At 33.1% G+C, this 66,000-nt stretch overlaps 1 protein-coding gene and 1 long non-coding RNA gene across 4 annotated transcripts; one reads left to right on the top strand and one right to left on the bottom strand.

The window, feature by feature from the left end:
* Positions 1–16,983: 16,983 nt before the first annotated feature.
* Positions 16,984–27,681, top strand: LOC124357670. 2 transcript variants are annotated; one of them, XR_006921963.1, is made up of 3 exons: positions 16,986–18,759; positions 18,914–19,167; positions 27,404–27,681. It is a non-coding gene; the product is annotated as an uncharacterized LOC124357670 (long non-coding RNA). The 2 variants fall into 2 exon arrangements; XR_006921964.1 differs by lacking the exon at positions 18,914–19,167 and having other exon boundaries at positions 16,984–18,759.
* Positions 19,192–56,112, bottom strand: LOC124357668 (F-box only protein 6-like). 2 transcript variants are annotated; one of them, XM_046809652.1, is made up of 6 exons: positions 55,363–56,107; positions 42,016–42,096; positions 37,704–37,935; positions 32,879–33,008; positions 27,366–27,536; positions 19,192–19,773 (listed from the first exon to the last, which is right to left on the bottom strand). In XM_046809652.1, the coding sequence occupies exons 1-6, from the start codon at positions 55,694–55,696 to the stop codon at positions 19,756–19,758; spliced, it is 966 nt and encodes a 321-aa protein (XP_046665608.1). In that variant the 5' UTR covers positions 55,697–56,107; the 3' UTR covers positions 19,192–19,755. The 2 variants fall into 2 exon arrangements, with proteins under 2 accessions (XP_046665608.1, XP_046665607.1); XM_046809651.1 differs by lacking the exon at positions 19,192–19,773 and adding an exon at positions 19,871–20,845 and having other exon boundaries at positions 55,363–56,112.
* Positions 56,113–66,000: the final 9,888 nt, after the last annotated feature.

Raw genomic sequence — 66,000 nt, 5'->3', positions numbered from 1 at the left:
GTACATATCACATTACTGCAGACGTGATACAGAATCACATTATCTTGATGCCGAACTAAACTTACAAAAAATGTACAACTTGTATAAGGACACTATGAAAGAAGGTGAGCTTCCAGTAAGCTTTTCTAAGTATAAAAAATGTTTCTAGCTGAAATTTAATTTGCGTTCATTGCGTTAATTTGCGTGAAGCCACAAACCTAAAAAGGACACCTGTTTGAAATGTGATATATTTAAGGCACAAATTAAATGCCTTATAGGTGCAGCGGCAGAATCCTTAAGAGAAGAACATTCCAACCATACTAAAAATGCAGAGAGTTTGAGGGATCAGATGAAAAAGGATCTAAAATCATCAAAAGAAAATCCTGAACTGGAAACTTTAACATTTGACCTTCAAAAGACTCATCCACTACCAAAACTACCAACTGGGATTGTCTATTACAAACGGCAGTTAAATTTCCATAATCTTGGTATCCACGTTGGTAGCACAGGAAAAAGGAGTGTTCAATGTTTGGCTTGAGCACGAAGCAGAGAGAGGGACCCAAGAGGTACGATCCTGTCTAAGAAAATTCATAAGAGAGCATATTAATCCTGCTGTAAAACATTTTAATTCTGTGATACGACTCATGTGGTGGTCAAAAACCGCAATATTAATTTGGTTCTTCTAATGATGCATACACCGCACAACCATCCTTCTCTTGAATCAATATCTCTACGATTCCTGCTTTCGGGCCATAGTTTTCTGCCCAATGATTCGGAGTTTGGAGATGTTGAGCGCTCTTTAAAGATCCAACAGCGCCTATACACAGATTTAGACTACATTAATGTAATGAAGGAATGTAGAAGGAAAAATAAATTTGTTTGTTAACAAACTAGAAAAACACGAAATGGTTTCAATTGACAAACTATTGGAAAAACATCACTAATAGGAAAGTAGATTCAAAACAAAGAACAAGTAAGTTGGCTCAAGACCCATTGAAATCAAAATTTTGAAAAGTGAGCCTTTCATCTTATACATGAAAACTGACGCAAACAGAAGAAAATGTGCAGGTAGTTGATTTAGAAAAGAGGAAAAAAAGTTTCGACAACAGAGGTCGTTCAAAGACATTCAGTTGGACCACTTAAGGCCAACAGGTAAGCTCCACTTTCAAAGGAGAAGATTAAAGACCTTAAAGAAATCTTAAAGCTTGTCCCACAAGATTTGAAACACTTTTACAATTTCTTGAGAACGGCTGAACAGGGAGAATTTGATGATGATGTTTGACGGTTTTGGAGTCACAAACGTCGACTTTGAGATCGACAATGATGATGACTAAAATTTTCTTAAACTCTCTAACCTTTAAAAATAGATTAACTTTGAAAGACTGCTATATTTTAATGAGTTTTGAATGAATAAAACACATTTTTCATTATTAGTATGTGGATTACTTTCCATTTTTAAGCCCTCATTCCTTGATAACGTGTTAAGCAAAAAAGCATTTATCCAACATTTTAATTTTTTTTTACACAGATATACTTGAAATATTTATTTAAAATTATGTACAAAAATAAGTCAAAACTTTGTTGTTAAAATAACAAACAATTTATGTACTTTTACAAAGTATATGATTTGCCAGAGGTTGTTGACTTTGAAGCTGTTTATCTCAGAATCATGTTTGTGTGGGTTGAATGTTTGTTGTATAACACCATCCAAATAATCTTGGTAACAATTCCACCCATACCAAAGTTAGGTGAGAATGACAGATATAATTTAAATAAACTTGAGAGAATAAATGAACATATAAAAAGTAAAGAAAATAATGAAAAAGTTACAGTTTTAGAAGTGGCAGAGAAGTATTATGATAACTATGATAGTACAGACTGTAATGTGAAATTATATGAAAAGGAAATATTCTATAAAGGAAAATGGTGTGAAGATTTAATACATCTGAATAAAGAGGGTCTAACAATTCTAGCAAATGAGCTTAGAAATCTGATAAGATCAGATAAGAAAAAATCCGGACTAAGACTAGGGGTGAATACAGCTTTTATACCAGAAAATGATATCTTTGATGAATTGACCAATGAAGATAATTATAATAAAATTCCCATAAAACCAGTAGCAGAAGCACTACCTGAGATACTTGGAAAAATAAATAAAGAGGAGTATCACATGATAATAGATTCAGGAAGCCAGGCGACAATAATGTCAGAAAAGTATTATAATGAGATAAAAGAAAGAAGTGTACTTGAAATTTTAGAGCTGCCGGTAACACATTTAAGTATAATAGGAGTAATAGGTATTAGAAGTAAAAGGATAGATAAACAGGTCATGATAGAGGTGGAAATAGAGAATAAATTATTTCAAATAAATTTTCTAGTAGTTAAAGCAGTGAACTTGGGAATAATACTAGGATGTGACTTCTTAAGAGAACACAATGCAAAAATTGACTTTGAACATGGTAAGATAAAGTTGGAGGTAGATAAAGAAGTATTAAATGTTGAATTTACTGAATCAAACTGTGAATCAGAGGATATAGTCAATGGTATAAAGTTAATTAGGTGCAATTACATAAATACATTAGTAAGTGAAGATGAGCTGAAAAATTCTTGGAACAACATAGAATTTCTATGTAAAACACATACAGAAAATATGAAGGACAAAGTTAATGATGAGAAGGATAAACAGGTTTTAGAAATATTAGAACATTGTTAAGTAAAGGAAAATGAAGATTTAAATAAATTAAAAAGTATACTGATGAAAAATAAAGATATTTTTTTCAGATGAACCAGGTTGTATAAAGAATTATGAGGCCAAATTAAATATAACAAATGAAAAGCCATTTGTAGGAAGATCCTATCCAATACCTTATTCAAAGAGGGAAGGTGTAAGAAAGGAAATAGAAAATATGTTGAAAGGAGACATAATAGAGGAGTCTGATAGTCCATATTCTAACCCATTGGTGTGTGTAGTTAAAAAGGATCTGTCATTGAGAATATGTCTAGATCAGCGACCAAAGAAGAACATAGACTGGAAATCCCTATACCCAATACATTACGGCAGTTGAAGCCAACCCACGCCCACTCTGGTGACAAACCGGCCGGGGGCACCAGCTCGCGGCGAGTATACATTTTAATTCGCCGCGTTTCATTAACACCGTTGGATTATACAGTTAGAGTTGGGATAAAAACTTGAAATTTCACAATTTTGTAGTCAATACTATGGCAATGATGATGTAGTAGATAAACATTTTAAAAGTTTATTACAAGTGTTATAAAATAAATATTAATTAATTAAAAACCAAATTGAGCTTTGGCGATGAACATGAAATTATGAGTCGCCTGCTACTTTTTTTTATTTATTGGTCAGGCGAGTTTCGTCTGCGAGAAAGTTTGAGATAATAAACCAAATTTTACCGTAGTATTTTTTATAAATTTTTGGAGTGAACAGTTTGTCGAAAAACGAGGTATAAAGCAGATACAAATTTTCATGCGGCGCAAACACGTATCCGCCGCCTCGCCTCCATACGCTGCAAATAGGTTAAATGTTTAAATGCTCAACCTTTTTTTTATACTCAAATCTATAAACATTAATAACTTATTATGGGAATATATCTAAATTTGATTAAATCAACTAATCGTTGTAGCGGGTTTCAAAAACCACAAGTACATAATAAAAATGAAATATTATATGTACGATTTAAAGCCTATAAATTCAACCTTTTACAATACGGAATAACTTAAATGTCTAACTTAAATAGTAAGTTTACTTTTTATGTGATGTTACAGTTTACAATGTTACTGTTTATTTGGTGTTACAGTATGTATCAATGAATGATTTTCTAACATTCAATTCAGGTTACAGTATAGTTTTTTACAGTATCTTTATTTGTATTTAGTTTATAATTCCTTACTTACAATGAAATATAAAATGTACACAACTTCCAGCGAAGTATATTTTAGTTGATCATTCTTAAAAAAACATCCAACTTCCAATAATATAAATTCTATAATCGGTGGCAAGCAAAAGCAAACAACGAAAGCGAGCCCTTCCTGCTACAACGGACGCTCGGTAGTGGGTGACTCATCCACTGCCATCCCCACCACTCTGGTGATTACCGGCTTCAGCCGCGCGCGCCCCGATTGCCAGTCTATGTTCTTCTTTGGTCGCTGGTCTAGATAGTAGAAATTTGAATCAACACATAATACCAGATAGGGAGTCACCAATAAACATAGATGATGTATTAAAAAAGTTTATAGGAGTCAAATATATGACATCATTAGATTTATCACAGGGATTTCTACAAACACAATTAAGTAAAGAGTCCAGAAAATATGTAGCGTTTGTCTTCGAAGGGAGGAATTTACAATAAAAGACTACCATATGGTTTGAATGTTAGTACTGCGTTGTTTATTAAAGGGTTAAACAAAGTATTAGGTCATGACTTGACAGAATTTGTAACTACATATGTGGATGATATATTAATCACTTCAAACACATATGAAGAACATTTAAAACATGTAGACCAGGTCTTAAGTAGATTAAAAGAAGGAGGAATAAGTCAAATTAAAAAAATCACAATTTTTTAAGAAAAGAGATAAATTATTTAGGATACATTATTTCAGCTGAAGGAATTAAAATGGATAAAAATAAAATTGAACAGATAGTGAATTTTAAACGACCTACAAACATAAAAGAACTACAAATGTTTAATGGATTATGTTTGTATTATGCAAAGTTTCAAAGACATTATGGCTATTTAATAGGACAGTTAAATCATTTATTGAGTAATAAAATAGAATGGAAGTGGACAGAAAAAGAAGAAAAGGCATTTGGACAAATTAAAACAGAATTTTTAAATGCAGTCATTTTAAAACATCCAGATTTTAACAAACCATTTTATTTAAATACAGATGCAAGTGACCTTAACATTAGTGGAATATTATATCAGTTAGATGAAATCAATGAGGAACAGGTGATATCATTTTATAGCAAGGCTTTAACACAAGCGCAAAAATTTTACACGATCACAGAAAAGGAACTGTTAGCTGTAGTATTAACTTGCAAAAAATTTAGATCATATTTAATAGGACATCCCAGAGTGATAGTGAGAACAGATCATAAAGCATTGACATTCTTAAAAAGTTGTAAATTAACAAATGGTAGATTGTTGAGATGGGCTTTAGCATTACAAGAGTTTAATCTTGAAATAGAATTTGTTAAAGGGAAAGAGAACATTCCAGCAGACATACTATCAAGGATTACACAAAAGGATAGTCAGAATTCAGTAGAAAAATACAGTATCAAGGTTTTGTACAACAAAATTGATTTAGGTTTTAAAGATAGTGAGATAAAGGAAATATTAAAGAATCTAGATAAAAAACAAGAACAGGATGAGTATTTGAGAAATATAAAAAATATCTTAAATGACAGCGAAGAAGTTCATTATGGAAAAATAAATAAAATATTTATGGAGTATAGAGGAATAATTTTTAAGAGAAAGGATGAAAATAGTGATGTATGGAAAGTATGTATTCCAGAAGGTATTAAAAAGGATTTAGTTAATTTTACACATTTAAAATATGGACATTTAGGAGGTCATAAAATATTTAATATACTTAAAGAGTATTGTATTTTTAAGAATATGGAAAGAAGTGTAAAGGAACAGTTAAAAAAGTGTATATTGTGCCAAAAGGGTAAAAATGGGAATGTAAGACAAGAAGGTAGACAAATGAATATAATATCTCAGAATGTGCTAGACTTGGTGTCAATAGATTTGATAGGTCCATTACCAAAGGGAAGAGGAAATGTACAATACATATTAACAATGGTAGATGTTTTTTCAAAATTTGTGAAATTATATGCGATAAAGAAACCAAACAGTAGAAGTGTATTAAGTAAAGTAACTAAAGAGTTTATACCTCAAGTAGGAAAAATGAAAGCAATAGTCAGCGACAATGGTCCATGTTTTAACTCAAATTTGTGGAACACAACTCTTAATAACTTAGATATTAAAGTTTATCACAGTACACCTTATCACCCACAAAGTTCAATAGTGGAAAGGACAAATAAAGAAGTAAATAAAATTTGTAGGATATATTGTCATAAAAGACACACTCAATGGCCTGACATTCTGTTATTTGCTGAACATGTGTTTAAACAATTCAGTACAGGACACCATTGAAGCAATACCATATGAAGTAATGTTTGGAAGAAGATCTGATAATTTTCTAAGTAAAATAATTAAATTTCCAATTGAATGTAAATTTAATCATTTGCATAAAATTAGAATGGTAAGGGAAAACTTAATAAGTAAGGCAGAAAAAAGGAATAAAAGACATGATGAGAAATTAAATCCAATTAAGTATAGAATAGGTGACAGAGTATTAGTAAAAAACCATATTTTATCAAATGCATTAGATAAGAAGATTAAAAAATATTTCTTACTTTATGAAGGACCATATGTAATCGCAGGCATTAAAAGAGAAAATGCATATGCATTAACCAGACTAGACAATAATGAATTCTATGGGATCCGTAATGTAAGGGAACTAAAGAGGTTCATAGAATAAGAGTATGAAAACTCTTCAAGTGTGAATGACCACACTGATGCTGAATGAGACCATTTTATTTAAGAAATTTTTAAAACATGGTCTATAAACTGGCTTGTGTGGATGGATGAGTGTACAGAGAAGCACATAAAAAACAATGCATGCTTATGAAATAAAACTTGTGACCTTCTCTTTAATGAAATGTGCCAATAAAAGAATAACCCCTCCAATTATATAAATAATTTTTTTTTATCTGTCAAAATTTAACCTTGAGGGGAATAAGCCAATTTTTCTTTTAAAATATTGTAGGCTCCCATGTAGTCAGCCTATGCCCCGTCATAATAATGACAAATAAACCCTTTCTAAAAACGGGCTGACATAAAAATATCTGACCTTAACGGTCAGATAAAACAATAAAAAATATCAAATTCATTTGAACCAAAAAACTGACAATAATAGTCAGATTAGTATAGGGTTGTATAAATATTTAGAATAAGATGTGACAAGGATAATGTAATATAGTATATAGTGTATGTAATATGTTTCCAGTAGGAGATGACAATATAAGGATATTACAATATTGTTTATCAGTAAGAATATATTTAGGATTTTTACAAGGTATTTGTGTATTATTATAACTTGTGAGTGTATAATCTAATAGAGTTAACTTGTATTGAACATTATGTTATGTGAAATGGACACATTAAACATTATATTCAAAACGTATAGAGGTTACATGTATTCGATTTAAAAATATTTAAAACTTTAGTACTGTTCTTATATATATATATATATATATATTCATTGATATTTGTATTAATTGTAATTTGTGTAATTGATTTATATGTACACTGTAATTTGTGTAATCATTTAATATTAATTGTAATTTGTGTAGCTGATTTATATATTCATTGATATTTGTATTAATTGTAATTTGTGTAGCTGATTTATATATTCATTGATATTTGTATTAATTGTAATTTGTGTAGTTGATTTATATGTACACTGTAATTTGTGTAATCATTTAATATTAATTGTAATTTGTGTAGCTGATTTATATATTCATTGATATTTGTATTAATTGTAATTTGTGTAGCTGATTTATATATTTATTGATATTTGTATTAATTGTAATTTGTGTAATTGATTTATATGTACACTGTAATTTGTGTAAACATTTAATACATTGTAATTTGTGTAATATGATTGTAAGCATTTGCTTTGATATTTTACTTTCTTTTAAATGAATACTTTTAAACAAAATTATCAAGAAATTTTAAAATAATAGCTTAATTGGACAAAAATTTAAAAGATTTAATTGGAGGAGAAATATAACTTGATAACAAATATGTGATCAATTTATATTTGGGGATTGTGTAACAGGTCAAATTACGACATTTGAATATTCGCGGGGAATTGGCAGACTGTGACGTCAATGAATCGGCAGACTGTGACGTCAGTGAATCACATGTTGTCGGAATTGAAGTTTATTTAACTAATAACGAAGAAATTTATTGAACTTTATACGGGAAAGGATTTGATCAATTAAAATGAAGTAAACATAACCAAAATTCGTGTTTTACAAAAACACTAAATAGAATTACGCAGAAAAGCCAATTGTGGGATGAATGACTTGTATATTGATGACGTCATAAAGCACATGTTGCTAAAAATTTAAATAAAAAGCTTTGAAAAAATAATAAAAAGAAAATAGAAAGACTTAAATTGATTAATTATAGTAAACGTGATAAATTTCGACAATTATAAGAAAAGAATCAAATTATATTTATTCGTGAAGACGCTGATTTGAACGAGAGAGGGGATGAGTATTGTTTTGAGTCGGTATCCGTAGTTTTATACGGAGATTCGGTCTTCTCTCACCAGACTTGAAGCAAGGAGGTTGTGTTGATTCTCCTGGGATAGTAGTGATCTGTTGTATAGTGTATTGGAATTTTAATGAAGGATGGGATATTATTTTAGACTTTTAAATTATCAAAGCATTGCAAGGTGAGTGAAATTATAATATGTATTGAGAGTGTGACATGGAATAAATTAATCTCATGGTCACTTGGTTTGACTTTTCTTTGAATATCCCCTTTATAAAAAGTGTGATGGAGTGATATTAAATTTTTTAATCACTACTTAACATATTTTAAAACCTGAGATACACACAGACTTGTTGTTGGTGATAACACCACAGACATTCAAAATTTAATAAGTTTTAAGCAGTACCAAGGGAATGCAGCTAGCATTGGGCAAGATGGCGACCAATACCATGATGAGCAACATGGTACAACAACGTGCCACTGGTGACAAAAAGGCGTACAACTACATGGTGAGTCAACAACACTAAAGAACCGACTCACAACAAATTGACGCAGTCAAGGTAAAGGGCTTTCAGCAAATTACCGCAGTCAACGTGGGGGTGACACTCATCAAATTGGCACCAGAACGTGGGACACACAACAAATTGACGCTGCCAAAGTGGGACACACAGCAAAATTGGCGCTACAACCTGGGACTCTCATCATGTGTAATGTAAACACGGTATCCAGCCTGTAGTCTGCATCACTCAAAACCGGGTCCCTACTTAAATGAATGGCACTAGCTAAGCTATGTCCCACAGCAGAGAAAAATATGTTAAAATCATCTGCTACTTGTTTACACATACTATGAGTTATATAAGGGGTATCTGGAAAAATATTTTGGATAGGAAATGGATCTTTCTTTTTTACGTTACCTGCAAGTTCGTTTATAATAGTCCAGAAACATTTTTGGGTTATTTTGAGAATTGTTAAGTTTTGATCTGTAATATTGTTTTTTATACTTTTTAAGAGACTTACTTAAATTTTGTCTGAGCGTGCGGAAAACTTGATAAAGATCGTTATTGAAAGGTTGTTTTTTTTAATTTTTTGCTTATTTTGTCTCTGATTCGAATTAATTTTATCAAATCAGGTGAAATCCATGGTTTTAATTTTTTTTTTTTTTGCGGGTGGAATGCCTTATTAGTGGTTTGGAAGAGGCTTTAATAAGACAGGAAATTGTTCTTGCAAATTGCTCTGCACATGGTGTGATATCCTGGCAACTCATGACAGGTTCCCAGTTTAAGTGAGCGAGGTTACGGCTGAGTAAATGCATGTCCGTGTAGTGGAGTCGCCAGCGAGGTTGTCAGCATGTCTTGCAGCTGATTGTTTAGATTACGCCCCTCTTCATTTAGCTTGGTGTTTATTTGTTCTAAGTCACTGCAGCGGGCTTCCAACTTCTGCTGAGAATTTTGCAGCTCGAACACCCTGGACTGCAAGTTTTTCACCTCTGCCGACAAGCAATTGACAGATTCTAAAACCGTGTTGATTTTTTCGTCTGTGTTCTTGTTGATGTCTTTTTTGAAAGATTGAAGAAGTTCTGCAATGGATTTTTTCATATCGTTATCCTCGTTGCTACAAACTGATGAAACCGAGGCAGTTTCCTCCACACATTTGTCACACTTCCAGGACCTATGCTTGCCCTTCATAAAATTTTGCGTCGAACCGGCACGTGAGCACGCGGGGTGAAAGCAGCGTTTACACTCAACGCACTTTGCCACAACATCAGAAGCAACGAAATTTGTATCGCACTTTTCACACTTCTCTGACATTTTAAAATAATAAATATAATAAACGACACAAATAAAATAAAACTAGAACGGCAGGTAATAACCTCAGCTGGACAGGTAGAATCTTGCAATCAGATAAGGCTGGGACTCATTGGCGATCTGATAACAACTGAATAATTATGATGATTTAAATTTTAACCCTGTAAAACTTTTAGGAATATATTTGGGTAGTAAGCTAAGCTGGGATGTACATGTGCAAATGATGTGTAAAAAATTGGCAAGAGTCATCTACTTACTTAGAAAATTAAGATTCTGTGTTAGCATGGATATGCTCATGACAGCCTATTATGCCTTCTTTAATTCACTTTCAATGTATGGAATTTTGTTATGGGGAAATAGTAGCGCTGCTCAAAAAGCTTTTATATGGCAAAAAAAGGCGCTAAGAGTTATTAAAGGTTTACCTGACAGAACTTCTTGCAAGCCCCTTTTCAAAGAATTGCAAATTATGACTCTGCCAAGTATGTATATATATTCATGTTTATTAAAGTGTAAAGAAAATTTAGACTCACAAATCAGCTCAGACAAAATATACATAATTATAATATAAGGAACAAAGGCAAGCTAGATATGGTAAATTTTAGGCTAGAAAAAACTAAGAAAAGTCATTTATGCATGGAAATTAAACTTTTCAACAACTTGCCTGTTAACGCATGGAGAGTTAGTATTGTCAAGTTTAAAACTTCTATTAGTAGTTGGTTGAAGGACAAAGCCATTTATTCAATTGACGAGTATGTCCTGTGACACTAGTGAAATAAAATTTTAGTCTACTGTTTTTATCTTTCTTGTTTCTTTTAAAGTTTATTTATTATTTCTCATTGGACAAAGCCTTTTGTTGAGCATTTGTCCTGTGTCAATCTTGATGCCACCGTTACAAATTTGTTGAGTTGTTATTTATTTTATTCTCTGTTATTACTTGTTATATATTCTATTTATTGTTGTTATGTTATGAACTTATTTAATGTAGTTGTACATTAGTTTTTAATTATTTATTTATTTTATTATAGGCTTATTGAATAATTTTGTGTACAAGAAATTTAGGAATTTGGAATTGGCTAGTTATATGAATATTCTGACGATGTCAATTGCATTTATATATGTTTAAAGACAAATAAAGAATCTTGAATCTTGTGTTTTTCTTGAGTGAGTACTCGCAGATAATGGAATCCGTTGAATAGTTTCAACATCTTTTCTGTTATCAAACAAATCATTGCCTGCCTCGAGCATACATTACTTAACTAAGTCAGCATTGGTGAATGGTTTCATATGCTTAGCAAGAGTCCAAGAAATACATAAAGAAGCCTCATCAGATATCTCCTGCTCAGTCATTGAACAACTCATGATTTGAGTCAAAGATACATGGCTTGAGAATAAATTCCCTATTTTAGATGTACGCAGGTTACTGCCAAGTGGAAATTTGTTGGAAAATTATTTGGGTTTGGTCACATAATGTCATTTTATATTCGAGCTTTTAATTAACGTAACTGTCTGTTGACAAAATGTGATTCGGCAGTGTGAAACAATACCAACACTTTGTGCTGCACCAATTAATTACTCACCACGAAAACTAGGAAAGACAAAGCACGGGAAAACTCAAATAAAGTTTTCAAGTTAAATATGTATAATATTTGGGATTGGTGACACAAGATCCGAACAAAATAGATTGGTGGTCTGTCATTTGTTAACTCCTGTTTTAGATAATTAAAATCACAGTTAAAATATTCTTCAGTGATAAAAAACATTTTCTCCTTAACCAACTACATATCACACTTATGTATTTATTACAAGGCAATTGCCTTACTGCTAATGGTAACTAGTTAAAAAATGTGTATTGTTGAAATTTTAAACTTTTGAGTCTTATCCACCCTAAGCTATAAAAACAGTGATTTGACAGCCAACTATAAGAAATATTAGAAAGATGTTTTCTGACATGTCTTGCCATGCTATTGGTAACTTACTGCCTAATTTAATTTCTAAATATTTATGGTGATTCATTGTTTTGGTAACTAAAGTTTATTTCCATTTCTAATATTAAATCTATGCATTTAGTTTCATAAAGTAAAAGTATATAAATCTTTCTTATATTAAACTAACATTAAAACATTATATATATATATATATATATATATATATATATATATATCATTTTAATTATATATAAATATAACATTTACCAACAATTGTTTCTTAAGGAGTTTTGCTACTGAAAAGGGTAGTTCTTTTTTAAATATCAATAAATAAGTTGGAGTTTTTTTATGATGAGGGAATTGTTATCAAAAAATACAAAAATATAAAAAAATTGCATTTAAAAATTTTAACTTGGTGAAAAAATTAAAAACAGTATTTTTGTGATTTTACAGTGCCATTTTTGAAGCGATATTACTCCAAAAGTAAGTAATGGATTTCAATGATTTATGATTTATTTGAAAGGTAATATAGTCTTCTTAAAATTTAGGTAGAATCAATTTGATATGCCTTATATATCGTTTTTTATCAAAGTTTTTCTTATTTTTCTTATGCCTGTGCCGAGACGCTTTGAAACATGATTCAAGCACTCAACTTTTTCGATTTCATTATCTTTGTAAACTTTCAAATTATTGAGATGATTAAATGTTTTGGAGTCACCATCAGAAACTAGCGTAGTATACCTGAAGCCATTTTTTCAGATCGTTTCCAAATCCGAGCAGCTGCTTCAGGCTCCATAGCAGAAGAAGACCCATCAAAATTCTTTTCACAATTTGGTTTGTGCTCTTTGTACCAATCCCTAAATGCAACTGAATCTTTTCCAAGTTTGATCGCTTTCTGACTGCAAGGCCTGCAATACTTTTCAAAATCTATCACCAGTCCGGTAACAACATCAGTACAGCACACTACCCCGTTCTTCGATGTGAATCCCCGCTTCTGCCAGCTGCCATCAAAACTAACAGAAATGTTTATTGTATCTCCTAATTTATCTAAAGGAGTATTATTAATCACAGAATAGGCTTTACGGACCTCATTTCGAGCCATTTCCATTGAATTAGTAGCAACAGAAACATATTTATCGTGAATTTATGGGATATGCCAATTGTACGCCTTCGAATTAATTTATTTCATGTTCATAACCATACTAAACATTTGCATGTCTCTAAAACCTTTACCGATACTGGAAAACCCTTGAACTATTCTACGATTTACGTCAAATGACTGTCACGTTGATGTTTCATTGCATTTGTTAGTTTTTACTGAAGCATCAAATTATTTTGTATTGTAAAAACACTCGTTACATATTCAGGGTCCCCACCCGACCGTGAAAACCGTGAAACCGGGAATAAGCCGTGAATTTCGTTCACCGTGAAAAAACCTTAAATAAGCCGTGAATTTTTTTTACATACCGTGGAAATCTCTACAACTTTTGAATAAATAAAATCAACACGGTCGTCGTCAGACGATCATATGGGAAAGTTGACCTTCGCTATTGCAAAGTAAAAAGTAGCACGCAATGTAGGGGATAGACCACGAAGTTTGACAGGTGCTGCTATCTGAGCGATTTTACTGATAATATGGTTTATAAACAAAATGAGGAAAAAGGAAGGGCCGTGTGAGATGACGCTTCCGGCTCAAATCACGTGAGGCCTGTCTTTGTCTGTCGCCAGGTTCCGGGCCTTGGCTACGCTACGCGGCTGTAAAACAAGGCATTCTCTGATTGAACGCGAGATTAATAACACAATTTAATTACTTGATAGATTGTCTTTTAATGTAAACACTTTTCGTATTGGAGTTTTATTGTATCAGATATAGTCTATTATTGTTTTCATAAAATAAAAAAAAGTATACAAATCCTTAATCTAATGTAAGGAATTTAAATTACATTTTAACTTAATTTCATTCTATTAAATCCCTTATTTTATTTAAATATTAATGAGAAAAATGCTATTCAGTACGATATCTATATCGTTGTGTGTGTAATGACTGTTAACACAATGTAATAATTATAAAAAATTTTAATTTATGGTGGACATAAATTGAATTAATTTAGGGTCTTGCGTAAATAAATAGTATAATAATGTGACGGAGCAGAACCTACACGACACATATCAATTAACGCAGCGAGACCATAACTTTATAGGCCTATATAACTGTTTTAATTAATTACCAGTAAGGTCGTTTGAGAAAACAATTTTATTTTTCATCTCTTTAGATATTAAACGGTAGTGATATGCGTTTTCCTTATCAATATTTTTTATGATTCCTAAGCTGCATGGATATTACGAGTGTACACGGTTTAAAAATCTTTTATGGTGAATGTGTGTTTAAATTGTATAATGTATTAGTAAAATATTACAAATGAAACGTCATGTTATAAAAACGTTAGAAAAAAAACCATGCATTTTTTCTAACCAGGAAACAACAAACGTCAAGTAACTTTGTAGTGTTAAGCTTTATTACTACAAAACTACAAATCGAGGAAGTCGTCCAAGTATAATATTTTGTCGGGTTCCATACGACTACGTTTAACGCTATTAATCATTTCATGCAGATGAAAAAATATATCGTACAAGGTTCATTTATTGTAATGTGGTGCAGCGATGTTATGGTAAAAATAACCTTTGTTGTCTACTGTCAATGAGAGTGGAAGGGGAGGGGTATAATCGTGTACTCCACTCCCCCATCCTCGGACAACAGCTGGTTTCATGTCTCAACATGAAAGATTTGTTTCCCCAGCTCGGCACTCCAATCTTATTCTTATTGTGAGAATTGATATAAAGATTTAAAGCTTTTCATTCAACTCATTCTGACACTTTCTCACGGAAATTCTTCTGTTTGAAAGAGGCTTCTCTGTCAACAAACAGTGTATAGTTGAAAACTTGAAGGAGGAGAGTTTAGTCGCGTTGAGAAAAGTTTGTGACGGCATATCAGCAGCAGGAGGATGGAGGCAATGGAAATCACTAATGAATTAGTTCATGCTGCCAAAAATTCCCACGCCCACTACTCGGAGCACTTGGCAAAAACAACGAGAAGAAATGAAAGACAAAATTAATTCTGAGAAAGAGAGGAAGCAAGCTGCAATAGAAAAAAAAAAGAATTGGAAGCACAAATATTCCAGGTTTTGTCCGACGCCAGGAAAAGGGCAGCTGAGTTAGACGAGATAAGATACAGGAACTTAGCAAAAAGTGCAAATCGTAATTCACTTTTATTCTAGACATTTTTATCAATTTCTTTATTTTATGTGTACAAATATAATTTTTTTGTATAAACTGGTACCAAATAACTTTTCTTATAACAAGTTGTATATAATTTTTATACATTAACGTTTATATGTTTATTTTAATTTCAATAAAATTGCCTTTTCTTATGTACTAATTAAAATGTGAACCTGTGATTATGTGAAAATTTTTCCTGTGGAAGAAATCGATCGAAATAATAATAATAATGTGTTAAACAAGAAAATAATGTAATAATCACGCAAGTGTACTTCATGGACTCAAACGAGTTAGCCTTAGCCAACGTACGAATCCTGTCACCCTGCATCTTGTCTAACCTGTGTCAACAAAGTTTCTCTTCAGATTTCAACAAACTTGTAAGTTAAAGAAAATTATGAGCTATGTGCATGCTAATTATATTGAAATTTGTCTTTGTCATTGCTTTGATGACTGTTATGATGATGTTTTTGTAAAAATAATATGGCCTTGTTATATTCATTATGTAGCAAATCGCACATAAAATCGGGGCGCTCTCGCCGCTCATTGCTTGCTTGCGTCGTAACCGAAGCCTATTGTTATTTCGTTCTTTTAGACGTTTCCGTCAATTTCCTGCACGACCAACTGACATCGTTAGTCAAATGGGAAGAAGTTTTTATATTGTATTTTACCGCTCTGCCGCGTCTGTAGTGTTTACGTCTCAACTTCGCCCCTCTCCAACACGATTTTGTTTGTACCGGTAAACGTTTTGTTTATGAAAACTTTCCGACCTTGAATTTTAATTTTTTTAACCGTGAAAACCGTGAATTAGCCGTGAATTTGAGTATTTAGATTGAGTGGGAACCCTGATATTACTTCAAAAGAATTAGCATAGCCCATAGGTTTCAAATGACTAACGTGTAGGATTCCTGTACATGTTGGACATGTGAAGCCCCCTAAAAATGTAGTAAGCCGTTTCTTATCCACTAAAATGTATTCTGGCGCATTTTCATTGATAATTATATTAGACCTATACCTATCAGCTAGTGCGAAACCAGTAGGTTTTTCAGACTTATCAGGAATTGATATATTACTTGTAGAATTACTAGCCCTAGAAGTGTCCATAGATATAACCTCACTTCCATCATCCAACAAAGTTGACACAAGTTCTGAAGGATTTACTTTGTACCACTTACTAATGTTCCCCCGGTTTCGTAGCACGATATTCTGTTTACTTTTCTTTATTTCACCCACTATAGAAAATAAATACAATAGAAAAACACTGTGCTAAAAGTAATCCAGAATCAACCACAACAATCAATTACAGCAGAACAAACTGTTAGTAAACAAAGGTAATCAGTCAGCTGTCTCTGAAATTTTTTTACAGTTTGGCAACTTACTTTTGGCAATAATATATAGCATATAATGGTAGAAAACATATTACATACTATAGAAACTACCATAAAAAATCTCACTATTTGTAGTACAAAATTACCTCAAAACAAATCAAAACTGTGAATTTTGCTGATTTGACCATTTTACAGCGCTTTACAAAAAAATGTTTACCCTTGTATAAAAGTCAAAAAAATGTTTCTATTGTATTTTTCTTATGCATTAGGATTTATAAGACAAAAATATTAGAAAAAAATTTTCTAAATATTTATGGTTTTTGGTCATTTACAGTAGCAAATCCCCTTAAGTAAAAGTATTAAAATCTTTCTTAACTAACATTAAAACGTCAACATAGAAAAAATTAACATAACATTTACAATTTAAATATTGGATTGCCTGAACAAAGGCTTACAATGGTCAAATAGTTTAGCATCCATCATAATACTCACTGCCTTTTTTGTGAAAAAATTAAAATTTCTCTATGGCTATATTATTTCCCTATACAATCAAGCTGTATCTCACAATAATCTCTAAATATTGGAAATAGGCCATCCGTAAATATTCATAAGTAACTTGTCTTTTTAGGTTAACAATTAATCAATTGTAAAATTATTGTAAATTCTAAACAACTTTTTGCACACATTGTCAATTTGATTTTCCCATGATAGACTAGCATCACATCTTATACCTAACAATGTGACTGGACTGTGTTTGTAAAACTAATTTACTATATGTTTTGAAGCCTACTGTTAAATTCTACGTCTTGTTTTATTTAAAAATAATCCATTTATTTCCAATAAACAAGTTGCACCTGTTGTAGTACTTAGAGACAAAGATATAAGATGATCTAAATTACTATGAACATTCAAAAGAGATGTGTCATCAGGAAAGATATTGGCAAAGCTAGAAAGGTTAAAGCTAAAGTATTTAATTAAAATTAAAAATAGAATAGGCCCCAACAGAAATCCTTGAGGTACACCTAACTTAACATCCAAAATCTGGCAAATAGCACCATTGACAACAGTGAGATAGGATTCAAAAATACATAAATCCTTCCATGAAAACCATAAGTTTAATTTAGTAAGTGAAATTTCATGGCGTATCATATTGAACACTTTGCTAAGGTTACACAGTGTTATTTGAGCAAAATTCTGGTTTTTTAAAGCTAAGAGTAATTGTTGAGCGAGGCTATCAATAGCTTGTGTAGTGTACCTACCAGAGCGGTAGCCATAATAACATTCAATAAATAGTTTGTGTTTGAAAATGATGACATACTTAATTCTAAGAACTTTTTCAAAGACTAGCCAACATTGGAATTCAAGAGATTGTCTTAAATTTCATAACAACTGCAACTATTGTTCACTTGTATTTTTTCTGTAAATATCCTTGCACATTAAAAGATTTTTTTTTTAAATCTATACTAGTTGTGGTGTATATCAGTTTACAGTATCCACCTTCTTAGTACGACTAACTCTAGACTTGCATATGTGACATGAAAACAATTCTCAGTGTTAAAAACCGGTTAAAAAAGGGATCAAACAAAGGTAAATTAGATGCTAAAATAAAAAACTAGTTTTATTTAGAAAAGATATTCTTAAAGTCATTAATTTTATTCTTGATTCTAGGCCTACTTCTCAAGGAGTTATCTGTACCATGATTTTTGTTCACACAGGGGTCCTTAGGGTTATCAGAAAACATTTTAAACAGTGAGTCATCATGATCATACAAATCAACTTTCATGATCTCAAACTTGTAATCTCTTGAATGTATTGTAATTATATTGTGATTGTGGGTATAATTCAAGAGACAGTGATAGTGATGTAAGCTTTCAAGCTTGCATTATACCCCGATCTTGAAACTATTTCACTAATTTAGTTGTTAACGACTCAGACCCTGAGGATGGAGGTTATCTAATATTTCTAATATAAAAATTACTTGTATGCAACCAGTGTTGAGAACTATGAATCTTACATAGAACAACACATTTACCATAGCTACTGACTTTTTTGTGGAAAAATTAGAGAAACAGTGGTAAGTATTTAATTTTGTTTGTTTTAAGTTTGAATTTTTAGATATATGTTTAATTATATTTTTTGTATAAAAAAAGTTATGTACTATTTAAAAAAAATCTAAATACACAGTTTGAAATGTTTCACTTTTTACGTTTTATGATTTGTTCTGACAGGCATGGACTCCAGATTTCAGGAATCAAGTCTGTGACAGACAGATTTCAGAACCTGCTCTGAGTGGAAGGTGAAATAGAGCAAAATTCAACATTTGCATTGATAAATTACAGTTACATGCACATATATGTTTTGACAAATAATAAAAGGAGAACCCATAATATATATAGCTTGATTTTACAATATTAATTCTTTTTCACTTATTAGAGTAAAATACTTTAAACTTGGAAAACCCTACATAATAGTAGACTTAAAGGTGAGTTAAAGAAAAGAAGAACAATTTACTAATATGTATTTATTAAAATGTAACAATAGAGATGTTTCTCTTCAAAGGCTACTTTTAAAAACTACCACTCTACATAACGATTAATTGCAGGAACTTGTATTTTACATATATAACAGTATAAAGCATTTTGAAACAAATGGTACATTACAACATATAAATAGACTTTAAATAATTAAACGATATCAAAACTTAATCACTAATTACAAAATAATACAATAACATCTTAAAATTGTGACAGCGTAGATCAGTTATGTATCAACCAATTATATAATTTTCAAGGTAACATTTAGAATTTTATTTGTCCAAATGCAAATGCTTTTTATTCTTTAATTTTAGACAGTTTTCTTCAAAAAATTAGGCTAAGATATTCACTTTAATAAATGAGTCTAATTCAAGGGCTTCCAACTCACCGTGCCCAGCAACAAGAGTAGTGATGTTGGCAAATAAATATTTACGAAAAGAAGAGGACCCAAAATTGATCTTTGTCGAGCACCATTTTATAGTTGTATGGTAATTTACATAGTTAAGAAACTTGAGTGTGGTTGTGTGCTGTAATTCTTAATCATTATTCATTGCCTGGAACAACAAACAATTAGACAATAGACAAATATTTATTGAACAATACGTTTTCTGTTATCACAATGTAATAAAAAACTGGTACATAGTCAATGATTAAAACTACATAACTAAGTTTATTCTAAAACATTAATTTTTATACATATTTTATTGATATAAAAACGTTATAAAACATAAAAAAACATTGATTAAATCCAAGACTTAAATCCATTATCAAATTTACTTAAAAGATGTATCTTATTATTCGTTTTCATCATGAACAATCTTCAAAGAATTAATTTACATTATAACATGTTTTTTGACAAAGTAATTCTTATAAGTTTTTTGTAAATTTAGATTTTAATTAGTACAGACTTTATGTTTGTGTACAAACTAATAGTGTATTTTACATAGTTGAGAAACTTCAGTACGATTGAATTCAATATTACATGTGGTACACAAAAAATATTGATGTATTGTCAGATTAAGAGCAAAATTCAGTGTTGATAACAACAAAGAATGTTTTAACACTAGATTTAAATTATCCCGACATTAAAAATCAAACTCAAGTTTTTCATATTTTTTAACCTATTAAATCACTGTTACAGGCATTTAAGTACAATCTAGTAACTGGAGACACTGAGCGCAGTAGTGAAGAGTCGAAGGTGTAATCTATCGAATTAAACCGGATTCGAGAATTAATTGATGAAATTCGACAATCGAACCTGCTGAGAATCATTGTATTACTATTTATTGCTTGATTGGCATTACCGATCATTAAGACGTGTTTTGTTATATTTGGTATTTGAAAAGCCTTAGATCTTAAAGGGCTGTGAATTGAACAGAACAAATTTTTTTCAAACACAAAATCTAATGCACCACTATATACATAAGTGGACTTGGACTTAGATTTACGGCGAGTACAGAGTCTGTTTGAAAACGATACGCCTATCACACATACCCATTACCCGTCAGGCGGTATGGAGGTGAGGGGGCAGATTTCTGAAAACCCCCCACTAGGGTGCTGGGTGCTTTCGCTGATGCTGAGCTGCCACCATCAAACCCTCGTGTCCAGTGTGTCCAACAAAAACAGCTGAAAACAGTTCTTTGCAAGGGAAAACGTTAAAAGCAATAAAAATAAACTGAAACAGCATTGTACAAGTAGCAAATGTTTTATGCAGGAAACCTTAAATGCGAGACTTTTTTGCACCACAAAGGCCCATTCCCCCCCCCCACCCCGGTGTAACGTAATTCAGATGCTGTAAGCGGGAAATCTGTATATGCAAAAGATGTTATACACGGTATTTCATTTTATAAAAAAAGTAAAGAATTTTTCTTCCTGTTAAGTTAGGTAGTGCAATAATTTTTAAAAAGTAGGTCAACTGTATTAGGGATAAAAATGGAATTGAACAAGAAATGAAATTCATATTGCATTATTGTTTTTTCTATTATGAATGACTGACAACTAACTTATTTTTTCATTGCTGTCTAATAACATTACTGATCCTACCTCATTAATTGTTTAATCTAATTATAGCCATTAACCCTTTGAGTGCCGTGGCGTTTTGCTATATAGTATGCGTTTACACTCACTCCTTAAAGGGTTATAAATTCCTAAAAAAATAATTTATTTGTATAATATCCTGGGATTTGTTTTTTGTAGATAAATATATAATTTCTTTATAAATATAATATAATGATTACTTATTTAACGTTTTTATACCAATAAAAAAAAAAAAAAACAATAACAAAAACTCTATGAGCAAAAACATTTTGTTTTTTATTTTGACACAACTTAGTGTTATTGAAATATTTTATTTTCTCACTTTCAGTTATTCTATCTTATACTCCATTTAATTCTTTGCAAAAAGACATATAAAAACTTTTTTTTATACTTATAAATAAAGTTTGGAAAATAAATATGAAAATATGAACCGCTACAAAAGTAGAAATTTTCTTACCTAACCTAACACTCTGTGTATTGTCTACACTGCTAATGCTTAAATCTAATGCCTGCAATACTAGGTCTTCATTGTCAGCAATGTTTTTACGACTCATTGCTTATAAATATCACTGAACAAACATAAAAAATATACAAATGTATTTAGTAAAGTACTAGCTGCTTACGATCACCGTAACTCACGGTCAAGTCATTGTTCTACTTACACACAGACTAGAACAACATACACAAACGAAATAATATGAAGATGCTAACACTACAAAGCCATTTACACTTAAAAACTTTCAATATTTACAATCATTTGTGAAATAAACACCAGCGCAAACAAAACATGTGACGGCTCGTCCGTGTAGCTGTCGATTCTAAACTCAACTGACACGCTCTCTTTACAACCACCATAAAAATCAGAATCTAACCAGAATGCAACAAAACCTTCATCAAAAGTTATGTTGAAGCCTTTGGAATGCGTATGTAGTCATTGAGCCAATTTAGATAAATACTATATACAATAAAAGCGTTACTGCAGAAGTCGCAAATAACGATTCTGGCATTTCTTGCATATAATGGAGGATCGCAAATAGCGATGCTCCGGCACTCAAAGGTTAAGATCCAAATTATCTTTTGCTGTGTAAGAACTTAGCACAGAAATACCTGATTAATCAGAGGCATATATCTAGTGCAGGACCCAAGAGCCAAATTCCAATGTAAAGCACACAACCTAGTTTTTCTTTAAATCACCAGAGCAATGTCTCCTAAGGAAGAAATCTATGGTCAGTTTTGTTAGTTTTGGTGAAGGTCGAAATGTCAGGATATCGAAAGGGTTAAAAAAATCAAAAGATAATTTTTTGGTCTCTAATCTCATTTTTCTTAGCAGGACATAAAACTGAACATCAGAAATAAATTGTTTTTATATAAAGAAATTATAGTTGTGCTAATATGAATGACACTGGTTAGACAATAATAAAAAATCTGAAATTGGCGACAAATAATCAGTCTGTATATGATTAGTTGACTGTAATTTAACATTCATTTATGTGTCTCACAGTTGGTTATAAAAGTGTCAAGGTAAAAGAATACAATCTTAGAAAAAATTATTGTTTTATATTTTAAACCTCTGATACCATCCCATAATTCAACAATCACCAAAATGAGGCTGCTGATTAATTTCTTTCTTAGGAAGAAATTCCTGTATTGATTCAAGAAAAACCAGGTTTTGTGCTTGTACAGTGTAAACCAGCTCTCGACTTCTGGATTATTACTGGTTATTAGCTGATTGCATTCACAAAATTAGCGTAATAATTTTGATTCTTACTATGCTAAGTGATTTAAATCTACTGGTGTTTTAAACAAACATCTAAAGTAATTTCCTGAATAATTATTAACTTTTCCTACAAGATTAAATTAAAAGTGATTTTTCAATTGATTAAATTATATTTTAGATTGTTGTAATTATTTATTAACTTAGAGGAAAATATAGTATTTATACCCTGCCTAGATAGATTATGATTTACATACTACAGGGGTGCTGAAAAGTCCCGGGACGGTCTAATAACTTTTGAACTAATTACAATATAAGAACCAAAATTTACATCAAGCTTTTGCTCATATAAAACTATTATTTTATGTATTTCACCATGATATCCTGCTTATGGGGGACGTCCCGCTAGGGGTTGGTGAAAATTCTTAAATAGAAGCATAGGTCGAGTCGTACATCAAATTAAAGCTCTTTTTAATTAGAAACATTTTGGTGAAAATCTGACGTAAAACAGTTGACGCATTACAAAATGGCGGACACTCAAAGATTATAAAATACAGAATTTTTCAAATGCAAACATTCTGGTTGTTAGAGAAAACTGAGACACTTAATCTTTTATTTTACTTCTTTTACTTCAAATCACTTACCAAAACAGTTATAACAAATGTTCAAAGTGTTTGCCTTCAGTTTGCTGACAATATCCCAATCGATTGTAGAACGCTGATATCGCATTGTTTAAAGCTTGGACAGGAACACCCTGAGCTTCTCTTACAATACGGTTTCTCAACTCATCCAAATTTTGAGGTTTTGTTTTAAACACTTTTTCTTTGAGGTAGCCCCAAAAGAAGTAGTCTAAAGGGGACAAATCTGGAGAACGGGCAGGCCATTCTATTGTTCCCCTTCTACCAATCCACTTATGTGGAAAGACATTGTCTAAAAAATGTCTTACATGTACGCCATAATGTGGAGGGGCTCCATCTTGCTGAAACCAGATATTTTCAAAATTATCACCGGAAACACGTTGAATTTCAGGAATTATCTGGTTTTGGAGTAATGCTAAATACACTGCAGAGTTTAAATTTCCCTCTACAAAGAATGGCCCTACCACATGCCGCCCCACAATACCGGCCCAAACATTTAACTTTTCTGGATGCTGAGTATGTGTTTGTATCATCCAATGTGGGTTTGTATCGCTCCAATAGCGGCAGTTGTGGCGGTTTACTGTTCCATTCAAGCAAAATGTTGACTCATCAGTAAATACAATGTTTGCTAAAAATCCCAAGTTTTCATTGATTTTATTCATCATAACTTCGCAAAACTCGATTCTACGATCAAAGTCGTCTTCGCTTAGTTCCTGCACCAATTTAGCTTTATATCCTTTGTAACTATTAGTTTTTTAAATATCTGAGACTGAATATCGACTAATTCCTTGTTGTTGTGCTATTGAGACAATCGATTCATGTGGGTTCTCAACTAAACACTGTAAAACGTCTAAAGCTTTGTCCTCATTGGTCGCGGTCTTGGGCCTTCCGGATCTAGGGAGATCTGCAATGTTTCCTGTCTGTTCAAACCGCTGTATTGTCCTAGTGCTAGTTTATTTTGCTATGGCGCTTTCCGAGAGAGAAAGAATAACTTTATTAACCCTTCAACGCGTTTTGCCGTACTAGGTACGTCATGACACTTTTACTTGAGATCGCGTTTTGCCGCACTGAGTACGTCATGGAGTAGTCGGTCATTTTTGTAGCTGTAACAGACGACTATCGAATGTTTTCAATGAAAAATGTATACCAATCGAAAGGAGAAGATTCAAACTTTCGATTAATTGAGTCGATATCTCGAAAAATCGATCTTTAGAAAAAATATCTGAGAAATCAGCTGCATTCAAGACGACGTCATTGCCGTGCAGCCGATCGTTTGTCAGCTTACGTTTGTTGTTGTTTACAGTCATTGTTAGTGTGATGGTTATGTTCAACTGACATATTTTTGTGTGTTTTACGTTCCTTTGTTTAGTTATTATTATTAGTTTTACAAGCTAACTATATTGTTTTGAAGAAGGAAATCCCGTTTTGACAGGAACAATTTGTTGTGTTTTATAAACATGAGTTGGGGATGGTTTGTAGGTTAGCTAGCTTTTAGGGAAATTAACCTAAAGTGGGTTAATTTTGTTTAATTTGGCTAATTTTAAACACTAACAACATAGAAGTATAATAAAATAATTATAAACTTGGGTAATTTGCTTATATTATTTATAAAACACAAAATCTCTAAAAAAACCACCAGAAAAATCAACGCAGGAGGGAGTATGACCATGAAAAAAAAATAACGCGTTGAAGGGTTAATGATGCGCGGGTTTGGTGACCGTATTAGATCATGTGATGAGGTAAGGCATCTGTTTAATGATACTTTTCCCAATAGACCTCCAATTTCAAAATCTACTGTGGGAAGGACAATACAGCGGTTTGAACAGACAGGAAACATTGCAGATCTCCCTAGATCCGGAAGAATTTCCCAAAAGATTTAAAACAAATTAACCCTTTCAGTGCCAACGTCCGACTACACGGACGTACATAAAATGTGCAAGAAGAGCCAGCGTCCGACTACACGGACGTGTTTTAAAATATTCGTAAAAAATACAAAAAAAATATCTAAACAATCCAAATGTTGTTATAATTGTATTTATAAAGATATAAACTAATAGAAAACATTCAGTTGAATGTATTTCCATTACATTAGTGTTATAAATAAAACAAAATCAAGTGGCTGTGAACGTCGCTAGTCTGAGTCAGCTGTCGTCTGTTGTTTACTAACCAACTACGCAGTTTCGCCGATTGCGCCGAGCTAACTTGTTGTTTCGTTTATTGTTGTAAAATTTTTACAAAATGAAGCGTATTGCATCACCTCTTAGTGAAAACACTGTACGGAGAGTGTTAGAAGACTGTTAGAAGACGATAGTAATGTTGTTGTGAGTGATAGTGAAACGGAGAGTGTTTAGCAAGATGGGTACTTTGGGATTATACCGACCACACCCAAACATGAATCGTTATTTGACATTTTGATTCTACTGATTACTAGATTAGCTTAGAACAATATTTCGTCAATATTAAACAGGAATTGTCTTATCGCAAACCCCTCCCCATCCTCAGACAGGGTCAAAGTCGAGCGGTCTAGTAGATAACGTGCCGTAATCGGGATTCTCGAGAAAGATAAGCGACCTGCCGTAATCGGGATTCTCGAGAAAGATAAGATAACAGCGACAATAATACCGATCACAATACCTGGAAATGCTTGTTGATAAATGGAATATTAGTTCTGTTACTTAATTACATCGTTTTATAAGTTAATTGAAAAACGTTTAAGCGTTGGGGGCATATAACGGAATCTGACCCCATTAACAATTGATAATCGTTGTAAGTTTGTAATTTTGTAATTAAAGAGTTGTTTTTTCGATCTATAATGTTTATTTCTTAAAATTTTTATTTTTGTGTTCTTCATACTGGTGTGGACGGTATAATCCCAAAGTACCGCAAGATGTGCGAAAAATCCAAATACGTGTTATTTTTTTAAAAACAATGATAAAACCTTTATTTTTGAAGATAGATGTAAAACTTTTTTTGTGTATGTGTTCAAAAGTATGTGGAGGTTCAAATACATACTCAATTTAGTGAACAAGGATTTTTTTACTGGCCTTATATTTACACCAAACTGAAAAATTCATCATAACATTTTATGTAAGTAAAAGTTTTTCTAGTTTTATATTTTTAATGCACGTTGTAGTAAATTTATTTTCCAGTATTAATTTAAAGCACATTGTTTAGAGCAAAACAAAACAAAAAGTAACAATTTTCATAAATAAATAACAAAACTGTGACAGTTTTTGCAAACTGCTGAAAAATTGGCAATTATAGCCTGGCTCTTCTTCTACGCGCACTAGGGAGAATGTCTGGCACTGAAAGGGTTAATAGGTCTAGTTAATAAGTATTCTGTAAATATGTTTAAAACTAAGCTATATAACTGGTTAATACAGAACCCATTTTATGAACTTTCAGAGTTTTTTTAGTATTAATGGTATATATTTCTAGATTGCCCAATTGCATATTCCCAATTCTATTTGTTAATCTAGTGGTTTAAAGCTTTCATCTGTATACTGGAATTATGTTTTATTTAACATCAAATCTAAAATATATGTACAGTATTTTTATATATTACAGTAATATCTCTTTTGACTATGCCACTTAGGTGTATTTATGACTTTGTCAATGCATTTTGTAAAATGACAATAAACATTATTCTATTCTATTCCAATCTAGAGCAACTGAACCATAAAGATTATAACATAACATTGACATGGTGTTGGATAATCAGACGCTTGTCTCCTATAATTGTAGTTTAATACATTACCTGACAAGGTTCATCATCTAGCTGTAAAATGTCTTCAGGTATTCGAGCAATCACTGAACCACCAGCCATTTTACTTCCATAGTAACCAGCCCAAAACTGTGTGTCTATTCCTTCATGATGAAACAACAAAAATCTCACATCTGGTCCGTAGTTTCTGAATGTATGTGATACCTGAAACACAGGGTGCATGTGTATGTAATATGCAAATGCATATAATAATTTAAAAAAGTGTGATTTTTTTTCTAAAATGCTTTGTTACAAACAACTAATAGCGAAATAAATGATTTAATAGCAAGTAAAAAATATACTAAGCACAGTGGTGAAGTTGGCTCTAAAACTAGTCACCAATCATAGGTTCCAGATTTCAAGGTTTTGACTTCAGGGACAAAAATGTAAAGGCTGTGATTATTAATAATAATAAATTATTTGCTCAGACAATTCTATTGTGTAGCAATAAAATTAAAATAACACATTTTTGTTCTGCAATAATTTTCAATTAATGATCAAATTATGTAAAATAATGATAATATTTATGTTTCACTACCCATGGCTTCACACACAATTTTCAACATTTAAGTGTTTATACTGCTTAGGAAAAGCACTTATGGTGTAATATGATGAAGTCCATTGACATTTTTTAAATTGTAAGTACGCATACATCAGGTAGATATTATTTCAGTATTCATGGTTTAACCTACTCTTATAAGTCATGTTTTGCACATGTACGAGCATTTCTGGTTCAAATGAATTATATTTCCAACACCACAGTGGTTTGCCTTGTTGCCCCGATTAAATACATACTTAGGACTAAAAAAGTCTACTATGGTATAGAATCATCTATTCCTGATATAAAGTGGAAATCCTTATTAAGTTTATGCAACATATCAAAATAATAATATATAATAGGTTTTGCGTTAAAGAAATCTTACAGTTTTTTTACAGTTAGTAATCATTCTGCTGTTTTTCTGTAACTGTAAAATGCCACATCACAATGTCAAGGAAGCTTAACAGTTTTCATTACCTTGTATATATGATTCAAATATCTTTGTTCATTAAGGCTGGTTTTATAACATTGTTTTAATAATGTTTTAAACACAAACTTTAAACAAAGTATTTACAATGCATTAGATGTAGTTGATTCTTCATTAGTGCAATCTGGAATAAAAGTTATATGGTGACTGTTTTCTCTGTTATCTGCATTCCACTACTGATGTACTTAATATTTTACAAAATTAAAATGTTAACAAATGTTTCAGTCTCTTTCGTGTTCTAGGAAAATGATCCAGTCTTTCTCAAATTCACAATTCTCAAAATCAAAAGGCGTAGCCTTTTTAGTGAAAGCATTATTTATGATATAATATGATGGAGCCGTATAATATTTTTCAAACAGGAGTAGACATATCAGTTGCATATTATTTCAGTATTCAAGATTCAAAAGTTAAATAAGATTTTGACTGGTTCTGTTTTTGGGTTTTTTGTATGTAACAAATATTTACATATGTCTTGAAAACCTAATTTGATCAAAAAGTGATAACTTCTGTCTGTTTAAATTCACTTTCTGTCTAACATATTTCAAAGTGCCATAATTATAGTTTGCCCTTTTTTCCAGATGAAAATATAAAACATACGTACAACTGAAAAGTTGCTGTGGTCAAAAAGAGTCAGTTCCGGCCGTTTAAATTAACTTCTGGTCTAATTTATTATTTACTGTCCTACAGTTGATGTTGCCCTGACAAAAAAAATGTTTATTTTCAAGATCTACTTGGATTAAAAGTACTAGTACCAGCACTTGTCTACCTCCGGTCTAAGATATTTTAAGTGCCATACTTAGAGTTTGCGCAATGAAGAAAATTTACTGTACAAATAAAAAGTTACTGCAATCAAATATGTAGGTTCCAGGTGTTTAAATTCACTCCTGGCCTAATTTTGTTCCCCTCCCATCATCTGACAATGTAGTAATCAAAGCCAGGAATCAATAATTATTACCAATAACACAACTACTGTTAGAATGTGAAAGTGGCAGATTGAGTCATACACAGCATCCACAGAAACTTAACGTTTGGGCAGGTATTATAGGAAATCATATTATTTATCAATGGTAATTTAAATGGTGACTCGTGTCTAGCAATGCTCCAAAATGAGATAATTCCTGCACTTGAATTATTCCTGCAAGCTGCTCTTGGTCGACAATTTCAAAGAATTTATTTCCAACATGATGGTGCGCCACCACACTTTGCTCTCCTTGTTAGAGAATACTTGGATACAATATTCCTTCACAGATGGATTGGAAGATGTGGTGCAGTAGAGTGGTCTGCTCATTCCCCTGATTTATCTCCGATGGATTTTTTTTTTTGGGGGATACCTCAAAGATAAAGTTTATCGTACTAAGCCTCGAGATTTGGCACACCTAAGAAATCTCATAGTCCAAGAAGCTCAAGATATTCCTCGTGACTACCTTCAAAATGCAGTGGATGGCTTTTACAACCGCCTAGGACATTGCCAGACGATGGGAGGGGAACATTTTGAACACTTACTTTGATCACAGGTACTTAAAAATTGGTGTTTACTTGTAATACTTAATAATTTACATTGTTCAATTGTTTTAAAATTTAAATAGCTATAACTACTGAATGAATCCACCTTTTGAAGTCCGGTTTGCGGCATTGTACTCTGCTAAGTAAGACCTTTAATTTGATACCAAACTTGACCTATGCTGCTATTTAAGAATTTTGTCTGACTCCTTGTGGACCGGCCCCCAAAGGGATTATCTGGTCGGTAATTGGGCAGATGTGTGCATTACTATCACCAGTAAGCAAGTGTGAACTTTGATATTTCTTTCTATTGTGGTTCAAAAATTAAAAAAGAGGTTCCAGACTTAATTGTCACCCTGTATATGGTGATTCATTTTTATAGAGTAGAAATCCAATGTAACACTTAACAGCCGTTGGCAGTTCAGTTGCAGTTCTTCAAAGAGGCTGAAACAATTGTTTACACTTCAATTTCAGAAAATGTTAAGTGTATAGATCTTGATTAGTAAGTAGTGTAATGCTGATAGCAATGAAAAAATTATTATCTAAATTTTAGTACAAATTGCGCCAGTCATGAATGAAAACATCTTAACTCATTGGAAAACTATTTAAATTCTGTTATAAAACTCACCTTAATGAACACAAGTATGAATGTTTGCCCATAAGGTACTAGAAACTGGTTGGCTTACTTGACATTGTGATATGAAATTTTTACAGTGACTTCAGAAAAAAGAGAGAAATGACCTATTCTGTCCCACTTTATAGTCCCAAACACAAAAAGATTTCTTTAAAGCAAAACCATATGTAGTATATTTTCTTCAACGGACAAGGCAAACTCAACTATGGCAGTGGAAATACCTTAAACCGTAAGTAGATTACAAGAGCCAGAAATAGAGGCTTTATGACAGAAGTATGTTTCCAAAACCTGCATGTTTACATATATTTTCTTGATGAAGAAAACTCAGCTATAGCATCAGAAATATAATTCTTCAAACCAGAAATGCTCTTACATGCGCAAATCCTGATGTAAGAGTGAGTCGTAATTTCCTTTAACTGATGTTAATCATGAAAAATGAAATAATATATACCTGATGATTGTCTACTTAGGTTTAAAAAATAACACAAGGCCCATATATATATATATATATATATATATATATATATATATATATATTACATCATAAGTGTTTTTACTAAGTAGGCTTCACTTTTGAAAATTGTATGCAAAGCAATTGGTTACAGCTAGTACTAAATAGCTCCACAGGAACTACTTGGTACCTTCATTGTAGGTGAATATTAAAATATTAGTTTAGCAATTTACATATTACAATAATGATAATTAAGTTGCACTGATTTACAAGACAAAGCAAAACCATGTACTTTTGCAAGCAGGCACTGAAAATACATTGGCACAACTACGTATGTGTAAAAACAAATTTTTGAGTGCATTAAAAAAAATGCAAAAACACAAGCATCATTACAACATTTTAAGAGTTGTGCAGGGCAGCTTTCAATAAACTGCAAAAACTCTTCAGTCTTTAAATTTGGAAATAATTTTGTATTATACAAGGGGTTACCCAAAAGTTCCTGGAATAGCTCTGCTGTGGGTAGGACTTGTGCAGTACAAACCTCTGCCGCTAGATGTTGGTAGTGCAACTCATCACCTTTTCATTGCTGCCTGGATCACCGATCTGGCTTGTTCTGTTTTTCTGTAGTGACAAGTTTTTGCTGTTGTTTTGGGCTATTTTCCTTTTTTTATGATGGCAAGTTTGAGTGAACATCACGCAGCTTTGTAATTTTTATTACCTGCTAAAAATTGCGTTGAAACTGTTTTAATGTTGAACACATCCTACAAAGATGGTGCTATGGGAAAAACAAGTGTACAAGTAGTTTTCTCAGTTTAAAAATTGCGACATTTCCACTGATGACAAGCTTTGTTCCAGACATCTATCAACTTCTCGAACAGATGAAAATGTTCAGAAAATTTCAGAAATAATCCTTTCAGACCATCGACAGAACATTGATAAAATTTCAGAGACAAGTGGGTTATCTTGGGGTCTCTGCCAAGTATGTGCCTCACACGTCAAGTTGGAATATGCTGTGATTTGAAAGAACAACTTAAAATCTATCCTGGTTGTGTTAAACATTAAAACAGTTTTAAAGCAAAGCGACAAAGTTTCACAGCTGGATGCTGTTCACTCAAACTTGGTATCATAAAAAAAGAAAATAGCACAAAACAGTGACAACAAAAATTCTCACTACAGAGCAGAAAAAGCCAGATCCGATGATTCAGGTGACAAGAAATGGCAATGAGTTGCGCTACCGACATCTAGTGGCAGAAGTTTGTACTGGACAAGCTTTGCTCACAGCAGAGCTATTCCGTGAACTTTTGGGTAGCCCCTCGTACGTCTACATGCGCCTTGACCACCTGTTGAGACATTCAAGCATTCGAGATTTAAGGTAGAAATTACTACTGGATTGGGTGACACAAGATGGTAGCTCAAGAACATTTAATTTTACAGGCAATTCACTTAACACTTTGCAAATTAATAAAAAAATGTGCCTACACTCAAAATGTTTAAAACTTGTTTGAAACATTATTTCATGTCAAATGTATTTTATAATGTAAAAATGTATGAACATCCGGGAGACTAGGAGACCTGAATGACAGTTGAATGTAGTACGAGTGATAGGATCTTGATATTTGTTATACAGAAGTATTTTGTCTCCACAATAAACATTTATCTATTTATTACTGATTATGATTCACTAAACTGAATATTGCTTGTCACAGAATGTTAAGATTAATAAAATAAACAATGGACATAGGAAAACACTTTTAAACAGTGGGTTTAATCCAGCACTCAGTGAAGCATGGAGTTTAAGTCTTTTCATCCACATGCAAACTCAAAGAACAGAATTAAAATGTAGTTAACAATATAAAATATTAGGTAGTCTTTCAAAAAACTTATTAAAAAATATTACCTGATGCCAGTCATCATCCCAATGGTTCTCCACGATTTCCTCATTGAATTGATCAACAACTTCTTTATTAATATCCAACAAACTTACTTTTAGTCTATAAATACTTCCACAATCAAATCTCCTTGCGTACCTGAAAAAATATGCCAAGTTAACTTTTTATAAACCTCTCCTTATCTTTTACTAACAGTTGGTTCACAGATGGGGAACACAATTTTAGTCAATCATAGCAAAGTACAAAATGTTCTTGGGAACATACATCTATGATTCAGCAGTGGCTTATTTATTCCACACGTTCACGGCGATGGCTTATTTTCAGACTTTTGTATTTGACATTGATTTTTTTCAATAATAATGCCAAAAAACCGTAATTTCTTTTACGCCTAAGTATAATGAGAAAAGCATGTAGGCTTCGCAATTTTGCAAAAAAATTCAATAATTTTCAACGTTTCTCTATGTACCCCAAGGAGTATCTAAAAATTAAGCAAATGTGTGCCCGACAGGTTACACAACAGTCCGAGGAATTTATTTGAACGGTGGATCAAATTTTACTACCCACCAAGAAACCCAAACAATAAAAACATAGTAAGGAATTCCATAGCAACGTATACCCCATCGGGCGCATGACGCACTTTATGAAAGCCCGGTGTTTACCCATTGGGGTACACGTCATCGTGAATGTGTTAATTTTAGACATACAAGGCTGAGTATAAATAACAAACACTAATTCATCACCTTAATTACAGGATTTTATTATTTTTTGTGTATTGGAGGTAACCCCAAACACAAGCAACATTATAACTTGATAGCATAAAGATTAACAAATAAGTACTATTCAGCTTCATGGCACAGTGATTTCTGAGAGAACATATTCACCCTAATTCTTATTCCACATTTTTAAAATAATTGTTTATTCTTAAAGTAAAACTCATTCCATATTATATCAATCCTATTTTAACCTTTTTACAGCCAATTTTTTCAAACATTTTCAGGTGCACCATTTTTTAAACAGTTATGAAAAGATTGGTACTGCAAAAAGTCTAGGTCTATAAGGCATAATTTGTATGAAAAAAAAATATTCATTTAAACGTTAATATATTTAAATTATTTTTATCAATATTTAACTATGTTGGTTAAAGGATCATTATTGACTAAGTGTATTCACTCGAGGAGCTGTCTGTCTGTCCCCATGATATCTCAAAACTAACTGACCTAGAGACAATATTTTGCATGAATCTTCATTTCTATAAAGGCAGCACTGAGTTCAATGACGGTACATGTCACTCCATGGGAATTGGCTGAGCATTAGGAAATATTTTGAATTGGTCTGTGGGTAACCATGACGGCAATGAGAAAATAGAATAAATAAATTTGTAAACAAGTTGAGTACAATAATATGAAATTTTGACATGTAATAAAATAATACATGTAGCTTATTAAGAAAAAACAAGATAAAAATTTAAAATAATAATCGAGTGGAAAATCAATGTTAAAAGTTGGTGATAAGATGCTTGTATTTATTCTAGGACATTCTCATGTTGTAGTGCACTTCCTACCTTAACTGGAAGTTTTATTAAGTAGAAGATAGAATAAATAAATTTGTAAACAAGTTGAGTACAATAATATGACATTTTAACATGTGATAAAATAATACATGTAGCTTATTCAGAAAAACAAGGTAAAAATCTAAAATCATAAGATAGTGGAAAATTAATGTTAATATTAAAAGTTGGTGATAAGATGCTTGTATTTATTCCAGGACATTTTTATGTTATAGTACAATTCCTATCTCAACTGGAAGTTTTATTAAGTAACGAAATGAGTAAAATTTAATTTAATGAAACCTAATTAAATGAAAACAATGTGTTGTGTCATGTGGCAAGATACATACAGGTACATAGATATTTCATCTGTAAACTTTAAATTTTGTATGAAACTTCATTTCTACAAAGACAAGAATGAGTTCTATGACGGTTCATATCCGAACATGGAATTTGGCTGAGCGTCACTGAAGCCTATCACTCAGTAGGCTGAAACAATATCTCTTTTTTTCTGTCGGAGGGATGTAAAATCTATTTTCTGTATGATTGTGTCTATCTTTCCGCACGACATCTCAAGGATGAGTTACAGACTTTAAATTTTGCATGTAATCTCAGCGAATCCTGTTATGCAACATGTGGTGTGGTGTACTACTTCCTTGTCATTCTAGCACATGTGGAATAAAACCGAAATATTATGGCAATTATACAATATTTTGCTCTCACAACCTAAGGAACTCAAACACGAGCAAAAAGTATACTATATATATATTTATAATAATATTAAATATTATAAATGCAAAAGTAAGTTTGTTTGTAACACTTTAACGCTAAAATTATTCAACCTGTTGTACTGAAATTTTACATGGACATTCCTAATGTCCCTAGGATGAACATAGGCCTATTCTTATTTCGTAAATCCTTTCGGGCTACGCCCCACTGGTCTTTACAGTAACAAAATATCCCATCTTGGTAATTTCTGCAATATTAATTGAATGAGCCAGTCAAATGTAATCAGCTGTTCTGTGTAAACATTGTTTATTATTTTCAATTTGTTTACGTTTATAATGTGTCAAATTTTTAATAAGTAATTATAATTTTAACGCCGTTTTAGAGCAATTAGGTAAGTACTAATCTATCTTAGAATATGTCCTAAAACATAAGTGGTCAGAATTTAACTGCGAAGCAGTCAGCAAGAACTATGCTAGATGAAACTCCACTGGACTGTTCTTTTGAACTAATTTACCATTTCTAGTTCTAAAATTTCTAAAATATTAAAAAGTTTACTATAAATTTAAAGACTGATATAAATAAAACCCATCTTAGTTTTTGTTTGACAGAAGTAGGCTTCTCTTATCTGTGTTATATATTTTCTTGATTGGAAAACAAACAAAATAAACAACGGAACAAACATACCAAAAAAGGAGTAAATTAAAATGGCCACAATTGTAAACTTTTTGACGTATTTTCTTGATCGTGAAAAACAAGGCATCAGAAATATAGTTCACTCCAACCAGCAGTGGTTATAAATGTGCAACGCCTACTAAATTGCATGCAAAGCAATTCAGTAGGTAACTGATAGCAGTGCTTTATAAGAGAAAATGTCTAACTTTTACTAGACAGTTAAAAACAGTTATGAAACCTATGTAAACTGCCCTTGACAGAAGTAGGCTTCTCAGAGCTGTGTATGTATATATATTTTCTTGTTCGGGAGAGAGGCAAAATTAACATTGGCATTGGAAATATAATTTACTCGAACTAGAAGTGCTCATACAGGTGCAAAACCTACAGAATCTGGTGCGAAGCCGCGGGTAACTGCTAGTAACTCTTTATATATATATTTCTTGTGTTCGTGTGTATGTGACTGAACTCCTCCTAAACGACTGGACCTATTTTGATGAAATTTTTTGTGTGTGTTGAAGGGGATTCAAGAATGGTTTATATTCACAATTTGGTTCTATTTAAATAGTCTATTTAATTAAATTTTTATTTATAAATTGTTGTTGATATTGGAGTGTTTTACATTGGATCCGGCAGATTGCGCAATATAAATTGAACTGATATTTAACAGCTGTTAACACTTTCATCAAAGAGGCAGAAACATGTGTTTACATTTAAATTTTAGTAAATATTAAATTATTGTAAAGTGCTTAATCAGTAGTGTAATGCAGATTGCAAATAAGAAGATATTTAATTTTAAATTTAGATTGCGCCAATGATCAATAATCCATCTAATACAATAGAAATGTTATTTATACGCTGTCATAATAAAGCTGTGAATGTTTGCACATAGCGTAATCTAATCTGGTTAGTTCCTTTAACATTGTGTATGGCCTTTTTACTGTAGTTATTGAAGAGTAAATGGAGATAACATACTCTTGCCCTAATACTTGAAGCATATACCCCTAATACATATTTAGTGATCAGTAAAAATATCAAAATCACTTAATCATCAAAATTTAACCTAAGTTAGATTCTGAAACCAACATATGAGACAGTTGTTTTGGTCAGTGCAACAGCATAAATTTATTGTAGAACCGTAAATAGATTAGACTGGGAGTGAATTTAAACGACCAGAACAGACCCATATTGACCGCAGCAACTTTTTAGTTGTACGATACACTTTCGTCATTGGGATAAAAAGGCTTACTCTTATTGTTACTGAAGCCATAGAAGAACTTCAATAAATTATCATCGAATGTGTGAGGGAAATACTAATCTTATAAAATCTGTTTAACTTTACGACTTCAGGATCCCAAACCTCTGTTCTTTAAACTTAAATCTAAAATGGATCAGGAGATTGGAATAGCTTTGAGTGACTATGGATTATCTCTAGACTGTTTATTATGTTATAGAAAAAGAATACATAGATATACTGTCAAGTTTTTCAACAGAAAATTGTGTGCGAAGCCGCAGGTAACTGCTAGTATATAAATAATTACATAAGCACTTACATAATGTTTATGTAAATATTTTTCTATAATTTCGCTGTCACATTGTTTCGAAAAAAAATCTGTCTAGGAGACCTATTATTTGTAATTATAATATAATTTTGAACAGAATATAAAATGCAACAAGAATGATGAACATTCGTCAGAATATTAAGAAAAGTGTATAATAGTAAAATCAGAAAAAATGTATAAAATACCTCTTTGCAAACAAACATATGAAAAACAGCTGTTACAACAGCTTAGCATACACCAAACAGTCATGTTATATGTTGGATTACCAGCCAGTCACAAAAGGGTTAAAAACATAATTTTACAGAGATGATAAAAAATAAAACTCACCATTCAGATATATCAATGTGAGGCTGGATTTCATCCATGATCTTGGAACTTAGCCCACACTCAGAAAGTTTAATAATTTGCTGTTTAGAGCACAAACCATAAGATGTAACAAAACAGGAACTGCCCTCAAGATGTTCAGGCAGAGGCTGACTGCCCTGTGGAACCATCTCTACCGTCCACCCGTCTCCTTGTGAGCTAAGAACACTCCAGTGTTTGAATCTGGGACAGTTCACTGTAAATAATTCAATTTTGTTGATCAACACAATATTTATGAATGAAATATCAGATATTTAATGAGTTAAAATGGCTCTTAAGAGCTCTTAACAGTCCATTCACACTGTTCGTGAAACATGTATGTGATATTTTAAGAGCTAGCTCCACGGATACAACCTTGGCTGATGTTGAACTAAAACAACAGTTTTAAACGTTAAACCGTCTTTCTATCTTATTTTTGGTTTCAGAGTTTTCTATTACAAAAATGTATCCAAATAACATTAGGTTTTATTTAATGTGCATTGCTTCTGTAACTAAGCATTCTAATTTTGTGCTTATAGTTACACAATTAGCGATATTGTAAATACATTATATATAATGTAATGATTTATTGGATGTATGCAAATCACTCCTTTAATAAAATCAGATATTCTAAAAATACAAAAATAAATAAAAGTAGTAATTTTAATTAGCAATAAAAAGGAATAATAATAATAATATTGCTCTCAAATTAGAGTGAATAATATTGTTTAACCATCCTACTGCCCAGTGACTCATTTTGAGTACCTCTAGGTTCACTCTGTGTAGTAGCCAGGGAATTCATTTTGTGTCATTATATCATCTTCGCTTCTATGACGTAACTAACCATAAAACAAGGCTTTAACCACTACAAAAAATATATCCACATGTTCCCAATGAACTGACCTATCCCAAAAAGGTATTGAATAGTTCAATAAAGGTATTTATCAATAAAACTCGTCATTTGACTTGCAACAACTTAGTTAGTAGTCGCATAGTTAGTGCCAGCCACAAGTTGTGAGAAAGGTACAGGAACTATCTATATTGAAGAGGATTTTCATTTGGCGAGAATGAAACTTACATCATTGAAGACAGCAACTCTTTCTAAAGACGTGTTTTTTGTTACAAGTCTATATGTAGTCAGTATCTAGCATCCTAGCATGTGTATTTCTGTACAATGGCAGGCAATTCAAATCTAGTTGTTTTTGTTTTCACAAATAAAAACAGTTTATATATTCATTTAGAGTGAAACAAACATATTTTGAAAATATTAGAATTGTGTTTCTATGAGTTTTGTTTGCACCGCTGACCTCGGCACCAAAAATGAAGAAGTGCGTCATTTGAATGTTGTTCATGTTATTATCAGCTGTTGCCTGAGCTGAAAAACACATATTGTACGCGATTTTTTTTGTTCTTCTTTTTTTAGACATAAATTTACATTTACCTAGTAGAACAGTATCTATTTGGGATTGCTATGATATAGAATTTTTTCGGTTTGTATATCTAGAACAATATTTATTAAGTACCTATCAAAGTAATATTGCATTTGTGGTTAATGAGCAACTATTTTATATATGTTAGTATAATATGCACATGTTATCTATGTTAATTTTTTTTAATAACATCTTTGACTATTTTGGATTTTCAAAAAAATGTTGGTACACTACCAGGAGACTAGATACTTGTGGTTCTGCAATAAAATTAATCAGCAATCTAGTGAGGTCACAAAACCTCAAAATTGCATTTCATGGTTGTATTTGGCCAATTGTTTGAGTTCAATTTTTTTTCCAGTTCAATATTCAAATTCTACATACTTAAGACAAAAACAAAAAATATGTACACAAAAGGGCATCTGGAAAGTAAGGTCTGATTTTGTATAAAAAATGAATAACAGGTTTTTTTTATTTCATTCCTGATATAGTTCTTTATTTTTCAACATAGTTTCCCTTTTTGTTAAAACATTTATCATAACATTATACAAGCTTTAGAATGCCAATGTCATAGAAGTCTGCTGTTTGAGAGGAAAATCAATCTTTAACTGCTTCTTTCACCTTATTATCCTGTTGATATGCTTACCGGCGGAAAACTTCTTTAGGTACCCGGAACAAGTGAAAGTTGCTCAGCACCAAGTCTGATCAGTACGGCGGGTGGTCAATCTGTTCCCACACTCTGATGAAAATTTGGGTTTGGATAGCAGAGTGGGTCTGGCGCCATGCAACAACAAGAACTCAGATGTCAATAGTCCATGTCACTTATTCTGTATAGCATGTCAGAGTATTGTAATAAGTGGCTGCATTTATTGTTCTTTCTCGTTCCATAAACTCGACTTACAATATTCCATGTCTATCCCAAAACACAGTCGCCAAAGCCTTACATGTTGAGACTGGTCTTGACTTAACCGGTGACATCGTGTGATGCCATTCTATTGACTGGCGTTTCATTTTTTCAAAGTCAAAGTCAAAAATTCTTTATTTACAATTTCGTTGAGAAATGTAATGGTGTCAAAATTGCATAGTAGGTATTTTTCTTGGTCTTGCTTTACATTGCTTATGAGTTTTTCGTTGTAGTGAAGAATTCTTCCAGTGTGTAAAGTGGTCGTTCTATCAGCCGGGGATAATTTCTGGGTATATGTGAAAGACCCATGTTTCGTCACCTGTGACAATGTTCTCTATAAGTGTATTACCTTCTTCATGGTATCAGACCATAAACTCAAGAGGCACAATCCATTCTTCTCATTATGTGTTCCTCAATAAGCAGCCTGGGAACCCAAAGTGAGCACAATTTGTAAAATTTCAAATTTTCAGATATATATTTGTGCAATGTTGGTTTACTTACGGTTTAAAATTCCAAAGCTAATAATGAAATGGTAAATCATCGATCTTCATGAATCTTTACATCAGCAACATTAACCAAATATTCTGTGATCACTAACAGGTGGCCAGATCACGGTTCATCACATACATTTTCCCACCCATTTATGGAAGCTCTCATTCACTTCCGCACTTTGCTGTCACTCAATCCATACACTTCACTTATCTATCTATGAATATCTGCTGCTAGAATGTTCCTTGTTGTCAAAAACTGGATAACTAATCGTATTTCACAGTTGGCGGGCTGATCAATCGTTTTGCACATATTAAATTTGCACAGGAAATAGCACTCTACAATGATTTCACTGCAAATGGCCTCATTTCACACACAAGACATGCTGGAGTCGGCACACATGTGCATTGTGCTGTTTGCTCGCCGCTCAAATAGTTAGCGCGCAACGGGTCTTACTTTCCAGATGACCCTTGTATATATAAAGGGTACATTTGTAAATCAAGTAAATTTTATAGCAGTTTATAAAAACCCTTGTAAATCGGCAAAAATTAGCTTACCGATATAGAAGTTGTTATATGGCCAGATAAAGGTTAAGGTTTAGCATTGTTCTTATATGATAAAACTTAAGATGGCTGCCTGCATGGCTAGCTTTTAAGTACAAAAAAAAAGACGAACTAATGATTGTATGGGCAAAAGGCCATAACTGAAAGCAAATTATAATAGTGAATACTTTGTTAAGAGAACGAATTCACTTTTAATTTGATTCAAGCATTACAAACCATCTAATATATCACTAACTTTGTTTATTGAAATGATGTTATCAAATCTCTGTACTTATACACAAAAGTGTTATTATGAATTTAATTTAAAATAAGGTGTTTTTTAAACAGAAGAAAATACTTATGATACAGTACAATACTGGTCAAACCGATATAAATTATTAACTTACAATTTTACACAGTTCAGGCAGAAAAGATCATGGTTGTTTGTCTGCGTTAATGGTAATTTACCATGTCCGACTGGATTGGTTCCGAAAATCTATTTCTGTAATGTTTGTGAAAAAACTGATAAAATATTTATAATTTTGTAAGGATCATCTGTCTTGGATCCATTTATTTTACTTTACCTTTCTTTATTTCTTATTTGCCAAAATACTCTGACCTATTTTTATTTTATCTTTAATTATTTCTATTTCTTCTTTTAGACATGGAATGTTAAATTTGGAAGGATTGATGGCAATTAAAATGATAAATGAGTTAGTTTTTAGATGGTGCTTAGCATTATAAACTGTTATTTTACTATTTCTTTTCAAGAGAATGTAAGAAAGTCACTGGCATTGAACACAGACACCTGATAAATGTAATTAATTATAATGAATGTATATGCAACATTGTAGTTTCACAAAGTTATTGTATATCTTATATTCATTAAAATTTAATATATTATTTTAAATAAACCTGGACTAATAATTTCTTACCATCAGAACACATTCTCAAGTCTTGAGCACGGCGTCTCCCAAAACTTCGTCTGGGCGGTTGACACACATGAGGGATTTCCCCTAAAACAATTAACAGCAAAATCAGACTTTTCTATTAGGGGCTCTCAACTAAGAATAGAGTATTATTTTTTAGTGAAAAAAAAAAATTCAAATTTAAATAACATTTTTCGAGGTCAATATTACACACTCTTCACCGATTCAGGTTCAAAGTCAACCTGATTGATTTTAAAATCTGTACTCAATTTTACACTAAATTATGTATCTCATTATACCATCTTTATGATTATTCCCAGAATTATTTTATATGCATCTTGTAATATTTAGAAATATTGTCTTCAATAAATGCATTGTACCAATATTTTTTTTCCTGATTGCTTAATGGTTATTTATTTTTCTAACCTATAATATAAAAATACAATAAAAACATCTGATAGTAAGGTATAATATAATGTTAAGCTTCTAAACCAATAATTTACAATTATCTGGTATCAACTAATTGTTTAATTAATCTTTTAGTTTAATTAAACGTAAGAATGAATACACTATGATGTAATGTGACCACAAGGCCACACTAGGCTGTTACAAGTTAAACCCGTAACAGCCCAGATAATAAAGTGAGAAATTACCAGTGTCTCTCCTTCCAACTTTTAGTATATTTATGAACCTCAGTAGGGCATTTGATAGTGTATCACATTGTAATTTCTTAAATACATTGAACAACTTTGACATAAATAACAAAGCTCTAAAGTTGTTAAAAACATATTTAGAAAATAGGAAGCAATATGTTGAAATTAGTTGTACAAAAAAACAATACTTAAAATTACTTCTTCATAATAAATTGTTTAATATGGTGTTTCTCAGGATTCCATTTTGTGTCCATTATTATTTTTCCATTATTGTTAGCCTAAAGGTTTGCCACAGAATGTTTCCAGAAATAGTACAATTTGTTTATATGCTGATAATGCTAACTTACTAATTTTAGGAAAGTCAGTTGAAAAAGATGAAATATCTAATTTTTTAATTCTGTACCAGATTGGTCCATTTTTTCCTCAAAAAGTTTACTTCTGAATAGAGAAAAAAACTAAATAGCATTCAGGACAAAACAATCACAAGAAATTATTCCATTAATATGTATAAGTAATAACCAATTAGAACAGACTGATAATGCTACATTCCTAGGACTTACTATTGATAAACATTTGATTTGGGACAGTCATGAATACCATTTAAAATGTAAAATTTCTTCTAGTATTTATGCACTTCAGAAAATGACTGATTTATGTGACTTAAATACTCTAGAACTTGTTTATTTTTTTATTTATTCCGTTGCATATAACGTATGATATAAGTACAGTATTTACAGTAGTACATATATTAGAACTATGCTGAAGTTGGAATGAAGAGATTAAGAAAAATACCACTTTAGGGAACTAGGTATACTTATAGTATACAGTATATACATTTTAGTAACTGTCTTGTTTTACTACGGATATTACTTAACAAACCCATCTTTGGAGATACAATAACAATACACCACAATTTAAAACTATAGAAAAACCAAGATTAGAATTTATTAAAAAGACCTACTTATATGGGAATATTTTTTATAAAAATTCCGCAAGCAAAAAAACTTATTAAAGGTAAAATCAAATTCAAAAAAAGCACTAAAGCAACAATATTTGACAAATCCCTTTATTTTGTAATTTAGAAATGTTTTTAATACAACGGTAAAAAATATTTTATTTAAGTTATATATGTAGTAGGTTGTATTTTAAAATTGTATTGAATGGTAACATTTTTATATATTGCATTGTGATTTAATTATTTGATGTTTAATAAATTTGACACTATTCTGTACATTGTACAAAATGAATAAATGATAATTTGATTGATTAATGTACATACTACTATGGTCTCATGACCACACTAGGCTCTCTTACGGGTTAACACTTATCAGCCCTGATAATAAAGTGAGGAATGACCACTCTGTATGATTTATGTAAATACTACTGTGACCATATGGCTACACTAGACTCTTACGGGTTAACACTTATCAGCCCTGATAATGATAATAAAGTGAGGAAATGACCACTCTGTATGATTTATGTAAATACTACTGTGACCATATGGCTACACTAGGCTCTTACGGGTTAAAAAATTCAAGTAGGATCCAATTCTGATTTTCTGAGGAGCCACTTGTAAACCATAATCATTACTGTGACATATAACTTTTCACTTCAATGTAACAAAAAAATATAATGTTCAGAAAGAATATTACTTGTATTTGTAAAGTCTAGTTTATAAAGTTGTCTTATTTGTTACAGTTACAATATGGTAGTAATTATATCCTTCATTTCCAAAGCAGGGAAGTAAAAACTATGTTAGTGAAATGTATTGTGAAGGTTAACAAATAACTATGAATTTCAAAGCATATATTCCTGTTAAAAAATGTTTAAATTTTTGAAGAATATAAAAGATTTTAACTAAAAAAACACCTCTGCTGTAAAACTTGCATAATGTTGATTAGCCCCTTTTCCCTGTGTACCCTTCAAATACATATGAAGCAGAAACAGATGTCAAACATGAAATAAACTAGAAAATAGTCATTAAAAATGTTGAATAAAACTAACATAGTAATCCTTGTCTCTATATATTATTTGTTGTTAAACATGAATCAAGTTTATTTTGCTAGACTGACACATTACAAAGTATACATTAGAAACATTTTTAGACAGTTACAGGTGTAGGCTGCAGTCTAGGATGTAGCCACCATCTTATAGATTAAAAACAGTTATATTCAGCCTTTACAGTGCTTGTGATCTGACCGTGAATTTTAATATTTCAAGGAATGTTTTATTTATTATATATAAAAAGCTAAGGAGGGCTTGGAATTGATGGAGGGAATAACCGAGATACCTAACATTCCGGCAAAAAAGTACAAGGAATTTTACAGCTCAGAATATGGCTACCAACTGAATATGACGATAATTTAAGAGTTATATGGTACTTTTTTTCTCTTACCTTCTTTTTTGCAATAGGTTCTACATTTATGGTTAAGTTTTATTGTCGTATTTTCCTCTGTGCTCTCGTTCTTGTTTACTAATTGGTATTGTGTTTGAAAATTATGCCATAAAATTTTTTTTCTGTTTTGTGATTTGTCAGATTTGCTGTTGAGTAGATTTAAAAATAAAAACGTTCTTTTGTTTTGTCGTCACCATTAGCCATGTTTTATTCGAGTTTCCTTGAATTTGGTTACAACAATGGAGTTATTTTGGCTGCGATATAATAAGTGTCCAACACTCGAGTGATTGATAATATCAAATCATCAATATTCATGAGTGAAGAAATCCTCGCTACAACTACTTATATCAAATTATGCCATATTTGAGTTACATTGTGTTTCAAATTACAGCATAAAAAATAATATTGTTATAGTAAACAAAAACAATCTATGATATGTGAATTTATAAGATATAACGAACAAATCAGAATAACATATGCTTACTTTTGACTATTTTGAAGGATAAACGTGTCTGACATAAATAAAACATGTGCATAACCACTGGACTTGCTGCCATTACAGATCTGCAGTATTAGTGTCAGTAACAGGTAATTCAGTGGTAACCTATTACCAGAATTCAGTTGTTCTCATACCGATTTTTTGGTTTTGGGTTATTCGGTAGCCAGTAACAGGCCATTTTGTACAAGCAATGACGTAAATATTAGCAATGGAAATATTACTACACTATTCAATGTTATAATGCGATATAAGAAGGTTTAGATTAGGTTATCTTATTACTAGTAGAACCAAAGATAAACATAACCTTTACAAGCACTTACGTGATCTGTGCATGAATCTGGGTATTATCATAGGTCGAGACAGGTTTGTCCGACCATAAAGGACAGTTTTGCACACTAAATAGTGCAATAGACCAAACAATCAACCAATCAAAATTGAAAAGACAAATTCACAGGTACACACACACGGGTACACAAAGACACACACACGCACACACACACGCACACACGCACACGCGCGCACACACACACACACACGCACACGCGCACACACACACACACACACTCATACTCACAACACAGTCACTAGAGGTGCTCAGAATTAATATACTAAAACATGACTGGAGAAGAGTCTATGCAGCAGATTCAGCTGATGATTCTTACAACTCATTCCTCCATATCTTGACAATGGAACTCAACTATGCGTGGCCAGTTAAGAAAACAAGACAAAGGAAAAAGAAGCGGGCGTATAATTGTACAGACTTAATGGTAATGCAACTAAAACAAGACTACCTCAAAGCCTCCCATAGATATGAACTGATTGGCTGGCATGATGATAAAACCATTATGGTTGAGAAAAATAAACTATGATCTCAGATTGAATGAGGTTCGGCAATCAGCAGCAGCACAACAAATATTACAATCTGATAACAAATCTAAGACAGTTTGGCAAATAATAAACCATGAAAGGGCAGCAAATAGAGGGATGAAAGAAACTCAACCAATGAAACTGGTTTCGGCAGGAAGAAAAATAATCAAGCCTAAAGAAATTGCTGAAGAATTTAATACCTACTTCGCTAGCATAGCAGACAACAGGTGCTAGTGCATAGCATTGAGTTCGCCAAAACCTTAGTTTCAATATAATTAATGAAAAAGATGTCAAACACATATCTTCACTAAAGAATAACACCTCTTTTAGTGTGAAATATCAGCTAAATTAGTAAAATACTGTGTAGCTGCTATCCTTACACCACTAACAGCAGTAATAAACAAGTCTCTCCAAACTGGTTGTTTCCCTTCTGCACTGAAAGAAGCTAAGGTGTACCCAAAGCTGAAAAAGGTGAAAAAAACCCAAACTGGAAATTACCGGATAATTTTAATAATTCCCACGTTCTCTAAAATAATAGAAAAAATCGTATTGAAAATACTGATGACCCACTTAATGGAATTTGACATTTTAACAAAAAGCCAGCATGGATTCATAAAAGGAAAATCCACAACCACAGCAATGACCGACCTCATTAAATTTATTATCAATCACCTTGACAACAATAAATTTATGACAGCTATACTGCTTGACTACTCAAAGGCGTTTGACTGCATAGGGCACAAAATCATCATAGACAAGCTAGAAAGGCTGGGAATAAGGGGCACTGCAAATAACTGGTTTAACAGCTATTTGACAGGGCGGAGTCAACTGGTAGAACTGAACCACATAAGTAATGGAGTAATACAATTAGATCAGCCCCACGTTCAATAACCAGAGGTATTCCACAGGGGTCCGTGCTTGGTCCTGTTCTGTTCATACTCCTAACAAACGATTACCCTGACTACATAAAAGATCACAGCTATGTTGTTATGTATGCCGATGATACAACCCTACTCCTTCAAAGTGACTCCCCAGAGGTCCTTAGCATAAAGGCATGCATAGCTCTAAACATGACATTTGACTACTGTTTCTCAAATGACCTAGCTGCAAACCCTACCAAAACAAAACAAATTAATTTTGAAAGAAGAGGAGAACAAGTTCCTGTTTTACCAGGCCTAAGCTATGAAGAGGAGACAGTGCTTCTTGGCCTAACTATAGATTCTAAACTAACCTGGGGTCCACATATCGACAACCTTTGCAAAAAATTGAACACTGCCTTATATGTGTTGAAAAGAATAAAAAACACAAGCAACAAGGAGACGGCAAAAATTGCCTATCATGCTCTCATGGAAACCAACCTGAGATATGGGGTCGTTGTGTGGGGTGGTACCTCAGCTTTAAATCTTAAGAGAGTAATAACAATTCAAAAATCAGCTGTGAGATGTTTAGCCAATCTGGATCATCGAGACAGCTGCAGGTCTGCGTTCAAACACTTCAGAATCAAGACTGTCACAGCAATGTATATACAACAACTCATACTCCTTGTGGAAAAGTTAGGACTCCCTTGAGAAACCCGACTACACAACCACAACACCTGAAGCTCATTCATTATCCCACCAGTACGACACAGCACTACATGAACGAAAACCAACGTCTCTGGGGGCATGTCTATTTAACCAGCAAACTTCAGACAGATGACAGGGAAGGAATTAAAGAGGAAACTTGACGCCTGGTTGACTGAATATCCTGTGTATACTATTCAAGAATTCAATGAAGAGCTCCAGTTTCAACAAAGACACTAATCACAAACTACAATTGTTCAAACCTGTACTAAAATACTTTATATGACGCATAACTGTTCTCTATGTTCAAGTTAATAAAGAAAATTCTATTCTATCACAATAGGGATGTTTTTTTCATTTCGCCAACAGTGTGGGGCACCGTAGTCCACACAGATGGCCAGAAGCATTTCCGATAGGTACTTAACCGTGATCTTACGTGATGTGGCATCAGAGAAGGACGTGATTTGAGGTTGGGAAAATACCGATCCGAAATGTCCCTGACCATAAGAATTCTTCTGGTGAAACAAAAAACACATTCCTTCGAGATATTACCCAAATTCAAGCTCAAAACACGAGAGTGCTTGTTAACGTTGTATGTAGCTTTTTATATTTATAATACGTAAGTATGTATAGCCTAATAACAAATGAAGGGTGCAGACGAAAAACGACAAAAGTCCAAAAATTTCCAAATTGATTTTATTGCGTAAATTGGTTGCTAAGGCGGTGAAGTATCACCATGTGTAGCGGCTCCAGAGTAAACCGAGTATAAATGACTAGAGTCCAGCCACTGCCTGTTTCGCGCAGGCGCCGCACGCCGTCTTGTCAGCTGAACATTGCTGTCTGTAGGCCTACTGCTGCCTGTTGTTCTGCTGTTTTGTTCCCCCTGTGCAGTGTTTTAATGAGATATATCGTTAATTTGTAGTGTTGTATGGTGTTTTATGAAAATGAGTAGTAGTGAGGAAGACACTATGGTCAGTGCTGAACATTCATCAAAGAAACGTAAAAAACATGGTTCAATCAAAAACGCCACGAAAAAGTTACGAGACTCCACCAATGAAACTGGCCCCGACTGCAGGTGTAAGCGACGGTATAAGTGTTTAGAACATTTCATTGGAGGTGAGCGCACTAGGCTTATTAATGATTTTAATTATATGACTGACAGAAATGCACAAAACTCTTATCTGGCTGGCTTAATTACGGTACACTCAGTAGAGCGGAGGCGGCCAAGGAACGATGTAGCTATTGCTCGGTTGAATGACTACTCATACTCTTATAAAGTTAGAGTATTAAGAGACGGAAAAATTGTAGAGGTCCCAGTTTGCTATGGGGGTTTCTTGTCAATATTCGGTGCAACTGATCGCCGTATTACAACTATAAAAAGCTCACTGAGCTCTACTGGTATAGCCCCCATTGACGAAAGGGGAAAGCATGTTAACAGGGGTAATAAGCGTCCACAAGAAACATATGACAGTTTGAATACATTTTTTACTTCCTTAAAAGGCAGGAAAGCCCATTATAGTTTATCAGATTCGAAGAAGATTTATTTACCAGAGATCTAAACGTAAAAAAATTACTTGCATTGTTTTTGGAAAAGTTTCCTAACGTTGAAATAAGCTATGAGTCATTTCGAAACACAATGAATACGAAATACAACATATCTTTTGGGTACCCAAGGACTGATACTTGCAGTACCTGTGATATGCAAAAAGTGCAAGAAACAGCAATATTGAAAATTCTAAAGATCCTAATGAAAAATCAAAACTAGATGAAAGTTATAGAACATTGCAAACAGAAATGAAGCTCCATAAGCTTAAAGCTGATTGGTTTTATAAACACAAAAGAAGTGGTAAATTAAATACACAAAAAAGAGCAACATGTGAGGCTATTGCTATGGACTATGGCCTTAACTTACCGATACCTAACAAACATTAACCTAGCCTAACCTAACATTACAACTAACGACGTGTATTAGCTACAAGAGACAGTTGTCCTTCTATTCTTTCAATATTCATGTTCTGTCTAGTGGCCAATCGTTTTTCTATACATACAATCAAACTGCAGCAAAGAAGATGCGGATGATGTTTTCTCTATGTTACATGCTTTTATCACTAATCTAGACAGTACAATTAGGGAACTGTTGATATTCTGGGACTCGTGCGCTGGACAGAATAAGAACTTTATATTTATAAGATACTTGCATTACATAGTTACTAAGAAGGACCGGTTCGATGAAGTTATAGTTACATTTCCTATAAGAGGCCATTCTTACATGGAACCAGATAAAAACATGGGGCTAATCAACAAGAAAGCAGCAGTGGAAACACCAGACGAATGGAGGGAAGTTATTAAGTACTCGAGAGTGAGCCAAAGTCCATTTGAGGTAATAAGTTGCAGTAGAGAGATGTTTCACAAATGGGGTGAATTTTTCGACTCAATTTATCAGAATAAGTTCACAGCTCAAACACGGCCAATAAGACAGTTAAGAGTGCGTAAGAAAAATGTGCAGACAGTTGAACACCGTGATTCGTACAATGGATATTACGTTGAAACAAGGATTACAAACAGACCTGTAACAAAAAGAAAGAAGACATCTGTACCAGACCCTCAGCTTCTGGAGCCTCAACAATCTTACTTCGAGCCAATACCTGTACCTTTACCCAATTACGAGTATAAAGGTATGCAGGTCCTCAAACAATTCTGCAAAGATGAGGTACAGGCGTTCTTCACCAATCTACCTGTGAAGGAGAACAACCTGCCACAACTTAATGAGGAGGAGCGAGACAGTGATTACTGGTTAGTATATTTTTTATTATATACAGAAATTGTATTGTTTATGTCTAATTAATTATTAAATAGCTTACTAACCCAGCCTGGTATGTTACGTTAGTAATAATTATATAATATTATAATTAAAACAATATAATAACAAAACATAATTAGTTATAATTTTTTTATTGCAGAACCGAGCTGGTGTAAGAAAACCTAACTTAGCTACAAAAACGAGGACGGAAACTATTTAAGAAGATTATTAACCAATAATATAAGTACAACATGTTTATATCCTATTTTATGTTTAGTTTCGATTTTTAAAAAATAAAATTAATACCATTACAAAAAAAAAAAAAAAGTTATTCCACCCAATTCCACAGGAAAAAAGACTAGAGTCCATGTAGCACATAAAAATATAGTATCTAATTACATAAGGTATTAAATCTAATTACGTAAGGTATTAAAATAATAAAATAATAGTACGTGATTTTGTTCTCAAGTGTTCAATTGACAGATTGCAACCAAGACTTTAGTGTTATGTATTTTATTATATCCTGGAAAAGGTTTTAAAGTTTAAAAAGTCTTCCCTGTAAAATTTGGTTTTTGTGACAAGTCGTTTTTCCTCTGCACCCTTCAAATAGTAGATAATGACTTTGTATTACCCAATCATTGTGTTGTATAGTCAAATTTGAATTAACCTATTTATAAATTTATTACTTAATCAGTCTATGTACGTTGTAGTGAGTTAATTAAATCTTTGTATACTAACATGCTATTACGGTAAAAGGTTACACGAATGAAATAACTCAACATGTTATTTTGTAGTATGTATTGACAAACAGTGGTTGAAATTTGTTTCAATTACTTTGGAACAATAATGTCGAATAGAATTACGTTAGAGACTTTTAAGATTGTTTTATAGTGAAGCTATAGTTTTATATGTATAAAAAATATATGCATTTTAGATTAGACAAAATAATAAAACTTTCTTTAAAACAGTACTAAGTTTGGGCAGTTACAATTACTTAACATGGTAAACAAACATGTCTGACAGAATTTAAACCGTTCTAATGGATGATTCGATCACTCAAGTGTCGAACACTTATTATACCGCAGCCGTTATTTGTTACGTATGGACAATATGTGTATTGTGTGCTCTGTTTGATTGTGTTAGAATGAAAAGTTCAGATATTATGTCATTTGTAGCTAAACATGTAATTTTGTTTTTCTTTTCTTTATATCAAAAGTGGCGTCCATTGTTGTCTACATCCTCCTCCTCATTAGATATTCTGTAAGTTGACCATTTTTCCCCCTCATTCTTTATATTTACATAAATGTTTTCTTTCTTTTCTTCAGTTATATTTGTTATTTTTAGTTTTAATTATTTATTATGCAGGCCAGTTGGCCCTTTCTTTTTTTTGCCAGAAGTGCAGGGTGGTGCAGAAGCCCGGATTAGACATTTTGGATCAGTACTATTCCATCGTAATTTAAGTTTTTATTTAAGCTTTCCTCGGTTACGGTATGATAAGCGGACCCGGTTTTTAATATTGAAGAATATAATCATCGATACCTAATATTTGCATATCGAATCATAAACTATCAATCGATATAAAAGAATCTATTGTCCCCAATCACAATCATATGTTTTAAATTAAAATATGAATTTAATGATGTCACAAATAATTAATGAACATAACCAAAATTAGGGAAACTCATAACTTTAACTAAATGAATCAGAACGAGAACAATCAAACAGCAAAACTCATAAATAATTAAGAAATGATAACAAACATTGGGAATAGAAAAATAAATTAGAACATAACAATAATTAGAATAGAAAACGGAAACTTGTCAAAACTATCTACATGTTTTCGCCTGGGTAGCAATTTTTTACTGCTTTTAAGAAATGGTTGAACACGTTCTCTTCAGAAAATCGTACCTCTCTTCTATATAAATATTCACAGAAGTGATCTGCGAGAAGGTCGGCTGGGATACCACTTCTTAGACTGCGTTTTACGGCTCTCCACAAACTTTCAACTGTCTGAGTGTTGGCACCAGTTCCTGGGTTTAACGGTACTTTGGGATTATACCGACCACACCCAGACATGAATCGTTATTTGACATTTTGCTTCTATTAATTACTAGATTAGCGTAGAACAATATTTCGTCAATATAAAACAGGAATTGTCTTATCGCAAACCCCTCCCCATTCTCAGACAGAGGTCAAAGTCGAGCGGTCTAGTAGATAACGTGATTGCAGAGTCTCGTCGCCCGTTTAGCTGGTGCTTTGCTTTGTTCTACTTCCGTATTTTACCCCTACATTTCTCCAAACACAAAAATTCACCAAAAACAAACATTGCCAAACAAAAACTCTTTATTGAAAAAAAACACACAAAACATGTTTTTATTCTTGATTACACTCTGCCACCCAAAATGCGAGTGCCTCCGGCCATCAGCGCGGGCTTCGGCACCACCATGGTGCCCCGCGCTGATGTCAACGAAAGAAAAACATCCCTCGAGATAGTACCTATCAGTAAAATATCAAATTCTAGAGGGGCTGATCAGAAATATAAATTGAATTGTAATGGAAAGGCAATTATGTACCGTGCAAAGAACTTAAATAATCATGTGATGCCGCGCGGCCTACCGTAATCGGGATTATCGAGAAAGATAAGATAACAGCGACAACAATACGGATCACAATACCTAGAAATGCTTGATCACTGATGGAATGTTATTTCTGTTACTCAACTACATCGTTTTATAACGTTCTAAGTTCATTGAAAAAAGTTTAAGCGTTGGGGGCATATAACGGAATCTGACCCCATTAACAATTGATAATCGTTGTAAGTTTGCAATCTTGTAATTAAAGAGTTGTTTTTTCGTTCTATCATGTTTCTTTCTATAAATTTATATATTTTTGTGTTCTTCATACTGGTGTGGTCGGTATAATCCCAAAGTACCAAAGTTTTCACTATGGTTGACTGTAAAATGGACAAAACCACAATCACTTAATCCAAAATAAGCTTTCCACATATCTGTGGCTATGGTTGTTCCAGGCTGTACATGTTTTAGTACGAGAGGAATGAGAGTTTTAACTTACCATCTCGTTTGTTTTCAGGACAAATCTCTATCCTATACATACCCCCACGTTTTTGTCCTTCCGGTATAGTTTCTATTAAACCTAGAATCCAGGTTCCTTCTACCAACCTCCCTTTGTTATTTTTACATTTTCCAATTTTACACTCATCAATTTCCACCATCACTCCAGGACCTCCAAGCTTTTCTTCCCTATTAAACTGATCATCAATCCAAATAAAACACACTTCCCTGCAAAACGACAGCCAGTCAGATATGGTACTTCTTGATGGACTGTGTAAATCCGAACTACACTCAAGAATTAAAAAATCGTATTTTGTCTGATTTCTGGAAAAGAAGTACATTAAAGTCACAATATTGCGCAGTCCGAACTTTGACCCTAAAAAAAACTATTCTTCAGTCCGTTTTTACTAAAATTGTGTCCACCATTACCTTCTTTTTTGGATCTGAAGACGACCATGTTTGCTCCTCTCACAGTTACATTCTTTCCACAAATATCACATAATGGATTCTTAGGTACTAACCCAACATGTAGAAGCCATAAAAAACATGTTTTATCATCTTTTAAAGCAATTTCGTGAAGCTTCCTAAGATTGACAGCCATTTTTTAGTAATAAACAATGTTACTTATATGAAATTTGAAATATTACATTACTTGTATTATTTGAAAGTGTTTACAGCTGTTCATATAGATTATTTAAGTTAATTGTTCAAAATAATTAATTAGTATTGATGGTTATGATTAAGTAATGTTTGCCAATTTCGATATAGCCTAAAAAACAGGGTCCGCTTATCGTACCCTACCCCTTTCCACCCTTACATATCTATTGTACTATTCCTCTAGGCCTATACCTTTATTGTTTGTTTAATTTGAAATTTTGACAAATTATGTGAAGTGCCTAAAGTGAACAATAACCACAGCTGAACTATACTGTAATTTGAAAAAGCTATACAGTAGAACCCCTCATATCCGGCCTCGGTTTTACCGCACCTCGGTTTATCCGGCCACTTCCCGGAAGCCAATATCGAAATTTATTTACCACGGCTTGCAGACGCGCAGTTGCACGCACTAGTCTCCCACGACTCTTGCGTTATTTTGGTGTATCTATTTGTTTACATTTTCCTGTGTTGTCCTCAGTTGAGCTAATAGGTTTAACCTGTAAACAGTTCGTTGATTATTCCAGTGCGGTTAGTACAGTACAGTACAATTGTTTTGTTTTCGTCAAGTGCTGTGTACTGTAGGTTGGTTCATCCGGCCGAATCGTTATCCGGCCAGGGTCTCGGTCCCGTGGTGGCCGGATATGAGGGGTTCTACTGTAACACATTTGGTTCAACATTTTGGTTTCAATAGTTTTAGATAATCATGAATATTGATAATTCCACTTTCATAAATATTGATGTGATTGTCGTGGTGGCCATTGATTATACTGCAACCAAGAAAATTATTGGCAATTTAAATTACTAGTAATAATTAACTGCTAACTTTTAGAATTAAGTAAAAACTCTTACCTGATCCAAAAGCATTCTTGAGATGATTACTTCCAAAAGCATTTTTACCTATTGCATAATAGAGATAGAATGGTAAACTTTCAGGGTTGAATCCCTTTACATTAAAAGCAAAACATGCTTTGTAACTTTTACACTCTCTAATTTTTTTATAACTCACAAAGGAATCTATCAATCTTTTCCAGGAATGACAAACAAGCCTGAAATTTAAAAGATCATCCCAACTTAGACAGTGCAAAATGTTTGACATTACTTCTTCAGGAAGAAAATTACCAAATATAATCAGCCCATTTGTAAAATCACTTTCCACTATATCTTGATACTCTTCTGATGCCATTTAAATTTATAACTTCAGACTAAATAAATGACAGGTATGTAAAGATAAACACCGTTATAGCTTCACTTGCACTATATCATGGAATACGTGAATGAGTCATTGTTTAACTTGGAGTTGACTCAAAGGTTAACTAGTTGGTTAGAACCGCCGCAGTTCCTATTGTGAAAATTATATAAAGGTCTTATAAGAATATCATAACTGAAGATGCTCTTTAGTACAATAACAAATTAACAAGTTAAGATAAATCCAAATTTCACATAATAATAAAATAAATATTATCTTTACACAATTATTCAACTGTCAAATTGATGTATTTTTTTTATTTTGTTATCATCACTTTGGAATTCCTTGGAACACCTCACCAACGACAATTACAAATAAAATTGTAACTTTACATGTTGTGTTTTTTTTTTTAAATCTTTTTATTCTTTTTTATGCCTCAGCTTTAAGCTATGCTGGCTTCGATGTACACTGATATTTTATTACACTGGTATTTTTATTTACAAAGTACACTATCAATCGTGTCTATGCCTGATTGGACCTCCCCGGGATTTGAACTTGAACCCGTGATCTCTCGGTTAGAGAGCCGAGACTATTAATAACCATTAGTCTACGGACGGAGGAGGACCATGTTGTGTTTATTGAATATAACGTTGTACAAAGAGGAATGGGAATACAATACAACATAGTGTCTGTTATCTATACATTTGGATGGTAAAAATCTAAAATCTGATCAAAAATGCAATACGATGCCTTTATATTGTTAAGGATGTTATTACAGGATATAGCATTTATGTATTTAATTAACTGACTAATTAAGTCACATCTATTTTATTTCTTAAATTCTTTCATTATAATCGTTCATAAATACTTCTCTGCAGGGTCGGCGGAACCTGGGGGTCAGTTGATCCCACTAAATTTTCAGGAAAAAAATCAGAGGATGTCAAGCATTCAAGTTACTTAAGCCGGAAATAAAATTACTTGATTCACTCTACAACCACAGGATTATGAATAAAAGATAAACAGTTCTTTGTGGTCAAGGAAACAAAATTTAATTTGCCAAGTCAAATTGTCGTATATTTATTATATAACATTAACCTACTAATCAAACAGTCAGAAACTGTTATTATCGCCTTTGTTCTCGTCAACTATATTCTTTGGCTTACTTCGTTTCAGCCAAATTAGTTGATACATGCTCGGGCATTTGAAGTTGGCACGACGTGGAGTGACATCTAACCTACATGGTTACTCTTCCTAATCGCTTTTGCGATTTATTTCTGTTCTTCAGTTGAATAGTGATAAGTATTAGAACAGTTGCAAATTTTGAAGACGTAAATTATTATAAATTATGTTAATGTTTTCATTAGTCACGTTAGCTATAAATATCTATAAACACTTTTATCAACTCCTTAATATTATATTTTCTTTTCTAGAAATAACTTTTTGACTGTCGAGATTTTTATATTGTTCAATAATTTATGATATATTTTAAATGTAGGTTCCAAAATAGTTCATCAATCTAGAAGACTGAGGGGAATCAGGGTTTCTGGGTGGGTGGGAAGGGATAACAGGCTAAAGGGTGGTAGGCATTTGTGGAGGCGATAATAGGTATACTAATATTCATGCGAGGAAAGTACAAGGGATTTTAGAGTTCAAAGTAGGATCTACCAACTGCATAAGAGTCTATCGATACGTTTTCCTCTTTTTATTTTTGTAACTTCTTTCTTTCTATGATAAAGTTTCTACCTCTATGGTAAAGTGTAATTGTTGTATTTCCTCTGTGATCTCGGGCTTCTTTGCCAATACGCATTTCGTTATTAAATTATTGTTCCCGTTTGTGATTGGTCAGGTTTTTCTCGTTTGTATTTTTCAATATAAGGAAGTTATTTATTCTATTCTGTCACTGCAGTTATGCCAGCCTAGGGAATTTCTCCCTAGATCTAGGGAATTTTTTTACGTGTTTTACTCAGTAATAATTAATTACGAGTCGTGACTGTGGAACTGGTAGTGATAAGGAATTAGCTCCTACTCCTCCTAAAGTTGGTAAAGTTAAACAAACATCTACTACTTATAAACAAAAATATACAAGTAAATGGGAACTTGATCCTGCTCTTAAAGGTTGGCTAGCAATAAGTAATAAAGGGGATTTGTTCTACTTTTGTAAATCTTGCACTGCATCCTGCAGCATACAACCCTGCAAAATACCTTGGCGTCTTAGGGCGCTCCTACACTGGAGCCGGTCCGCTCAGTCAGGTACGACCAACCCGGGTTCGATCAGACAGATCAGATTTTGGACCCCTCCATACACTGCAGCCGGTATTTCAACCCGACAGAGGCAGAGAGATGAGAAACTCAGTACTCTGTCAGCTCTCAAGAAGTGCGGATCGTGGCTTTAACACTTTGAAGTTTGTTTAAGTTTTGTTGTTGATTATTGTTTGAATTTTACAATGGACGAGGGATTTAGCGGATTTTTTGTTGTTAGACAGGAATTTATTATTAAATTCAAAACACGAGACAGTTTTGGGTACATGAGTTTAATGAATGATCACACCCAAAGTGAGTTTTATGTGACCTGTTTTACCCTTACGTGATCATGCTGACAAATTCAAGAAATACTAATCGAATGACTGTTGAAACATATGATAACATACTGTCCCCACATCAAGGGAGATTTACAGAAATGGTCCAACTTTAGAACTTGTATAGAACCTGCCGAAAAGCTATCGATTCTCTTGAGGTAAGTAAATAAACATAGTATTCAGGATTGAAAACATTTTTATTTTATCAAAATATAAATTGTAAAATAATGTAAAATAAATATAACCATGGAATCTAATGACTCTTAATGTTATTTGTATAACTAAGATTATAATGTATAATCTTAATGTTAATCTATTACAATACAATTTGAGCGCATGTATCAAATATTGTCTAACGTGAAGAGAATTATAAATAATTAAATCTAATTGTAAAAATGTATGTAATAAATGAGAATAAAAGTTGTTACACTATCAACAGGGTATATAAGTAAATACTAGCTAACAAACGGTCAAACATTTTTAAGCAAAAGCTTAAACAATACTTATGTAAAAAAGAGAAACTAATCATTAATGTTTCATCTGTTAATGTTTGTACTTAGAGATTCTCGAAGGTATTGGTGTAGGGAGGCGTCTGTATTTGGTCATTAGGGGTAGGCCAGGTTTCAGTATGTGGTGTAGTAGGCCTTGAAGTTGATGCATAGGGATTATTTAAGTTGTATCCTCCAAAATTCCCCTGATTGTGGACTAGAAAGAGGAGTATTTACGGATTGGTATGGCCTGTTGCATCTTTCTTCTGCTTCGAGCCTCAGCGATGACGCTATTGAAGATTGAAGCTTTCAATTTCATTTTTCGAAGGTATGGTAGCTTCTTCAGTGCAGGCAGCAAAACTTTTAAAAAACGATAAGTGTCTTCATCCTCTTCCTCCATTGAGCTGGATTTTTGGACAGCAAACCGAGCTTCCAGTAGCTGGACTTTCCTTTTTTCCAAATTAAGAGCCTCGTTTTGTATTGTCGATCCTCGCTTTCTCTTTTGCCGAGGACGCTGAAACTCGTTGTTCACTGGAGTAGGACTAGGTGTGGACGTGTTATCGGATCGTTGAGCTCGTTCTACATTTGGTGACTCATCAGGTTCGTCGATATTTAGAGTAGACGTCTCATCATGTTCTGTTAAATCGGCATAATCCTCAGATTCTAGAAGAGTGTTGACAGGCGTATCAGAGGACAGGGAGATTTCCAGTTGTCACTCGTGGCTTCATTACAGGCAATAAGAAAGTTAAAGATTCAAAGTAGGTCCATGTTGGTTTTGCTCCGGAACCAGATTTGTTTTCTTTTACTTTCTTCCTGAACGTATCTCTCAAGTGCTCCCACGTCTTCCGTGCTTCGTCTCCTGAAATAATAATTTTCCAGTTTGAAAAACTATAACTTAGAACCAGCAATGCAATAAAAAAATACAATCTATCTGGCACAGTTAGTAGCGTATTCCTTGTAAAGTTATATTTTAATACAATCACAACTTATATAAAAAAATTAGCAGATAGTAGGTCTTTAGTTTTGAAAAATAGGTTTTAAAACAAGTGAAGTTAATATTTATTCCTAATTTTTAAATTTTAATCGATTTTTTGAGGTTGTATTATTGTTTCAGGTATCTATCAACAGGCATGTCCTTTGAAGCATTGAGCGAAACATTTCGCATGAGCAACTACACCGTCGGAAAAAATAGTCGAGGAAGTTTGTGATTGCATGTGGGAACAGCTTGCCCCAGTCCACTTACCAGTGCTAATAAACAAAGATTTCTTGAAATTGCAGCAGAATTTAAGGAGAAATGGAACTTTCCCAACTGTGTAGGTTGTATAGACGGAAAAACACGTGAGAATAAAATCTCCTGGGAAAAGCGGTACAATGTTTTTGAACTATAAGAAAATTTTTTTTTCAGTTAACCTTCATGCAGTAGCCGACGCCAAGTGTAAATTCATATTCATAGATGTTGGAGCGTACGGAAAGCAAAGCGACGGGGGAGTTTTCGAAGCATCACCAAATATCCAAGTTTTTTTGAAAAATTTCTCAGAACATTTGCCTGCTCCCTCACCGATAGATACCAGCAGTGAAACACTCATTCCATATGTTCTGGTAGGCGACGATGCCTATCCATTAAAATCATACATAATTGAAGCCATTCGGCCAACGAAATTTGAGTGAAGAAGAGCGCATATTTAATTATCGATTGTCAAGGTGCAGACGTTGTTGTCGAGTGTGCATTTGGCATTTTAACTTCAAAATGGAAATTGCTCAGCAAAAACCCATCGAAACAGAAGTAGGATAAGGCTGAGAAAATCATCAAATGTATGTGTCTTCTACAAAACATCATTATTGACAGAGATTAATATTACCGTCAATCCAGGAGTTCTAGAAAAAAGGTCTACAGGAAATACGTACAAACATCACCAAAGGCCTAATCTAGGTACTACTCGACGGTATAATAGAGCAACTACGCTGCGAAGGATGTCAGAAATTTTTACAAAGAGTACTTCAATGGCCTAGGAAGTGTTCCGTGGCAAGATGAGATGGTTCTTCAATGTTAACAAGTAAACATTAGTAGGCTTACTGAAAAAAAAAGTTTAAAAAATAATTATGTTTGACAAACATTTGCTTCCAAGAACTGTTTTACCATTATTACATATTTTTAGATATTGATTTGTAGTTTTTTTATACATATTTAAATCGATTATAACAATTAAATTCAATGTTGTATTACAATGTTTCCTTTATTTATTTTGGATCATTCTGACATTACTCCATCAACATATACTGCAGGTGGTATATACACCATCCAGGCCCACCTTCGTGGATCCACAAATCACGCTGGGCACCCCTACCCCCATTTGTCCCTACATACAATGTACAGCACTGCTAAGGTAAGATCTTTATAATAATGCAAATTTTTCTTGTTTGAAATTTTAGAAAATATACCAAAAATCCTAATAGGTTTAAGAGAACGAATTCCGGAATTTATGTGAAGTTAACCAAATAACTGCGTTACCTTGTTTTTAAGGTATTTTAACTGAAATGACAAGTTGTCTACAGGATGTCACAAAAGAACTTGATAATAAGCTTTTTTTTGCTCAAGAGCTCAAAGCCTCAAGTTTTGCAATTTGAGAGCAATAATTATAACTTGTTACGTAGGTAAACGATTAAAAACGAAAATGTATGAGAACTGTACAGTACTTACCTTGGACATTCAGTTCCTTGGCTACTTCTTCCCATAACTTTGATCGGAAGTCCCGATTGTGATAAAACTTATCCCTTTGGTCCCATAATGTCGCTTTATCGCGCACTAACGAAATCAGTTTTCCTCTGTCTACCATTGCACAATATCTATTCTAAAAACTTGACTACAAATTAAATAAACAGGAATGACACGGTCCTACATCGACTCTCGACTGGCCCGACGACCTCCGACACGGACGAAAAAACAAACAGGTTTGGTTCTCGGCCGATCCGTCTTTAGCATCGCCCGACGCGTCCGTTTACCGGGGACGGCCCGCCGGTGCCAGTGTAGGAGGGTACACTGCGCGTCTTGTGTTTGTTTACTTCAGACGCGAGCCGACCGAGCCGACCGTCAAATCGGGAGAAAAAAACGGGTCCAGTGTAGGAGCGCCCTTAGTGGACAATAAGCTGACTTGGAGGGACCAGATTTTCCGTACAGCGGACAAGGCCTCTAAGATGGTATTTCATCTTAGCAGGCTCATGGCCAACGTCGGCGCACATACGGGTATATCACAAAAAACCCTGGCCAAAACTAAATTTTTGTTATTTTGAAACAGTTTTAGCGCCAAATGACTTTTTAGATCAATAATGATTATTCCTATACCCTTTTTTCGAATTGTATGCAACAATTATTAGTAAAAAATCAAAATTGGATAAAAATTAAAAAAATCCAATATAAATATATATAATCAGACACGTATGAATTATATATATAATTCAAACGTGTCTGATTGATTGTTATATTTTTAAAATCACTAAAGTAAAGTAAATTAAATATGCTCTATAAATTACGAATATTAGCTTATTCATATCAGAACTTATATAATAAAAAAACATATACTAACGAAAGTAAACTAAATGCAAAAGTGAAGAACACTATTGTTGAATTCACTATTCTCTTATTACTATCAAAAATTTAAAATCTAACCCTCTGAAAAAATACACAATTTTATAATTAAGTCTAATAGTTAAAAAAAAAATAAATATATGTAGCCACAACATATAAAAACTGGTGTACAGCCTATGACACAAAAAGTAGAAAACTATTTGCACAAACATTTGCCGGTTTGGGCACAAATACATTATCTAACATACTATATTATTAATAAATACAAATAACAATACAATAATATTAATATACAATTATAATTATGAGTGCAAGGTCCGAAAGGAAGTGGGAGTAGTACTTGATACTAATAGTCATCACCGTGTCACCGTCACTTTCGCTAGTTTCATCAGTACTCGTGCTCGCTGAACACTCAAACTCGTCTGCTTTTAGAAACGCCAGAGTATCTGGTGAGAACGGTTTCCGCTTCTTTTTTATCAGCATTCTACTGCTGCAGCTGAAGTAGACGTCTGAAGTGAGAAGGAGGCGATTCATAACATCTTGGATGCAGTCCTTTCTAGAAAATCTTCTAGCAAAGTTTTGCCTGTACAAGCGGAAATGCTTGTTGCGTGATTCGGCCGCCTCCTCTGATAATTGGCCGATTGGAAGGAGAGCATGTTAAATGACCAAAGCTCCATGACATAAAATTTTAAGAAGAGTGGGGGTCATAGGGTGCCATTTGTATAACTCCACATACAGTTCGCACAAACGTAAACGATACGGATCGAACATACATAGAAAACTTCTCCGTATCAATAGGGAACCCACTTGCCAGAACTTCTAAAATCACTTTTAGCTTCTTGAGGAACTCTATGTTTATCCCTGTGATTCTTGAAGTAGTTACTGGATCGGCAAAACATCTTCTTTATGTGCTACCATCATTGGTATTACCAAATCCAGCTTTCGGCATATCTATATGCAAGCCCATTTGATCCCGAAATGCGTCCTGAATCTCCTTTTTCTTCTCAGCTGAAATGTTCTTTTCCTCCTTGTTTAATCTCCATTTTTGAAGAGGCAGTTTGTATGCTATGTGGAGGTATGTTTCTAAAAATCGAATTCGTGCATGTAAAACAGATAGTCCAAATTTAAGTGTGCTCGGATCTATGGAACTTTCTTCAGCATTTATTAACTCATTGAATTCTTTGCTTGTCTGCTTACATATGTAGCACTTCATCGTTGATCTTGTATTAGTAGCAACATTGCACACTTTGCCATCTACCATAGTGAGCACAAGAGTATGTGATACTTTTGTTGTTGGTCTCAAATTCCGTAGGATTAAGGTTTTCAGTTTGGTTTTGAATATGCTCTATTTCGGATCGAGCCACTTCATTGCTTTCATGCACAAACTGATAACTGATAACTAATGAGCTGATAAAGACATGGACATCAGAATCGGATTTGTTTTCAAACATCTGTTTAAATTCTTGTGACTTCGAGCCAACGCATCCCCATTTGCTTACTAGTGTCACATTCTGCAACTCAGTATCATTTGCCGTTATTAATACTTCTTGTAGATAAAGGCAAAGACGTTGAGTAGTGTAGTCGAGAAGATTTTGAACACGTACTTCAGCTTTTATTTCAGAGATGCTGATATCTTTAGGATAGCATTCTTTTTTTCTCTCTTTGCAGCAGGGAATAACACGGGTATATATCTTCTTGTCCACTTCTTTACGGGTTAAATCTGCCTCCACATACTTAATTAGTGCCTCGGTTACAGTCAGCTTGCTACTTTTAGCACATTTTTCAGCCGAACTAATAATTTTTCGATATTTGGCGGCTCTTGTCGGGGTTAATGAGGCCTGTTTTATGAGCTTAGAAAGGTGTTTGTTGCCTGAGGCTCTTTCGCTTACTACTGAAGCGTAGGTTAACTCTTCCCGAGGTACTTCTGACCTTACATTTTCTGTTTGCGCCTCTTGCTTCGCTCACTACAATCCTGGAATTCCTTTGAAGGACGGCCGGGTTTATGGTGTCGCCAATCAGATAGAGAGATTGTGCCCTCCAGCCATTGTTCATTTGCTTTCCGAAAACGGCATTTTTTGTAGCTCGCCGCGGACCACTTAAGCTTAAAATGATGTCAAAAAGACTTTAAATTATCGCGGAGTAAATTGATTTTATCATTGGGGCATTTGGTAATTTCCGATAGTTTTTCTTCAAGAAAGTCCAGTTTTTGTCAAAATTTTTCATTTTGCACTGTTTTATAATTTTGAACATGTCCTCTCTCTGTATTGTTATCGAGGGCTCAGCACTAGAACCTGCCGACAAAAAACTAGTGTTTTTATTAAAGAACTTAAAATGCAATGGCAAAACAGCTGGCAACAAGACACCCGTGAACGTTGGACTGCCAGACTTATCAAACAAGTCCAACCATGAGTAGAACGGCGGAATAGCTATTTCGATTACTACTTCACAATGGTTTTGAGTGGTCACGGCTACTTCCGGTCGTACCTACACCGAATGGGAAAGGGCGTTTCGCCGGATTGCATTTATTGCTCAGGCGTTCCCGACGACGCGGAACACACTTTCTTCCGCTGCCCGCGTTGGGAAACGCCCCGCCTTGAAGTGACTCAATTTTTCGGTGTGATTTCGGTGGACACGGTCTGTGACCGGATGTTGGAGGGCGAGGACTACTGGTGCTGCTGGTCCAGCTATACTCGGAGTCCAGCGTATACTCCGCGCCAAAAAGACTGATCTGCACCGGAACACGGGACAGATTCCAGATCCGAACGGCTAAATAGGTGCGAGCCCTCTGGGCGTAAGCCAAAATTAGGCCTAGCCCGAAGTTTAAAGCGATAAGTGGTTTCCAGACTAGAATCCTAAGAGTAGAGGAGGTTTTTAGTGGGTATTCTACGTAAGTAAGAGTCCCACACTACAGGCTGGCTACCTGTGTGCGTAAAAGCATTTTCCTGCCTCTCCCTCAAAACAAGATGGTGAACTAAATATGAGTTCCTTTTTAGTTGAACACGATTTGCCATTCACAGTTATGGACCATCTACCGAAACTTGTTGCAGCTGTTTGCTCAGATTCTGAAATAGCCAAGCGGTTCAACTGCTCAAGAACGAAAGGGGCTTCACTTGTAAAAAATGTTATAGGAGAAAATGATAGGGAAAACACTAATGGAGAAATTAAAACTCAAAAACGTTCCCCCAATGGTTGATGAAAGTACGGATGTAGGGTGTACAAAACATTTGTGTTTAGTTGCAAGAACTGTAACTGAAACCTTTACATTTGCAGACGAGTTCTTAACTTTTATTCCTGTTGAAGGTACAACTTCTGATGAACAATATAAACATCTATCAGATTCTTTCCAAAGTAATCGAATTTCATATAGGCAAAACTGAATTGGGTTTACTGCTGATGGTACAAACAGTATGATGGGTAAACATCATTCCTTTTCAACGTTACTCAAGAAAGATATTCCAGATATATTCATTATTAAATGGGTTTATCACTCTTTCCACCTTTGTGCTTCTTATGCTTGCCTTGAACTTCCAAGAGATATTGAAGATTTGGCTGGGGATGTTTATAATTTATTGTAACTGTAGCACCAATAGAACAAGTGAACTTCGAATGTACTAATCATTTCTTAAGGTGAAACCCCGCAAACGTTTACACCCC

Source organism: Homalodisca vitripennis, chromosome 3, assembly GCF_021130785.1.
Source record: "Homalodisca vitripennis isolate AUS2020 chromosome 3, UT_GWSS_2.1, whole genome shotgun sequence".
In the NCBI taxonomy this organism is placed as follows: domain Eukaryota; kingdom Metazoa; phylum Arthropoda; class Insecta; order Hemiptera; family Cicadellidae; genus Homalodisca; species Homalodisca vitripennis.
The sequence above is the reverse complement of the archived record's forward strand: the minus strand, read 5'-3'. Positions and strand labels throughout refer to the sequence as shown.

Bases quoted from the DNA above. Each gene is read 5' to 3' on its own strand.
- LOC124357668 (XM_046809651.1), bottom strand. From the start codon at position 55,696: ATGGCATCAGAAGAGTATCAAGATATAGTGGAAAGTGATTTTACAAAT. The intron at 42,097-55,362 runs GTAAGAGTTTTT...TAATTGTTTTAG, and splicing joins CAAGAATGCTTTTGGATCAG to GGGAAATCCCTCATGTGTGT. The intron at 27,537-32,878 runs GTAATATTTTTT...CCTGTGTTTCAG, and splicing joins GGGATGATGACTGGCATCAG to GTATCACATACATTCAGAAA.